Below are 72,089 nucleotides of genomic sequence, written 5' to 3' on the forward strand. Positions count from 1 at the left end.
ATGCATAGATCTTTTATACAGAGTTACTGGGGGAGGGGGTGCACAATCTTTGTGCTACTGTAAATTCCTATTCTACCTCAATGGTACAGAAGAGCCCATTACATCTTAAGTAGAGATCTGGTATACCAGATAAGTACTCATAATTCTGTGTCAAGTTGCTTAAATGATCATTTAGAATCTCAAGAAACGAAGACACTGAGGACAAATATAAGGCCCCAATTTATATCCATCTCACAGTTAGGAATTGGCTAGGAGAAGGGCAATGCGACAGGAATAAGGTGCTCTCATTGGCTAACACCTAAAGAAGTACTTAACCTTCTCTGATTGTGCCCTGATACCTCATGTCAACAAGATATAACAGAAAACAAATGGACATGGATGAGGATCTGAGAAAACTGCCTTTATAGCCTTATTGCATAAATATAATTGTACATTAAGTAATTTAGCCCTCACACCTCTCTGTGTTATAGAAAATTTGAGTAGCCTCATTTGCAGATGAGCTGAGACTCAGGGGTTAACCCCCATTACCCAAGATAGCACAGAGGAAGAAAAAAGACTGTCATTCAAATTTGTGATTCTAAGCCACAAACACTGAGTTAACTAGCAGGAGATTGGCTTTTTCCCTAGCTCTAAAACCTAGTATCATCTGCACATGGTTTTCTGAAGTCAGCACTTACAGTTCAAAGGGTCATTGATTTAGTTTTCACCAAAATATGCCATCTGTATCTTTGAAATCTCTTGTACTTCTTTTACCTATGTTGAGAAGTTAAGATCTGAATTAATACTTTCATTTGGATTTTAAATTCCTTTCTCTTCATGACAACATTTTATAGATAGCTGATAAATAAAATAGGTCCCTCACAGCTTAAAATATATGCTCTTTTGCTCTTTCTGCTTACTCATTCTAAAAGGATATGTCAGGCAAGTTTTTCAGAATCAGACATGCAATCATCAAAAACCATTAAGATCTTTTAGAGGCTAAAGTGCAATGTCTTATTTTTTAAGTAAAATTTTATTAAATTATCTTTGGCTAGAATAGCTTCACATATGGACACAATCAAATGTTTCATGCACCCCCAAACAAAACTCCAGTACTGGTACACTCTCACACATAACTCTCTTTATTCCCTTCTTTATCCCCAATCTCTTCCCTCTCGTAACCATCATATTTTTCAGAGAATTTGAGTTATTCTTGTTGCATTTTGTCAGTTTTATTTTCTTTTGTTATTTATATTTCCACAAGTGAGCGAAACCATCTGATAACTGTCTTTCACTCTCTGATTTATTTCACTAAGCATAATTACTTGAGAGCCATCCATATTGGCACAGTTTCATCTTTTCAATAGCCAAGTAGTATTCCATTGAGTACATATTACACATTTTTTCCATCTAGTTGTCCATTGATGGGCAGTTAGGTTGACTTCAAATCTGAAGCTATTATAAATAATGCTGCTATGAACATAGGGGTGCATATCTCTTTTGAGTTAATGTTTTCATATTCTTCAGATAAATACCTAGAAGTGGGATTGCTGGACCATATAGTATTTACATTTCTAGCTTTTTAAGGATTCGCCATACCGTTTTTCATAGATGCTGCAATTTATATTCCCACCAACAGTGGGTGAAGGTTCTATTTTCTCCACACCCTCACCAACACGTGTTTTTTTTTTTTTTTTCCAACACTCTTGAAAGAAGAGAATTCCCTAGCTGCCTCACAGAATTATCTTACCCAATTGGTATGATGGAAGAATACCAGACTAGGGGAATATCACCCAATTTAATAGGTGGGTATGAAGGAAGTCTCTCTGGGTGAATGGTATCTGCGTGCTAATTCTAAAAAATGTCAGTTAGGTGAAATAGAAGGACTGTAGTGAAACAGACTGGTATCATTCTTGGCTCAGAAATCCACAGGAATTTCTTCAAAGGAAGTTTTATTCTGGCTAACACTACCACTGGGATCATGGCAAAGCCAAGCATTCTTAAGCCTCTCCTCAAGACACCATTTTGAAATGTATATAAAGGAGAAGACTTATAAGGGGATTATGTAGACCCAGGGAGGCACCAGCTGGTCTAGTTAACTAACCCCTGTCGATATTTTCCTCTACAATGCTTCCTTGTCCTTTAACTGGGCCTTAACTGCCCTATATGGCTTTTATGGGGTTCAAGTGTTACTGATTACCTACTAAGGGCTGTGCTTGAAGGGAGGAGCCAGTGATCCTTCCTTTGGTGGTTACAAACCCCACGGGTTCTAAAGCAAGAGAAAGCAGGGTGGATTTGGAGCTCTGCAAGACATCATGTAAAAGTGAGTGATTTCAAGAACGTTATGTATCAGGCTGAGGATCCAGAATGCTATTTTAGACCTAAAGCAGTGACCATCAACATTTTAGAGTTAAACTTTTAAGAGTAAGAATTTTTTTTAGTATCTGCATGAGAGTAGCTGTATTATCAGTATTCATTAATTGAAAATATTTGAAATGCCAATCTAGGAGAAATTTAGCAATGTTTTTAAGTGAATTTATACTTGACTTTTAAAACTTGAGGGAGTTTAAAGCAATAAGTGGGTGTGTGAAGTGTAATTCAATCCATGAATAAGGAAGGGCACACAAAATGTCTATGGATTGTACGAGCTCTCCTCTCTTCCCTACAAGGCTGGAGAGCATAGGAAGTTACTGGAAGGGTTTAAACAGAGGAATAACGTGATCGTTTATTTTATTTTATTATTGATTATTTATTTTATCTGATTTTACTTCTCACAAGAATAATAACATGATTAGATAAATGCCCTAACCCATTTTTTTCTTATCATGGGAATGTTACAAATTTTGTGTGCCACTCTTCTTAGGAGAACTTGAGTTTAAGGGAGAAATTTTGAGTGTTGAACAAAGCTTTAAAAATGGAATAGGAACTGCAATTGGTCATTGAAAAATTTAACATGAGAAATTGCCAGTTCTTTAAATCCCAGAAAAGTGTCAAACACAACATAAAAGTGGCTTGAATATACACAGGATAAGAGACTTTTCTGGCCCCATGAATCTTGACTGTTACCTAGTGTAGGTGGGTAATGGGGTGACGAACAGCATAGATTGATGGCTAATTTTCAAAAATATGATTCCACGTGGTTGACTTCTCTCCCCCAATCAAAATACCCTTCCCCATTGGCTATATTCAAGGTTTTAAGAAATAATCAACATGTTTCATTCTATTGGAATTCACAATAATATATCCTGTTGGTAGCTTTCTAACAGGAGATATTATCTAAATATTTTTTTAAAAAGTTTTATTATTTAAAAATTTGCCAACCAGAAAGAATACCTAATTGAGAAAATTATTATAAAAAAGAGAAGTGTCTATTTTTGAGAATTTCTGCTTTTGTAAAAGATTTATGCATATAAGAACTGGGGTATAGCCCAGAGGTATGGGGGGTGAAAGGATTCACCAGAGAGAGTGGGGAGCAGAACAGGTGGATCTACTGAAATATACTGCTGAGGGGAGCAGTGGGTGAGGCAGGAGAGATCTTGAAATATGCAGCTGAGGGGAGCAGCGGGTGAGGCAAGAGAGGTCTGCTGTGCAATGTGGGTTGCGCCCTGTCCGGCTGGGGATCAAACTTGTGCTGCTGTGGCTGGGGATAGCTTGATAGCACTGTCTTTAACCCCTGTGCCACCAGGGAGGTCCCAAAAAGTTCAGCTTTTATGGGTCAACCCTACCCTATCATTTCTCTATTATCTTAAAGTTCTTTGATATAAACTTTAAGAGTATATTTTGTTATATTGCAATAGGTATGAGGCATAACACAAATTTTGCTCCAAAGAAAAAAATACTCTTGACTAGAAATCAGGTCTTCTGTAAGAATGATAGCATCCAGATGTTAATGATGGAAGTCATGTCACTTCCATGGACCTCAGTTTCCTCATCTCTAAAGTGAAGATTGGGAAGCATAATCCCTTAGATTGTCAGGATGGCTTCTTGTCCATGACAACTGTGGCCCGGGACAACTCTGCTGATCCAATAGCCAGGCATGTGAATACCCCCTTTGCTTTCAGGGTTCAAGTGTTTGTGTGTGTCTCTCAGTTGCTTGCATCTCAGCTGAAGAGGAACTGTGCAGAGAAAGGAGAATGGGACTTTTATCCTAGACATATGGGAGCATTTGTAATGTCTATTCCATCTCCGGCATTTTCTGCATCTGGATTTTCCCTTTATCTAGCTCATGCTTAGTAGAATGTTTAGAGAAATTCAAGTGTATATAGAAGTAATGACTTTAGTTACTGAGTTCAAAGGCAGTCAAAATAAATGTTCAGAGTAAAGAAATAAAGGAGCATCAATCTATTTATCCTTACTGATTAAAACCTCTGGGATCCAATTTCATTTTCAGTGTCTTTTATGTTTTCCACAAATTCTCCTTAGATGCAGAGGCTTCAGGCATTTAGCAGCACAATCTGAGGTAGGTATTTATTTCCTACATATCCAGACAGTTACAGCAGCAGTCACAACGCAGTGCTTCTTCAAGACATAATACCTCCAAAGCAGCTGGTCCTGTCTGCCCCTCTCAAACTTGGCCTCTCCCACGTTGGCGATGATTTGGAAATGTGACCTCATTAACGAAGACAGCCAGCAACCTGACCATGGACCTGACTGCCAAAGATTGAACAAAGACTGCCTTCTCCTAAGTGTTTTTTGTTGTTTTAACAAGTTAAATCATTAAGAAACTAGCATGGGGACTAGGAATTTGCCAAAGGAAATTAATTCAAAAGCAGGCATTGCATTCTTGAGAAACAAAAGTATTTGGATTTGGGGGCTGGGGGTGGGCATAACAATTATCAAGATACCGTTAATTTAGAAAATGCAAAAGTAGCAAAATGTGCTTTGGAGGTATAACTGGTAGAGCTTGGTTTACATCATTAACACGTGATAGCATGGACTGCCACAGTGGTTTGTTTAGCTTGTTGAACTCAAGATAGAGCCAATAATGTCCACATTTTGAGGAACCACATCTGGTTCCTCTGGTCTTGTAGACCAAACAGGAATCTAAGAGGTAAGCAATCTCTAAGGTCTGTTTTGCTATTGATCTGCCTTGAGACCGACATTTCTTTGTGGGGGAGGCAGAAGGGTCAGTAATCTTTACACTAGTAAAACTTCTTCGTGGAAATTCTTAAAAACTCTTCTGAGATAATGAAAATAAAGAAGAGAATAGGTGGCAATGAAATAATCCAGGGACATTGCATCTATCAGAAGTGTAGCTAGGCTTCATGGGCACTGGGAATGAAAACTCAGAACTGTCAGAAATCAAGACAGACATTCCCTAATCTCTCATTCTCATTCCTATCTTCCTTTCCTCTCTCTCCTCCCTTAGATTTTCATTGTTTCTGTAAATCAGCTCCTGCCTATGTTTCTTTCTGTATATAAACTGTCTTTTTCTTCCACTCCATTAGTTGTAGGATCTCAGCCCATTATGTGAGCATCAGTTCTAATTATCAGAGTTGAGCTGCTTGCAGTGGGACCTGGATTTCAGATCTTTCCCCACTGTGGGAAGGGCAAGGAATGGCTCTATTGACTGAATTGTGTAATATTCAAATGATATAATGTGCATAGTCAATTCCAACAGCAAACAGCTGGGTTAATAGTTTGTTGCCATTTGAATCCAAGGGACAGTTTCCAGAGTAAGGGGGCACTTCGTATCTCCCTTACTGAGTTTGCATGTCAGGCTGTAGTACAGTAAACATGTATTAAGATAAGGGATGGCCCAATGGATCAAAGGTTCACCTGGTATAAAAAGCATAGGGAACAAACAAGCCTATCTTAAGGAAGAATTTCAAATAGAGAATGTCCAGGAGTAAAGAAGGACTAGTATGAGACTGCAACATAGACATATATTTAATATAATATATATGTGATCTTGGTTACAGATACATATTTGGTGCTTTATTTATCAATGACTGAGTCACAGGGTATACAATGTAGCAGATACAAAATTAGAAGATAAACACAATTGTTTCTAAGTGAAAAATGTACGGGGTAAGTGCTGATGAATTTATTTCCAAACTTTTCTTTCCAACATCTTTCTCTGGGAGGTGTTTCCTGAAGATGAGTTATAAGTTGTAGCATTAAAAAAATTAATTCCCTTTAAATCTGATACTGTGTAATATAACAAGAACTTTTGCCAAAAATTATCCAGATTGTTTCTCTCGTTTGGAAAATTGATCAGCGTTTCCCGTTGTCTTAGCTATCACTTAAGCCATACATTTCCTAGATAGTTAAATGCTTTAAATGTACTCATTATTACATAACTGTGGCTAGACCCATATTTTTTAAGTGTTTCCTTCTGGAAGGGAGAGAAGAGACTGGGAGTAAAGAAGGGAAGTTAGAGGGGATATCCTCGTGAGACAAGTAACTTTAAGCTGTATGTGAATGCTAAGTTGTGAATTCATAGCTTCTCTGTTATAAGAATAACAAATTATTATTAAACTGTGAAGTAAGGCTAACGTTCTCTCCTTAATTTTTTTTTCCTTTCACTCTCTGCTATGTGTTTCCACTCAAACCCACAAATGGCTCCTCAGTTGAAAGAGCTGATCTTTTCAGTTCCGGGATGGTTAACTGTTACAAAGGAAAGCGTTCCTTTCAATATCTATTGCTCTGGTCTCGACCTACTTGAGTGAAAGTATATTGAATCTAAGTAGCAGTTGTTATACTGTTAATTAAAAAGCCTTGTCTAAACAGTGTCAAATACTTTCTTACTTAACTGAATGGAGAGACTAGAAAACCAGAAGGTCTAACAGCAATTCAGTCAGATCAGACCGATTTGCATCAAAACCTCATGTCCAGAACCTACAGAGTTGCCTGGCCCTTGGGTTTGGACACTTGGTTGTTAGGAACTGAGTTCTCCCCACTCTACTTTCTGCACATGCAAGCCAAATGGGGAAAGTGGGTCCTCCCTCCACATTTGTTCATTCCTCTAGTTGAGACTCCCTAGGATGCTGGTCTGTGAGTAAACAAATACCTTCCTGCAAATCTTGCCGATGACAAGCAGCAAAGTTGCCCTTCAATGCTTCCTACTGTGTTCACTTCACAAGGCCAGGTGCTCGCTGCTTTACCATTCCCCGCTTTCTCACCTTTACGCTCGTGGTCCTTTCTGTCCCAAACCTTCTAAGTTCCCAAGAAACACAGAAAAGAGTCTGCTTGATGGGATTTATTCAGGGTAAAAATCATTTCCTGAAATATAAGTAAGCTCTTAAATTAATCTTATTATCAAATTTGTAAGGCATAGATAGCAAAGCCCTGGCAGGGAATGGTTATTAGTTTATCGGTTGATTTGCTAGTAATCAAGTTTTTGTTGAACTTCTGGCCATCTATTATTTTTGGGGAGAGGGCTAGTAACTTCACACTTTTGAAATGGAGTGTTTATAGAGAATACATGGACCAAGCAAAATCCAGGGCTATGCAATAGATAAAAATGAAAACAAGTTCTCTTTATACATTAAAAACTCAAGTCTACTTAAAGCAAATATTATATAGCAGGTAATGGCAGTACTCAGGGTCTGGGAAGTGGGGCAAAAAGGTTTCAATACATTTGATTCTATGGGTTTTTGCAATTTAAATGTTTGAAAGCAAAGTTACTGAAATTCCTCAGTCAGTTCTGCATTTCAGAATATGTTTATCAGTGAGAGAATGTGTGTGTGTGGAGGGGGGGTAATTCACATGAATAAGTGCTGCTTTCATACACATACATGTAACACAGCCCCTAATTTACTGTAGAGTTGCTAGTCATCTCTGTTGGGGTCTAATTTAGATTATAATCTAATGGGACCCCCAAACTATAGCAAACCCAGGCAGAAAAACATAGGTTATGGCCCATTCACTGCCTGACCATATCTTAGGTTTCTCTCAAGAGTGAGAAGCATAAACTCCTATTCCCATTAACCACAGTTTGGTTCCACCACCTCTACACATCCCAGTTGCACATACAGCTGTAGTTACATTTTCACAGGGAAGGAAAATGCAAACACCACAGGTTCTTGCATTAAGCACTCTCCCAGGCAATTTACTCAAGAAAAAGTGGGGAGGAAGAGGAGGAGGGAAAGGGAGTGATAAATAGCTTTTAAACATCTTTTTTTCCTGGAAAGATCATCACACTTTTGCTAATTTCCCAGAATTAAAAGCATGTATTTTCTTTGTGTTACCATAGAAACCAGGATTTTTTCCCTTTGTCTAAGTTTAAAAACACTTGCAAAATCTTTCAAAGAAATTTTCCAGGGTAATTTTAATGTTTGTTATCTCATTGTCACCTGCAATATTTGTACTCTTTTATATCTTATTCCTGTGTTAGAAGAGTTTCTAATGTGTGTGCATGTCTCTGTGTGTAATGCTATAAATTTATAGATATATATATATAAAGTATTACTTTTTGATTGTAATGTTTTCATTTTTAATAGCCTTTATAGCATTGTTCTTGTGGTGCTTTTCCTGCCTCTGGCCTCCTGGGCAGCTTATAAAATGATGAAGGCCTTTCTTACCTTCCACTGACAAGTCTACCCACTTTTGCAGGTGTGCAGTCAATTTGTAATACAGTTAATCTGAATCTTTGTAACACCAACCATCTGGGTGAGTCCTACTTAATTCTCTGGGCATGTTCACAAAACACTTGGCTATTGCAAGTGTTGTGAATAAAATACTTGTATTTTTAATTAAATTAAAAAATGTTTAGGCATTCATGAAAAAAACAATTCACCTAGATTCTTGGGTCCTTAAATTTTCTAGCTGCTTTAGAAAGTGAAGGACTGTAACTTTATGCTGATTTGCAACTAGCAGTGTAGCTAGTTGCCGGGAAAGGTGGTGCCAGAAATGTCTTACTGAATGGCAGTCACTTGTACACAACTTCTTCATTTGTTGATCTGGCCCAGCTGTCAACTGCTTGATGATGGTCTTTCTTTGAAGGGAGTGATATCGACAAATATGAATGAGCTCATACCACACTAGCAATTGTTGACTGTAGACCAGTTACTCCAACCCATTTTCAGAACATGAAATGACAATTGTTCAGGAAGGGCCTATTATTCCTCGGAATTACCAAAAAAAGGAATACTCAACAAACACAGTGTTTACAGGAAGAATATAGTAATACAGCTGCTTCACTTTCAATATTCTTATGAAATAACTGTGTAAGTGGGCAACAAACATGTGACACTAGTTGTGTGTGAATGAAAAGGGGAGAAAAAAGGAGGAAAATACAAGACTGAACAATGTGATCTTCTACTTAAAGATTGCAGAATTTATTAATTCTTTAGAAAATACTTTTTTAAAATGAACTCATTAGCCTCATCTTGTTTACCATCATGCATAGTTTACTTTCATTCTCTTTATCACTAAATTACATAAATCATTACTTAATCAAATCTACTAAAGACTAAATATTTTTTTAAATTCTAGCAAGGCTTATAATAAGGAGATATATAATTAAAAGCTTAAATCTACTAAAAAATTACCTTGGTCTAGCAATCAGCTGTGCATGGGCATAAATGGGCATAATTAAACTCATTAATGCAGGGAGCAAAATAGGAAGGAAAGATGGACTGCAAAAAGACTAAATTATTTTGCAAAATGCAGAGCACTTTAAAACCCCATCTCACTTCAAAGGCCTCAACATGTAGTCAAACTAATGTTTCCAACAATCATCTGATATTTTGAAGATACTCATCATTTACTAAAAGCCAGAAGGCATCATAAGATAATTAAACACCTTAGTGTACCAGCCCTCTGATAACAGGTAGGAGACCACTGAAATGGACAGCAATGTGTTTGCTTAAAAAGGGAAATCATTATATTCCCCATACAATTGCACCCTACCTTATTTTGACCCTAATCCTTCCTCTCCCCACCCCTTCCTCCCACCCCGCCCCTGTAGTGTGTCTCTGGTTTATAGTTGCTTGTTGAATTTGATTTTTACTTTGTATTAATTAGTCTTTTTCCTGGTCTCTTATTTAGGTTTTCTAAATTCTTGCTATGAGTATTTTTCTTTTTCTTTCTGACTTACTTTGCTGAGCATGATCCCTTCTAGCTCCATCCATGTTGCTGCAAACTGCATGTGTTTATCTTTTTTGATTGCTGAGTAATGCATACATTGTGCGGAAATGAAAAATGATGTAAGAATTATATAAAATAAAATATTTTTTAAAATGAACAAAGATGTAAAAAATTGAAAAAAAAAGGGAAATCGTGGCTGCCTCATAAAAATCTTACACATTTTACCTTTTACTAACCAAGTTCAGAAATAGAGACCCTGGATTAGAATTAAAATGAGTGACATCAAGTAATCTCACTAGAAATTAGTCTTTCCACATATATCTATTCTTCACAGACCAATTTAAGTAGAGATCCAATACCCAAACCAAATATGAACACATTTTCAGTGATAGTATATTCTCATGGTAATTTTTCTTGCTCTAGGCAATTTTTTTTTTTGTGATCTGATTAGGTTTGACAAAAACAGATTGAGTAGGGCTTATGAAGAATGGGGCAGAAAAAAAACTGGGGAAGGAAGGAACTCAGACAATAGATAAACATCCAAAACAAAATGGGCATAAAGTGCAAGCAGCGGTCCCTGGGATTTTCCCTGTTTGGGTAGTTTTGAGCAAAGCTGCTATAGGCAGATGTGCAGGTTGCTGGAAATGCAGGTGTTACTGTGGAAGAAGAACTCACAGGATGATCCTCATAGCCCAAGTAAGTTACTACTTGATTAACTCCTGATAGAACTCAGAGCGCACGAAGCGAGGCAGCGAATCCTTTTCCATCAGGGCGTGGATTCTTTTCTGTGCCACATCAAAGCTGCTCAGAGAAGGTTCCACCAGGTTCTTCATTGTGATATCCTTCGTGAAGTGATCAATATTCACCTGTGGGAAACAGGGCCATACAGGTCAAACACCTGTGGTCAAACAGGTTACGCCAGGACCCAGGATTTGAGAAGTGGAATTTCTCACCAATGAAACACACAAGGGGAAGATAGTCATAAAAACACAATATCACTCAGCAATCAAAAAGATAAACTCATTCCATTTGCAGCAACATGGATGGAGCTGGAAGGGATCATGCTCAGCAAAATAAGCCAGAAAGAAAAAAAAGTACCAGATGGGCTCACTCATAACAGGAGTTTAGACAACCTAAATAAGAGAACAGGAAAAAGAATAACTATAATAAATAAAAAATCAAAATCAACAAGCAGATACACACCAGAGACACACTACAGGGTGAGGGGGGGAGAGGAGGGATTGCTGTCAAAATAAGGGGGTGCAATTGTATGGGGAATATAACCAAGATGAAAATGCATACATTGTGCAAAAATTGAAAAATGATGTAAGAAACATATAAAAAAATAACTCTACTACGAGGTTAAAAAAAGTGAAAGATGTCACTTCCATTTTATGAATATTGGGGTACAATAATTGATGCTACAATAAATGACTCAGATTAAGAGCCAACCAATGTCCGAAGTTCTACAATCAGCTAGTGAGCAGGCCTCCAAAAATCTTTACAGCAATGGTAAGGAGCCTTTTGTAGGGAAAAATACCTTTATATACTTTCACCTTCATGTTTGTATAAAGGTGAAGTGGCTTCCTCAAGATCACATAGCTAATAAGGGTCCTGATGCCTAATCCCACAACCTCCCTACCCCAGCACTTGTTTTCATGCCTAGTGGAGAGAGTGAAGAAGGAGAAAGATCTGACCAGAAATCCAGGACCTTTTGCATGGTTCCAGAAAAGCAAGGAAACATGGTCTTTTCTGAAACAAACCATAATAATAACAAAAACAGCAGTGAATATTTTTTGGTGTTTCACCTGTTTCAGGTACCGTCCTGATGAGCTCACTTAGTCCTACAACTCTACAAGACAGACAGTGGCATCGAAGTTTTACAGCTGAGGAATAGAAATGTTAAGTGATTTGCCCAAGATTTCTAAGTGACAGAAGATTCAAAGCCCAGCAATACAGGCTTCTTTGAAATCAACACATAATCAAATAATGGTATATTGTCTTCCAACATCTCTAGCACCATTAATTTGTGATAATTTGATTTTCATGAGCAGATACTTTGTCCCAACTACAGTGTAAATGGCAAAGGCCTAGGGGAAAACAAAATAACAAAGGTGAGTAGAAAAAAAAGGAGAATTTTCAAGAAAAAAAGAATGGGTAGGGAAGAGGAAGAGAGAAAAGATGATAGGCATTAATTAGCTCAGACACCGAGATGTATGTTTTCAAATCCACTGTTTAATTTCGTCCTCACAACAAACCTGCGAAATAGTCATCATTATGCCCATTTTCACAAAGAATCTAAGCTTAGAGAGACCCAATAATTCATCATAAATCACACAACTAGTACCGTTCCCACTTGACACAACCAGCTACCAAAGCAAGACCACACTTCTAGAAAGTGGTTGAGACTTGACTCAAGTTATATTGCTCTGATTGTAGGGCACTCTGAGCTGCTCCCAGGCAGGAGAAGCCTAAGGTCTCACACGCCTGCATTCGCTGGAGAGTCCTCCTGGACTGACCCTCTCTTACCATGCTCGCGCGCCCACCCTCGGGACCTACCTCTTTAGGGGCCTCTGTTTGGATGAATTCTTCATAAATTTTCTTTGCCTTCTCAGCCATCTTGGCAGGGGATTTGATCTTCTTGTAGTCCTCACAGGCAATCCAGAACTCAAGATTCTCCTCACTGAATTCAGACTTCAGGAAGCTTTTGAAGCTGGCAAGTCCATCTAACAAGGAAAAACGCCAGTTGGGGAAATTTGTTTATCTAACACTATACCCTGTTGTGCAGCCTTACAAATGTTACCTCATTTATTTCTCATTGCAACATAATACACAGGTGCTGGTCATTTAACTATTTCACAAATGAAGTCAGAGAGGTCAAGTAACTTGCCCTGAGACAATCAGCTCTCAAGTGGCAGGTTCGGGATTCAAAGTCAGGCAGGATAAATTTACATCATGAAGGTTAACCTGCACATGGCATCAAGAAGCACTAGGGACAATAATGCCATTGTGGATACTTAGCAATCATCAAAAAGGAAAAAAAATGCATTTAAAACTTAGTTTTGCAGTATAAGTAATATTGATGTTGATATCACAATCCCTTTTTTTTTCTGTTCTACAAATGATTTTTGAGTAAATGTTATGTTCCAGGCAATATGATCTGAACATTATGGGGAGTAACATTGATGTTGTTCTCACCCTAAAGGAGATTTCAAGTTCTGTGGGAAGTAGAAAGAAAATGAAGAAACAAACAAAAGAAAATTGACACAAAAATAGGAATGGAAGGAAGAGTCCTAACCTTATTCTAGTTTAGGGCAGGCCGCCATGAAGACGTGATTTTTGACTTGAGGCCTGAAGGGTAAGTGTGAAAGGTCTGAGGAAGCTGCCTCATGGTAACTTATGAATCATTTTGCCCATCAGTGATATGTGAGTTAAAAAAAAATAATATAATTGAAACTACTGAGGTTCTGTTTTCAGTGTACCCTTGTTCAGGTAGAATAGACTTCAACTTAACATTTTAAGAAATTGTCTATCCCTCTCTCTATAGATCTTTATCTTTAAATATCTACCTATATATAAATGATCTATTTTGGGCATTTGCCTCTCTTTTTCTTTCCCACTTTGCCAGAGTGGTAGATAAGTGCAAAGGAAGATGAGGATTTCTTCTTTGAAATTGAAAATGCACATATGTAAAATTTTGAAACTGAAATTCTAGCAAATGTATCTAAGGAAAGAATCCATGTCCACTGTTACCTAAGGAAAGTAGATTTCTAGAGGGAAGAGAGAGACCTCTGGCTCCCCGCAGACTGGATCATAATTGCAGGCCAGCCTCGGCAATGTGTCTGGCATATTGCTTTGCCTCTTAGGACAGAGAGCAAGATGGCAGTGACTAGTACATCAGGGCCCCGTTTTCCTTGAACTTGTCCCCCATGAGGAGATAATTCTACACTCCATTAGTGCTATGTGGGGAACATATTCATGTATTGAATTCATTTCCTTTGACCTAATTTCAATCTATTTCCTCTTCCCGTAAATACTTCTCCTTACTCCTCATTATAGTGCCTGCATTTTATTCATTAATCATTGCCTAATACATTGATTTCATGTAACATGTACAAAATGTGTGTGATGATAAACCAGAGATATTTGGTTGTCTTTCATTCAATTTGCCATCTATACATTTTCACAGTCTCCATGCTTTTCACAGTCCCTGCAACCACACTGAATTCTAAAGAAACAGAATGGCTAAGTGATAATTAATTTGGGTTTGGGTCACTGGTGATCTCTGGATCCGAATAAAATCCTTTGCATTTTAATTTGTTCTTCCCTGTGCTTAACTGAAAAACACTTTTTTTTTTTTCTTTCCTGGTTGATCTGGGAGAGGAGTTTTTGGGAGGAATGATAAAATTTTTTTTCTAGAAACCTACCTAGAAAAATTACATTAAAACTATTTGATAATATGTACCTACATAAAATCAGGTAGATTTTCTCTCTCTCCCTACCCATACTTTCCTACTATATTTCCAATGCTATTTGTTATAATTTAGTAACATGGGAGTCAATATCTACACTGAAAGAAGAAATAAAGCCTAGTTCTTTCTCTGTCAGTGTTAAAGTTTTCATTGTTTCTTTTTTTTTTTTTTTTTTTTGTGGGACCCTTGCTGGTGGCCGGAGAACAAACCGGTGCTGCAGAGGCTGCGGGCCGGCCAAGAGCTCAACCACTGCTCCACCAGGGGAGGCCCAAGTTTTCATTGTTTCTTAAAGCACAGGTGTCAGGTAGTCTCTGGACAATTCTCAGTACTTTCTAGCTGCCAGGAAATGACAGCAGGAATGAAGTCCTGTGAGCTTGCTCGCAATCAAGTCTAAGACTATAGAGGAAACAACTTCACAGAAGTCTGTAGCTAATTTATTCTCATTAAGTCAATGTCCACCCAGCCCATCAAGCTCTCTGAATCACCCATTCTGTGAAAGGCAGAGATAAATCCCAGGCCTCTCAAACATAGTTATTAATGACCAGAGGATGCAGGCCAGGATTCCTCAACAATGTTAACATATACCACATATCCAGGGAATGAGCTAGATAAAGAACTTTCCAGTGCCCTGAGTTCATTTCCTAGGGATTGATTTCATCACTCTCATCAAATTCCACAATATTATTTTAAGACTTTTTATCAGTGTACATACTTAAAGTGCCTCATATAATAACTTTGTATCTTGTTGGTTGGGACCCACTCAAAGTTATTCTTTCTTTCATCCTGCTTGTGGGGACTCTTAGGAGGGTCCCTTCTAGGACCCTCTAAAATTTCTCTCCAGATACTGACTCCTTCTTAACCTCTGATTTTCAATTGGTCCATTCTTCAGAATTCCCATCTATTGAATTCCCATCACCTTGAGGAAAGCTTCCCATGTTGAAGTCAAATAGACTCCAGAACAAATGCCTCTATTCTGCAAAGAACACACATATGTCTTCTTTACCTACAGCATTGTCCTGCCCACTACACATCCAGCTAAAACCCCAAGCATACATCTGATGAATCATCACGTTCTTCCTGGTAGAATCTGCAAAGAGTCTCAAAATACCGTTCAGCACGCCTTGAGCGTCCACTACCTAGGAAGCAGATGAAGCCCACCTGATCCCCCAGTCTGGAGTAAACACTCTGGGTTGTGACCCACATTGTAATCCCTGGGCCTAACATGTGGTGTCACTTTTGACATCCATGTAAAATAGAGTAGCAGCCTGTAGAGTAAGGAAAAAGTATCAGGCTTTTCTGCCCTCCTGCCATTAGGATAGATGAGGGAACCCTGTGGTCCTGAATGCATGCCTGATGGCGGGCACCTGAAGTGGGTACACCTGGGCTGAGAGACTGAGTTTATAAGGGCAGCATCACGGGGATGCCAGCAGAAGCCAAGAACGAACAGAAGCCGAGAGAAGAAGAGAAGCAGAGAGAACACCAGAGAGAGCCCAGATAGAGTGAGGATTTGCTGGGGGCTGGGAGGACTGCCAGCCTCCTGGCCCCCCAGCACCCCTGCCTGTCATATGCCTGGTAAATCTAAATGAAAGACCTGCAAAAGCCACTGAGGACTCTGACTCCTCCTTTACCCGGTCTGCTGGATCAGAGAACCTGCTCAGTGGCCTGACCTGCCCTTATACAGTCCTACCAAAGAACAGAATGAAACACCTAGCAAACCATTTTGAAAATCCAAGGCATGTTAGACACATTCAAGTCAGATTTACATAAAGGACGAATGTGGAAAGCGAGAGTGATTAATGCAAATCATCCTCAGGGGAGAAATTGTGACATATTATTGGTAGTTATTGGTAATAAGTACCATTACACAGCTGCATGGGTCAAAATAGAACAGGCTCTAGAAATGAGATTGGGGTTGGACTGTCACATGCTACGTTACTGTATAACTTGGGCTACGTATCTATTGCCTCCGGGTCCTCAGCTGTCTCATCTGATAAATGGAGATAAATAATTGACTCTACCTGATAGGGTTGTTATAAGGATTAAATAATTTAGAAAAGCTCTGACATGGTGTTGAATATAATAACTCTAAAATGTTGGCTTTTATCATTAATAGTCACCCAGTTCAAAAGTCATTTTTATCATCATTGAAAACCCAACTTCAATGCCTCTTCTGTGAGGTAGTCTTTACCAATTACCTCCCACCTTTTATCATTATGAGAGATAAGGTCAGTTTGTATTCTTCTGCTAGAATCATTTGCTTATATGACTACCTTTTCCAAAAGGCTATTAATTCTTTGAGTTCAGGGTTTGGGGTTCACTTATCTTTACCACTCTTTTACACCCAACCTCTTAGTTTAAACCTGTGCATCCATCTAAAGGTTCACAGTTAACTAAAATAGACCCATCATGTCTTGAGAGAAAAGACTTCCCTCCCAAGTCACAGATCAAAAGATCACAAACTTTATTTTTTTTTAAATAATAAATTTTATTGTTATATTCCCCATACAATTTGCTGATGCTATAGCATTTTATTTCATAAGCAACTTACCTCACTTTTATGTCTCAGTTTCCTTTTCTAGAAAGGAATTCTGAGAAGATTACTATTGTACTATCTTAAAATTACAGCAATTGTTATGAAAATATATGTAAAGTTGTAGGGTAAATGGTTTTCAGGCTTTTCTGCCCTCCTCACATTAGGATGGCCCTGCCTGATGGGGCACCTGCATTTTGTTACTTTGTTATAATTTGTGTTATTTACTTCTGTGGGCCATGGCTCAGTACGAGACATTCTTGAAGGAAAGAAAAGGCAGAAGAGACAGGAGAGAGAAGGGGAGGAAGAAGGCCAGAGAACCCCAGAGTGAAGACTTGCTGGGGGTTGGAGGCCACCCCTCCACCTCTGCCTGCCGTGTACCTGATTGCTGCACTACATGTAAAAGCTCCATAAAAGCCTGAGAAAGCCACCGAAGGCTCCAGGGCTCTCCTTTACTCAGGTCTGCTCGATCATAGCTATCCTGCTCTGTTCCCATCCTGGCACTACAAAAGTGCTTAGGGCAGTGCCTGGTCCATGGTGAAAAATTTATTTTGGTGATTGCTTTTATTATTCTAATTTTTCAGTTTAAAGGAAATTGCAGCTGTCAGTGAGGAAGATAATGACAAAGATAAGTCAGTGAAGACAAGGGAGAAAATTGGGAACCAGAGAGAGAAAAGCAGAAGGAAGAGGCAAAAGATAGCAACAAGAAGAGGAGTCTGATCCCAGGGGTTCCCTGCTCCATGGAAGAGACACCCAAATCTCCAGGACATGTTTTGATCTTACAGGACTCCTGGAGAAAAGGAATCTACATAAAAATGTTGCTGCTGCTCTGTTGTAGTTCATTCTTCCTGTGCTCTTAATGACACATAGAAGAATTTAATGTTGCTACCTTATTTCGATGCCCATTGCAGTCTGGGAGTTATGTGCTTGGCAGACCTACTAAAGGAACTTGGAGCTAAACATGGAAGATACTGATGCACTTTCAGAATTAAGTCAGGTACACTGCATGATTGAAATGGTTTTTAAAATGAGGGAGGTAAGAGGAATCCTGTTAGCTGAGGGGTGGAGGGAGAAATTGAATAAAAGCTTAATTGTCTTATTATTTTTAGAGGTTTGATACCAATTGATTTCATTTTCACTCAAGAATAATGTGGATTTCAGGAATGTTGGGGAGCTATATCAATTATGAGAGTTAATATCCTCCATTAGCACAAAAGGATGTCAGATATTCCTTATAAATTGACACAGATGCCTCTCCTCAAGGTTAAATAATTTAATTGATCGAATCAATCAAGCAAAAAGGGAATGTGAAAAGTTAAATGCTTGTATTTCTCAAAAGTATCTTCATTACCTATTTTTCATCTGAAACAGCTAATGTTTCATATTTCTGATCAGAAACTAATTATTTTAACAGATTGAAATAGAAACCTCACAAGGCTGAGGGGCCAAAATTTGGCTTATAGTTAGTTACTCAAGATGCACAACAGCAGATGTTTGAGGGGCAAGGTCAAATATTATTTCTTCAGGCTGGTAATGTTGGGCTACAATTATTAGGGCATGCTGTCACTCTCCTAGTCGTTCTCTAGAAGTAGCCAGACAGACAGCAGAGGCAAGGTGGCAGGAGAGAGACACAGGGCAAGGAGAAGCAGCATAGAGAGAAGCAGAGACAAAGTCTGAGAGGTGATGAGGGGAGGAGACAAGAATAGGAAGAGAGGCAGAGAGAGGAGAGATGGTCTTATTAGAATGGTGTTACTCCCATGGGACACAGTTCTCCTTTCTCTCTGTGCCATCTCTGTGTCTGTACCAGAAATCCTCTTTATCCTTTGAGTTAGTTAGAATGGGTAGAAATCCCTTTCAAGGAAGGAATTCTGACTAAAATTCTTATCAAATATTTTTCCACTTATTGCTTGGAAAATGCATTGCCCAGGTGTTTAAAATATTAATTCTTTAAGAGGTTAATTATGTGGCACTTTAAGATTAAACACACATACACACTCACACACACTCACATACACACACAAATATATAGAAATACATACTACATATGCATATATAATTAAAATATATATACTAAATTAAATATGAATAGCACATCTACATTTATACAATCACACATACATGTACACATATTTTCCCATCTGAAAATTAAAAAAAGTAGAATCTCAGGCCATGGTGCTCATCTGTTTGTAAGCTGAAAGGCTTTAGTTCCTCCCTCAACATAAACTAAGGTGTTGACATTAACTGCCTCTGGCTTAACTTCTATCCTCATCTTTTCTTATCCCAATGGCTTTCTGTCCCCTTAAAGCTTAAAACAATAGGAACACACAGTCTTCAAAGATTAGTGTGATTGATAGGTCTGTTTATGGGCACACAAATACATGATTTTTATCCTGTTCTACCCAAACCTTGTAAGACATTATGAGGCCAAAATGGAAAAGACAGTAAGGACCTCTGTTTTACTGGGGAAGGTATCTGGAGCACACAGGTGACCCCTGGCTGAGTGACACGGGTGAGCAGGACAGATGGCACTATAGCCTGCTCTGTGAGTCCTCAGCGCCTTCACTGTATTCACATCCTCCACAGTGAGTCAGAAAACCATATTCTCAGCCCCTTCCCTTGCTGAGAACCCTCTGAAAAAGTGAAGAAATGTCAACATTGGGGAAGAAGGGCAACACAAATGCGTTTTTTGTCCCTGTGTCACCCCTGACCTTTATAAAAGATAGGGCAAACTTACAGTTGTTTTGCAGGAGTTTGTCCAGAGAATCGCGCCACTGCAGAGCCTCCTCCGGCGAGGGTCTAAACCAAGAATGAAGAACAGGAAAGGGGACAGCCATAAGATGAAGTCAGCCATACACACCAACAATGACCTGAACTTGGTGTACTTAGAAATGATACAACCGATGACATGACACATGCTCAGGACAAGGGGATTTGGTTTCTTGCATCTCTATGATACTCACTGTCATCTCTTAGTGAACAACTTGCTTAGACCCACTGCTTCTTGGAAGCAGTAACTTCTTTTATGAAGTTACATCTGGATATTTTTGTGCACCTCATGATAGTGTCTCCATTGTGATCTTTTTTTCCAAATGTAACTGAATGAAATCTGATTGTCCAGTTTTAGGTACTGAACTCATGTTCTCTGCCTCATCAGAACTACACTTTAACCAGCAGCAAAGGGGCATTTGATGCCACATACACCTGCCACTGTCATCTCATTAAGGCTGGTGGAAGAAGGATGTGTTTGTCACTCATGCTGGGAATGAGATCATAGTAAGTCTACATTTAAGAAGATCTGAGTAAATTTTTCTGGCCCAATTAGGATAAGATAATGTTTTTTAAAAAGATTAACTTTCTGAGAAGAAAAGTGGTTCATCTATCATGAATGAGATGTCATAAGCAAATTCTCTAGATGCCCATTCAAAGGGAGGAGGCAACAGCCAACTTATAACTTCCCCTTAGGCTGTTTTTATCTTAATGTTTTTTATGTACAGGAATCCTGCACTCATTTCCTTTCAACCTTCAATTTTTCTCTCACAGCAGGATCCCATCAGGTCAGTGGGCTCTGTCAGGAAAATGGAGGAGGGCCGGGGGTGGGAGAGTCCGCCTTGACTCGCGCTAACGATGTGAGCGATTCACTGTCTAGTCAAGACAGACTAACAAGGCATTTATTTTAATAATAAGCTCAACTGAGGTGTATTTCCTGAATTAGAATTTCCTTCCCTCTTAACTTGTTTACCGTTCAGATAATCCAGGGAAACTTTTGCTTCTGATTTTTAAAAAATAACAGCTTGAGATTCCACTTGTATAAATAGATTATCAGCAGAAGTTGTTAAGATAACTGTTAATTATACTTTTTCACTTTGCTGTCCTGGGTTCAGATTCAGCCTCACCTTTTGGATGTAAGGAGTCCAAGATGGTAGCCACGTTTTTGGCTTAAGTACTATGAATAATTCCCTCAATTCTCTATTCTTCATTTTGGAACATGTGTAGAGTTTAAGTCCCAATGATTTCTCACTAAATTCTGTGTTTTTATTCTTTAAAGAGCAAAAAATGAAAGTACTGAAACTGATGAAGTCATTTTAGGGGATTTCTTTTTTCTTGGCTAGAAACATAGCTGTCAAAGATGAAAAACTCAACACTGATTCCATGAAAATTTATTTTTAATGAGTGTATTCCTGTCCTTCCCCATCTTCTGCTTAGTAGAAAGAAGCACAGGAAGGAGATGACATGAAGAATGGATTACAAGTATGTCCCTGTATTTATATCATAATCTAACTGGAAGAGGATGTGTTTTTCTAGAAATCAATTACTCCTTTTGTTTCTTCTATATTACTTCATATTGATTACCAGCTTAGAAGGGAGCTTGGGTTCATCCTGTCCTGATTCTCCTATGTGTATTATTTTGTACCTATATTTACACTTCTTAATTCCTTCACTGTGTGGATTCATTATTTTGCATATAATAGGTACTCTCCAAGTCCATATTGGTTGTTGACAGAAACAACAGGACATTAAATTATTGGACAAGTAAAACAGGCTCAGAGCAAGAGAAGGCCTGATTCACTCACAGAATCTCTTTCTGATTTTGTTAATATTCTCCTAAAGCACATCCACCTTCCCTCCCCTTTTGCTTCTGGTTAACAGAGAGGGGCCCAGGAAAAAGAAAAGCCAAAAGCAGGTGCTCCCAACTTAGTTAAGTGAGCAGACACAACTTCCCTGGAATGACCCCGTTAAAACCCAGCTAATGGTCAACATCAGAGCTCCTCTCAGCCACAATTAAATTCCTGAAAAGGACATGTGCAGAGCCTGCTCAGGGTTAAATTAGTCCCAATTGATTCAAGGTCACAGTCAAACAGGACTCATCCCCCTCAGCATGAAGCCCAGTGCTCTGATTACCAGCTTAAAAGGGAGCCTAGGTTCATCCTGTCCTGATTCTCGGAATTGGCCAGTCCTCATTAAGTCTGAGTTTTTTGGAAACAAGAGCCACGTAGCTCCAGATGACCAATGCATATCCTTTTTTGCCAGGTGGGTCAGAGCTGACTATGGAGGGCGGGAGGTAGGCTTGGGGTCTCTGTGTGGGTGTGGGGTGAGGTGGAGAAAGCTAGTTCAGATGAAAGGCAAAACACATTTATAGGGATGACTGTGTGTTTTATAATGCCAGTGTAGATGGTTCCGGAAGTGACCATCTCACTTGGCAGTTGTCTCTCCCATTTGCTCATCAAGTCTCTTTCCTGCAGTGATACACTCACTGCATAAAGGTGCAGTTTATGGATCCTGGAGGACATTTCCCATCGCACCCTGTCCTGTGGCACATCCCCTTCATCATTAGCCCACCCTGCAATATTTATGTCAAGTCAATGTGCAATTGAATGTTCCATTTGTCCAGAATTAGTAGGTTTGATGAAAACCACAAATAAAACTTAATTTCAATGATTTCGGCCCCATGAACTATTACTATGGAAAAGTATTTTAACCTCTAAATGCCAGTGTTTTCCTTTTCCTTTTTTTTTAATCTGCATAATACCCACACATTTAAACACTCCAGCTAATGCTTTTTCATACTGCTGCTTTCGACTAGGAAAGGTTATTTATTGCCATCTTTAAGTGCCTGCTTTATTCCTCCTTCCTTCCCCAAAGTGCTGCCTACCTGCCCACGAGCAGTCTCCATGGTCATCTACAGAGTCCTTACCCCATGGCCAAGAAATCTGGGCACCATGATGGGCATGCAGATAATACTATGTGCCAGGCTTTAATATCTGTTTTCAAACATTGTGCACACATTTCAATCCTGGCAACACTGCTCACTCTCAGTTCACCAGGTAAGCGTGTATGTTAAGACTTGGGGACTGTCCTCTCCTGTGCTCAGGCTAGGTACCGTATGGAGGTCACTCTAGAATGATAAAGTGGTAAAAACAACGACAAAGCGTAGTTAACGTGGTTGACATAGGCAGGGAGAAAAGGAATATCTAGAAAATAAACTGAGAACATCCAGACCAATGCCTAAGCATTTGGCAACTTATTATAAGCCATGACAGCAGGTTATCATACAGCCTTAATTTTTTGTAATTTACTAATCTGTGTGTGTTTTATTAGGAGGACCCAGAGCAGAGCCCTTGGGTAGGCTTGTGGGTGAGCACAGTTGGAGCATTTGAGGTAGGTGGGGGCGAGAGGAGAAGGTGTACTTAGAAGTTAAGGAGGAGAGTTTAAAGGAGGCCAGCTACTGGGCAAATGATGCTGACCAGTCAAGGTGAAACCTGTGGTGACAGCTTCTGTGGGGTAGTGAGGTTTCATTCTGACAAGGAGTTAAAGAAGATTCTGGAAGCATGACTTTCCAATGCTAGAGAATGAAGGAGTAAAGGACTGGGCACTGAGTACTTGTTTATTCCTAGTGGAAGGGGGTCCTGAAGTGTAAAAGAGCCGCTAAGAGTATTAACTGGCGTTGGCTTTGCTTTCTTGTTTTGTTTAGACTCCACATAAGAGAGATATCCTCCCTGTTTGTCTTCTCAGTCTGACTTTTTTCACTCAGCATAATGCCCTCAAGGCCTCATAAATACAAAAACAGTAGTGGTTGCCAGAGGGGAGGGGGATAAATGGGTAAATCGGCTCAAAAGGTACAAACTTCCAGTTATGAGAAACGTAAGTCCAGGGATGTCATGTACAGAGTCAATAACACCCCAGTGCAGATTTGGAAGTCAACGGCAGTCTCTTTAAAGGTTCTCACACACAAGAAAAAAAATCTTGTGACTTAGTGATGACAAATGATATCTAATCTTACTGTGGTGACCATCTCCAAATGTATACAAAAATCAAATCATTATGTCATATACTTGAAACTGATATCATTTTTTTTTTAAAGAATATTAGAATGGTATCGGGCCTCCCTGGTGGCACAAGCAGTTAAACACAGTTCTGTGAAGCTCTCTGCAGCAGTTTGAGTTTGATCCCCGGCCTGCCAGGGAGCTGCCCACTTGGAGCAGCAGAACTCTCCTATCTTGCCTGCTGCTCCCCTCAGCAGTGTATTCGGTACATCTGCCTGTTCTGTTCCCCACTCCGTCTCTGGTGAATCCTCTCACCCCCACACCTCTGGCCTGTACCCCAGTTCTTGTATGCATAAATAAATAAATCTTAAAAAGCATATTAGAATGGTATCAGGAGCTGACTTTAGGACAGAAATTTTTTTCTTTTCCTTTTTTCCCCCCAATGTTTCTTTTTTTTTCCTAATGAGAAAAATAACAATTTATTTTAAAAATAGAAAATGCATTTTTAAAGGGGATTGTTTTTTAAAGATGAAAGGGTTTAAAAATACCTTTAGTCTGGAGAAGACTAAGTGAAGAAAATGGGATAAAAAATACAGAGACATTTTAAGTGGGGAGAAGAGAGGACACTGGAGCTCATAAAGAATACAATCTTTTCCTGTTTGTTAAAAGGCATGGGAATTTGCCAAACCTGAGGCGGGTGGCCTGGGGTTTAGGGGTTTGGAAAAGGGTGGGAAAGCTCTGTAGTGGTCACGGTTTAAAATGTAGTAGAGACAAAGATATTCTCTAGGGACAAGGCAGATTTTTTTTCCAAAACAATTCAAACTTCCGGAAGAAGAAAGGGGATGGAAGACAAGAGAGAAAATAACCCAGTAAATGTCAGTCCCAGGTTTTATTCCTAAACTAGTCTCTGAAGTCCTGTTAAACCAAATAGTTCAAGTGTCTGTGTGGGGTATGAAAACAGAGACTCAAAGCCAAAAGGCAATCCTGTATTTATTTTTAAAAGTTAACTTCAACAGATCAATAAGCACCACATTGCTGACTTCAAAACAGACATTTTGATCTGTTGTTGCTATGAAATATGGTTCTTATTCTCCCCCAGAGTTGATGCCACAGCTCCACCCTGAATTAGCTTCCCTCTCTGAATGCAGAAACCGCAATTATGCCTCGCTTCCGGTTTAAGGTCCCTTTGAAGCAGTAACAGCAGGAGAATGAAAATATCCACTTAGGTTAATGGAAAAATATTTTTGTAAAAAATAATAATCTGCATTTATCTCTCAACCTGTCCAGCTATATTAAATTGAAGATCATATGGACCAAGAGGAGATCAGTCAACTTATGCAAATGTTAGACTTAAAAAGAAATGGAGGTTAAAAGGGATTCTCTATTTTTACTACCCTTCTGTACTCTCTTCCAAGCATTTAGGGAAGAGAGTGGAGGAGTTTGAACATTTGGCTTTTCTGCTCCTCATGTTCCTTTCTTGATTTTCAGGGGCATCTCTGCCTAAGAGGAAGAAGTGTCTGTTCAACACCTGTGTACATACTTTCTGTGATGGCCTCGAAGCAGTGGAACAAGGGTACTCAGTGAGAATGCCACTCACAGTGCCATGCAAAGTTAGAGCTGGGCTCATTGCCTTACACCTTGAATCTTTAGGACAATGGTTTCCCACAAAGCCTCAGTGGCCTGGGGTGGGGTAGTGGAGCGTGAGGTGGGGAGGGAGCTGGAGGACTGTAGTTCAGTCAAGAATATTCATTTTTGGATTGGTGGAGGTGAAAGGATGCTTTATATGCACTAAGAAGAAACCACTGCTCAAGTATTCAGTCCTCCATCAAGGAACAACCTCTGTTCCTCTGTTGGACCTCAAAGGGACAATTTCCTGGAGAAGAAATAATTAGGTTTAAATTGTCTCCGCCATCTTACCATTTTCTTGAGGAGAGTGCTCCCATTTGCCTCTCCCTGCTGAGTAAGCAGCCTTCAACTATTCCTTAACAGGTGAGGACCCAGTGATCATTCTTCAGCAGATCAGGAATGGTTACCTGATCCAAAGGCAGCAAGTGAATAGGTATTATTTTCTACTCCAGGTCTGTGTGGTATGTAACTCAGGAGGTGCCTGGTGCTATTTTATAAGGTATGGTCCAGCAAGGTCCTAAGACAAGGACTTATCTTTATTTTTTTTGCTATCCTGCCAGGATATAATATAATCTTCTAGCAGAGGGGTGTTTTTAAAAAATGCTTATTTACAAACCAACTCTCTGAAGTTTCTTGTGATTCTCAATAAGTAATTGAAGGGGGGGGGTTCTACAGATGAGGTATAGTGCTATTCACTTGAAAAATAGCATCCTCTGAAGGAAAATGAGTGGAATCCATATTCATGACTCACTTCTGGGTCTTGGCTGGCTTCTCCGGCTTCTCATTATATGGAATGACAAGGTCAGTGGCCGCGTCTGGCTTCTGGAGGAGGATTCCCAACTTGATTTTTATCTCCTTGGCCCTGAAAACAGAGACATAAAGGGGTACAAAATACCACATGAGTGCACAGATCTAAAAAAAAGAGGCTATTTGTGTCAGAGAAACAAAAAATAAAACCACATTTCACTGTTGTGGCAGAAAGGATACTACTGTAGAAACTGGAGACACATGAGCTTTAATAATTAACGTTTATCAAGTTCTTCTTATGTGCCAGGCTAATATGCATTATCTCATTTGGTTCTTAATTAATGTTTTGTATGCGTTCTCTCATTTTGCATATGGCAGATGTAAGAGTATTATTCTAATTTCACAGATGAGGAAACAGAGTGACAGAGTTTAAATAAGTTACTCAAGATAAGTGAGCCGGTATGTTGTGGAGATGGACTTGAGTGGGAGCTGACTCTAGACTCACTGGACAAGCCATTCTCTGCCTTGTCTGTCACTCTTCTGAAGCTCTGCCCCAGCTCTGCCATGAACTAGGTGTCTAACACCAAGAAAAAAAATCCTTTTTTACTGCCAGACCTCAGTGTCCTTATCTGTAAAATGACAGCTTAAACTTAGATGCAGTTGTAAATTTAAATCATTCTGAATGATGACTCCGGTCTCCATCAAAGTAGGTGTGGTCAGAATGCTGGCCCTTCTCAGACATCAGAGGGTGCAACTGTTTTCACGCCCAGTTTCAAAACAAACTTTCTAGGTTACCCATTATCTTCTCATAAGTCTGAATTTAGTGAGCCTTAAACATTAATTCATAAGATGAGCCACTGTATTTTTGAGAAATCCTAAAAGCTATTTGTAGGGTAAGTAAAGTATCAGACTTTTCTGCCCTCTTGCCATTAGGATTGATGATGGATCCTTGCGGTCCTGAATGCATGCCTGATAGCGGGCATGCGCAAGTGGGTACATCTGGGCTGAGAGACGGGGTTTATAAGGGTGGTGTGTCGGGGACTCCAGAAGAACGAGTAGAGCAGAGAATCAGAAAAGCAGAAATAACCACCAGAGAAGAAGAGAGAACACGAGAGCCCAGAAAGAGTGAAGACTTGCTGGGGGCTGGGAGCCCTGCCAGCCTCCTGCCCCCCTGTACCCCTGCCTGCCGTGTACTTGGTAAATCCCAATAAAAGCCTGCAAAATCCACTGAGGACTCTCTAGGACGCTCTCCTCCTTTACCCCGTCTGCTGAGGTCATAGAAAACCGGCTCTGTGTCTTCCTGCCCCTACACTATTCTTTCCCATCTTCTTGACACTTACAAGTCTTTTAAGATAGGGTTTATCCTATCGCAGATATATATCATATGCTCATTGATTTGCCTGTTTTCTAAGCTGTCTAAGAGAACTCTTTGAAGGTAGGAATTGTGTTTTTTCACTCTGCTTAGCACAATCTTGGCAACATAGTCAACATTCAAAAATATTTTCTAAAGTGAACTAAAAATATTTTGATTTTGTTTCTCACAAATCTGCTCTCACTCACCTCCTAGGCCATGGTGATCATAAGTAAAGTCTCAGAAAGCTGTGATGGGGTTCATGCTGTGGCCTGATAAGACTTTGCTGCTATAAACACACTTTTCCCCTCTAGTCACATGGAGACAACAGTGAGACAATGTAAGTAAACAAAATGCATAGGCTTGGCAGTTATGGATGGGGTGGAGTTAGTCTATTGTATAACTTACAGGAAAACCCATAAACACCATATCATATCATAGTTCCCTTTAGTACAGTACATATGATTTTAAAACTATGATTTAATAATTGTCTCCTCTACAGTGTCTTTTCATTTGCATTTCTTTCTGCTTCCATTCTTTCCCCGGGGACCTTCTCTCTGGTTGAAGCTAGTCAGGCCCCATACCACAGCAGATGGAGCTCAGCCCAACACAGGATTATGACGGGAACCAGGAGTGTTCTGCTGGGGGAGCTTATATAAGACACAGAGTAAGAATAAGTGTCGCTTTCATTCCAGGTTCTGCAAATTATTTGGATTAGCTAATATTTACCTTTTTTGCTTAGAAACTGGGACTGATAAAACAGTACATCCCTTTAGATTTTTTTGGTGATGATTAAATATGTTAATGCATGTGAATCACTTAACAGTGCTTGGCAGATGATACTGGTTCTTCAATGTTACTTCTTACTGCAAAATCATCTTTCCTTTCCAAACTCAACCCATGTTCCCTAGCTTCCAGTACCAAATTACAACATCCAAAAAATTTCCCACAAGTTACTAAGAATGGCTACACCCACTACCTCCCATATCCTACCTCCGGAGATAAGAAATGCCAATTTCATATTTATCTGAAATAGGAAGAAAACATTCTCCGTGGGAGGGTGAGATCAGCTATAGCTGTGATTGCCCTCTGCTGGCAAGTGTGTAGTACTACATCCAGAAGCACCAGATGCCTTTCTCTAGTCCTGGGCACCTCACTACTGGGGAAGAACTTTCTGCCTAATGCCTCTCCTCCTGACTTCACATCACCCTCACTTCCTGCCCACAGAGGCAATGCATGCAGCAACTGTTTTCAGTTTCCACCTTGACCCAGTCATTCTCTAACCAATATTTAGACGAAGATTAACTAATAACTGTTTCTCATATGCTTGTTTTGTTGTTGTTTGACTGATTCTTTAGGTTTTTGTTTGGCCTTTCTTTAATCCCCTATCAACTTCTGTTTCTTTTTTCTTTCTCTCTTTTGCTTTAATTGAGCTATTGCTTTTGTAAAAGGAAGATTGAAATTTGCATTTCGTTGCCCAGTGAAAGAACAAGCTGGGCAGGAAGGGGTGATTGGTATGAGAGAGTTGAATGTTTTTCAACTTCATTTCTTCATCCTGATACACTCCTTGATCATGTCAGCAGTGCACAGGGAACACACAAACACAGGGTTTGGTCCTTGCCATCAAGGTGACTTTAGCCTAGTGACGTCTCGAACTTGTGAAACAACTGTAAGCTGTTGTTCAAGGAGCAAGGGAGGCTGTTCTCAGAACGCCTGGCGGTGAGTGGCACCAAGTCCATCAGCCAGGAGATCTCACAGAGGAGACAAAGGTGGGGCACAGTTAGCCAGGTGGATAAGGAAAGGCCAGTTTGCTAGGCAGAAAGAGGGGGATGTGTGTGTTGTATAAAGGATGCAAAAGTGGATCTGTATTGCTGAAGTGAGTGATTAGGGAGGATGGGAAGCTATGTTAAATGAAGCCAGCTTACCCCACTTCCCCTCCTGATGAGCAGAAGAGGGAGAAAGCTCCACTCACACCCAGCCTACAGCAAACTTGGCATGAAAACAGGAAAGGGTAACATTAATGGATGGTGCCTTCAAAGATGATCTCTATGAAAGTGGTGATCTCTTATTTTACAGACTCAATATGCTTCAAAATGGCCTTTTGCTAGCTCTTTCAGGATGTTTTCCCATTAACATGCAGTCTATACATTCTCAAGATATCCCACAAAAGTTTTATAAAACCAGAATGAATCAGAACTGTAGACCATTTTATCTACATCACTGTTTAAATGATTATTTTTTTATATGGGGTGATCTAGAAATCAGCTGCCATTTATAACTCTGTCTATAGAAAAATCAGGTTTCGTTTAACTTTGAGTAGGCAAATATACCAGAATATAGTTTACTCTATTCTTCATCTTTGCCCTGGGGATATAAGGGAGAAAAGAAAGGCAGGTTTTCAAAAATGCTTCTTTCAATGGCTTCAACTCCTGGTTTAATATAAATTCCAATACTGGGCGTTTAAAAAGTCAAGAGTACATAAGTTGGGAAGTCCATTTATTTTAATAAGGAATTTGAGACAATATGGAGAATGAATATTACTGCATCTCTTCTTATAAGACAGTAAAAGTTTAAAAGCTGGAAAGGTGACAGATGCTGAAGTTCAAATCACTTTATACATTTTACTCTTTTTAGAAGTATTGCAAGTATTACAAGTGTTACTTCACTTGCTTTTCTCCTCAAGAGTTCCAGGAATTCTATTTTGTCTCCCTTTGCTCTCCTTCCCCACCACAGCCGTACAAACATGGGAATGAAACAAACCAAATGGAAAATCAAACAAAACAAAAGCTCAACCTATCATTTTATTTTCCCCTTTATAAATAAATTTCAATGTGTCTGACATTAATTCAATGTCAAAAACAACCCTCTCCAGAGAAGAAAGCTTAGAATTTCAACTCAGTCTCAGGTTCTATTTGACCGAACACAAGTTATTTTCCTGGCTACGTTGCATTAATGCTTGTTAACAAGAAACAATTTTTAGCTCTTCTCATCCCTTGTTATCCTTTTGTCTTACAAAGAAAAACTTGTTTTGAAATAAAATCAATTGGAAATGCCTGGGTGAGATTCTAATTAAAGGCTCAGAGGAGAGAATGCTTTCTCTAGATGACTCACACTAATGATTTCAAGTTGAAAGGGTTTGAATAATTGCAGAATTGTGCCATTTTCTCTCGGTGCCTGCACCTGCGTGGGCATGCTGAATGGGCAGTCAAATTTTCAAAGGCCCTCGCCCTCGGTCCCCTAGGTCCTTCCTGCTAATGGGTGAATTGAGTGAAAGCTTCTGACTTAAGGTGCTCAAGTGTAGGAACCAATACAACTAATTATTAAAAACAAGCAGAGTTAAATTTTTTAAAATACAATTACAACCCAATAAAATTCATCAATAACCTACTCTATAAAGTCCCATGCTAGGTGTTCTGTGTTATTCAGATGTCCCTTCCCTCAGACTCACTCGGGACAACTGTATGCTGGATATTTTCCTAGTCATTGATAAGTGGGAGGGACATTCCACTACAAGACTGTAGGCCCTACCATGAGCCCCACCAGGTACTAATGTCACAGCTTGAAAATAGTATTCCTGGAACTCTTAAGAAAAAGAAGTGAAGTAATACTTGCAATACTTGTAATACCTCTAAAAAGAGTAAAATGTATAAAGTGATTTCAACTTCAGCATCTGTCACCTCTCCAGCTTTTAAAACTTTCACTGTCTTGTAAAAAGAGTTGCAGGGGACACATGCTCCAGTGGCTGCTTCTGCTGTACTCTCAGATCGCTCTTTTCTTTCACAATCCTTATCAATCTGCATTTATATCCTCATATATTTCAGTAATCTCTCTCATTAGAATAGCAGATCCCCAGCCAAGAGTAGGGTCAATATTGATTTTGTTCTCAGTTGCAGTCTCAGCACTTACCCCCAGGCCTGGCACTTAATGAACACTCAATAAATATTTTCTGTATGAATGAATGAATTGGTAGGTTACAGGAAAACTGAATTTTGGGGTGAGATGAACGAAATATTAGGGGGTGGCACAGAACAAACATCAAGATCTAGGGTGTCTAACTTTATTAACTGGAGAGAGATATATCCATCAAATGACAAGGACTCTAAGGTAACAGTATTCAATTTCTGTCTGGCACAGAGATTGAAAATAGTCCAGTGGGTCTCACTCAGCTGCTCACTGCAGATAGGACACACTCTGACAAGAGGAGACAGAGCCGGTAACTGCAGTCACTAGCAGACTGGCCAGAGGCCATCAGAAGACCATAATTGACAGGACAGGTCAGAATCAAGTAGCCCTAAGGCTCTGACCACCCTGCAGCTGGATGATTTTGGCAACCGCGGACTGGTTTCATTTTAGATTCCAGACATCGGTCGTGAACAGTCAAGAAAATGAGAAGATGGAGGAAAGTTGGGTTGGGCAGGAGAGTGCACACTTTCAGAAGAGGTGTTCCAACATGTCCCATGTCACAGACAATCCATTTTAAATACAATCTGACTTAAACCTGTGTTGTAGGTGCCCCCTGCTGGCCGTGGGAAGACGTGGTTGTCAATGAAAAAGTAACCACCCGCCCACGAGCCACTGCTGCTGAAGCAACACCAGCTAGCCTGTTTCCGCTGGTAAAAGGGCATGCGATTTAAGGTGTTATACACTCCCAGGGAAAATAAATAAAAGCTTCCAAAACCCTTGTTAGTACCCTGTCCTCCAGGATTGAAAAGTACTGAGTCAGCTGGATCTGACACTCTAAGGCAGAAAGGAGCTCCTGTGAGTTCCTGCACCCAGATCTGGACAGGACCCAAGCAGAGGCTGAGGCTGAGAGAGAGAGAAGGGGGTCTGGTCTGAGACCACTGTGCTGGGCTCCCTGGGGTCACCCATTCCTCAAGACTGAAAAGCCTTCCTTTTGACTGCTCATTTACAACTTGAGACAATGGGGTTGGCTACTCACAGGTGGCTCTGCGAGACAGGGTAGATAGGTGGTCTGGAAAACCATTAGTAGAGCACAGTGCAGTGTGAATGGAAAACATAGTCGATTCTGGAACTGGAATTCTCAACTCTCCAGAGCCTTTACAAGTCAGGATGGACTCTCAAGTCATTTTGGTAGAGAAACGTGTATGTTTGTCATCTACCCTTTTCCTGAACCAATCTACTTCAATTTGAATTTAAAGAAAATCCACACTCATGGCTTATGTTCTGCAGAAAATGAAGTAGTAGTCTCTATTCAGTGTGATCTCATCTTAATGTATATTTATTCCTTTTTGGATTTATATGTTAATATATTATATATTGGGGGAAATGATTCTATGGTTAGCTCATATGAAATATTTCTCAGTGGTCCAAATGCTAGAAAGATGAAGACAATGCCAAAGAATATAAGGTATCATAATTATTAATATATTCTGCTGTCACTCCAGAAATGACAGCTCTGCTTTCAAACACTGTTGACTCATTCCTTGATAGTGCTTTAGGCTTTCACGCCTTTGTGCAATTTATTATATAACAAACCATGTCAAACGTTAAGATGAAAAAATGGAATTGACATTGTCAGTTGTGTGAAATGTGCCCATGGAAGGAACATTCAATTAATATAGCCTTCCAACTCCTAACATCTCCTAACTGCTCCATCCAGTAAGTTCTTTTATCAACAAGTATTTCCATTCTGTGGTTAAGCGCTTAACTCAGCTGCCCCCAGAATAACTTACCACCAGATTCTCTCACAGTAAAAGACTAGGGAGCTAGAAGGTACTTATTTCTGACTGTATTTAATAGCTGACTGTATTTAGTAGGATCACAGCCGAGAGAGTAAACTGGTGTGGGAAGGTCATAAACCCCAAAGTAGATGTCGGTTGAGGGTAGTGTCCTATTTCTGGTCTTTGTTTTAAAGACCTCAACTCACTGGGGGATACGCTGGTTTGTCCCCAAAGAGAAGGACTGCTTTTGGTAAGTGGTAAAGGAAGAAATAGGAAAATAGAGACCATTGTTGACAGGAGATGAAAGGACCATGATTCAAGTTTCTTAATCAAATGCCCCCTCCCACACCACTCATCTTTTACAGGACTCCAGGGAGGTGGCAAGTTCCACAGAGGGGAACAGATATCTGGTTCCAAATGAGACTTGATCCTTGGCATCAAAGCTGCCAACCTCACCCGATATTATACCCAGGCCCAAGCTAGGGTCCTGGATAGGCCCAGCCCAGGCATTGTGAAGCTTCAGACAAGAACCATATACATAATGGTATAGGATATAATAAAATGCACATACACTATAAACTTCATACTACATTCATAATATACATTCAATAATATGCACAATTTAGAAATTATTCAAAAAACAGTCCCCTATCAGTATGGAAAAAGCACCCACATACTCACCAAAAAAAATTTGCTTAAATTAAAGCAGGAAACATTCCAGACAACTTACTAACCATATGGAGAGGAAACCATGGGAATAGTGAACTATAAATGTGGAGGTTTCCATTGCTTAAGAGTCATCAAGAAAAGACGAACACAGCTGTTTTCAGATGACTAAGTCACGTGGTTCCTGGCTCTGTCAAAGATCTAATAAGACACTTTCCAGATCTTGATTCCATTATTACCATCACAAGTTCCATGTTGAATTGTGCTAAATCTCTTCCCTGCACTTAGCAGAGAAAATGTCCAGCTGTGGCAAAAATCCTGCCTTGAGATTATTGAGCCTGAGGAGTTTGTGAAACAACTAAGAGACAAGTGAAAAAGGTCATTCCTGGAGTGAAGTAAAGTGGAACATGGAGCTCTTACCCAGAAAAATCTAATCAATGCCAAAATTAAGTTCTTTTTCCTAAAAGGCCAGAGAGAATAGTATAGCAGTTAAGGGCACGGATGTCAAAGACAGATTGCCCAGAGTTGCCTTAAAGTCACATAGGACTCTGGGCAAGCTTCTAAACTTTAGCTCGCCTCAGTTTTCTCATCTGTAAAATGGAGATAATAATAAAAGCTACCTCATCGAGTTCTTATAACGATACCATGAGTTACTATATAAGAAGCACTAGAAATCTAGTGCATTTACCATGTACTCCATGAATGGCAGGGTTAATCATTATTGTAGAAAATTCTGTGGCAATGAAAGAAAATCTAGCTGATTCACAGCAAAAGAAAAAAGACGCCTCTCAACAGAGTATGTATCAACCAGGGGGAACTTAGGGAAGAAAAGGTGCAGCAGGGTAATATTTGTCCTTGACCAAACCTTCTCTTCAGCTCAGTCACTCATTTACTGGGTGATGCTTAGTACGTTGAGTTTTGCTGTTACAGAACATGGAGTATGTGCTGGAATATTCTTGTCAAAAACTGCAAGATCCACTCCTTTCAGTGGTCTCCACTTAGGAATAGAGCAGCTAACTCTGAGAGCTTAGAGAAAACACACTGCTGAACTACTCTCGGATAATGACAAAGATAGGGAACAGGGGGGCTTCTGCAACTGGCTAGTCCAGCCCAGAGAACACTGGAGTATCACCACTTTGTGCTGCTATTTAAAAATGAAACTTAAGGGCCTCGCTGGTGCCGCAATGGGTTGAACACAGCACTGTGAAGCTGTCTGCAGCCTCTGCAGCGCAGGGTTCAATTCCTGGCCGCCCAGGGAGATTCCCACATGGCGCAGCAGACCTCTCCTGTCATGCCCACTGCTTCCCTCAGCAGTGCCTTTGGTCCATCTGCCTGTTCTGTTCCCCGCTCTGTCTCTGGTGAATTCTCTCACCCTCCCGCACCTCTGGCCTGTACCCCAGCTACTGTATAAATAAAAAAGAATCTAAAAAAAAAATCTATTTAAAAAAATAAAATTAAAATGAAACTTAAAAAAAAAAAGGGGTATTGTTTTTCCCAGGCACTGGCTACTCCTTGCCCAAGGATTCCCATGGAAATTGGATATTTCCCATGCTTTTATGGCCTTTCTGAGATAATCATCACTCAGAGTAGATTGTTGGGGGTAATGAGGGAGACAGCAGAGGGACAAGACAGGATAGATGCGGTTTATTTCCCTTTGACCTTCAATTCTCTGTCTTGCTTAAGATATTGTTGGCAGGCTTTCTGGACTTCTGGTAATTCATTTTTTGGAAGCCAAATAATGAAGAGTGGGAAAATGGTTCTCAAGTTGAGGAAGACAGAAATTCATGGTTTATTTTGAGTCCCAAAGGTGGAGGGGTCAGCAGGCATTCCCATGGGAGCAGCACTGGACACATGCCTAGGAGCATCTCCATGTCATCCTGCTTCCACTGACTGAGAGCGACCTTGTGGTCTGAAAGCTTCCAGTTATGCATGGACCTGCTTTATTTAATTTGTTTTACCTATTACAAAAGAGGTCAATCAAGGTGCTATAAAGGGAAGGGAAGAGGTGTAACATTAAATTTACTGAGACCTTTCATCAACATTAACATTGTATTACATTCCTTACTAGACCTATGATTTGCAGAACTTAATGTGCCTTCTTACATGAATTGATGGAACAGACACAAATGTGTTATTGCAGATAATCAGAACACTTGGTCAACATTTATCCTTGCCAGGAGGGTGGGTGGAACATGTGCACATATGGAAGAACAAAATTTTAACCCCGCCCCAAAAAAAGAACTTGTAAAAAAGAAATCTATCGTTGCCAAATTAATAAGTGTTAGTTGAGCAAAAATAACGACATAACTGTGAAGAATGAGAGGACTGGCTCTTATCTGAAGCACAGAATTAGATTTTAATTAGATCTTTCTCCTTGCCTCCCCCACAATATTGCAACACACCTTATTACTTTCAAGATTTTTATTTTCAAAGAACTGTTTATTGATTCATACACTCATTTCTATATTCACTTACAGATCAGATTCTATTAGAGCCAACCACTGCTTGTCAGGCACTCTACTAGGCAGTGCAGAGTTGGTGCCCAACAACAATAGCTTCCATTTTTATAAAGAAGTTCTGCTTACAGAATTTTATTGAGATACTGCTACAAGGTGTAGAATAAGCCCTGGAGTTGAAATCAGCACACTAGAACTCAGCCATGTAGAATATGTATATACTTCCAGAACTTCGTGAGCTCCAACTTGGGTTGTTTTAAGCCATTAAGCTTATGGTGATTTTTATAGCAGCAACTGGAAATGAATATACCCTCTCTTGCTTTTATTTTTCAGACTAGATTAACTCTAGAAAATAGATCTGAAGCAGTCAGAGTGGTCTCCTATCCTTGTTCTTCCCATTTTATTTTGATTTCACAGATCTTAATCCTTTATTGAATTATCTGTTTTTCAACATTTAGTTATCTAATTTTTCTCCCTTGCTCCTTCTGTTTTTTTCTAAACTTGCTCCTTTTCTTCTAACCCCCAAAGTTCAAACTAGATACAGTGTCCTACGGGCTTTGTTTTTACATTTATATTGATTTCATTTTTATGGCTTAAGCTATCAACTAACTACACTCTGGGTTCTTGCATATTGGATTCACAGTATCTTTTTTAAATAAAATTAATTAATTAACTCTAAAACTTTCCAGAAATTCAGGATAAGAATTGTGACTTGATATCACCTAAGAATTTCTAGAGAGAAAGTCAGAGTTCAGATGATAAAGTTAGAACCTACTCCTAAAATGAATTCTCTCTCTAATCAACCAAGTTCTCATAATAGTACTAGTTTTCTGGTGGCACCCAGGTGCAGCAGGGCTTTTTGAACCCCCACCTCTCTCCTACCCTCAGTATGTCATTTACTCACTAACATTCCTTACCATGGGTGTTTCTGTCTGAGTCCCACTACTGCAAGCCCTGTTCAGCTTTATGGGGAGATGAAGATAGTTTGGGACAATTTCCAGTTCCTTCTTCTAGTCCCCCTCTGAGAATTGGCTGCAAGGGTCTCTCAAAATAAAGATAACTAAGAAAAATCACAGACTAAGATGAAGCACACATTTCCAAGCTAGCTAAATATTGCTCGCAACACAGACAAGGCATAAGCTTACTTAGCACACATAAAAATCCTGTGAGGAAAGTATAAATGCTATCCCATTTTGCAGGTGAGAAAACTGAGTCACAGAGATAAAAGGTAATTTGCTCAAAATCAGCTAGTAAATGATGACAGCAGTCACACCAGATCTCCGTTTTCCCTCTTGAGTTCTTAATTACTATGCAATATCTCATCTCTCATCCTGTTTAGATTTTCTAATTCTGGTAAACAGAAACAGGAAAAAAGAAATTTCTTCATAAAGTCAACTGTTTGGTAATCAAAACCTTTTGAAAGATGGTGTTATGGATAAATATATATTTTTCAAGTGAAGGCTTACAAAATTCATAAAGTTCAGCAGGGAAAATAAAATGAAGGTGATATGTAAAATAAAATGAAGAGACCTTGAACTGGCACCAACACTAAGTATCTATGTGATTTTGAAGAAGTGACCATACTGTCTGAATCTGTTTTCTCATCCATGAGAGAAGGTCTGTGACTCTGGTCCTACTCTCAGTCTGGCATTTTAAGCTGGTGTAGGGTAAGGTAAAAAGCATCAGGCATTTTCTGCCCTCCCACCATTAGGATAGATGACGGAACCCTGCGGTCCTGAATGCATGCCTGATGGCAGGCACCTGGAGTAGGGTGTGGGCCTGTGTAGATGGGATTCACCTGGGCTAAGACTGAGCTTTTAAGTGGGGATGCCAGCAGAAACAGAGAAGCCGAGAGCAGAGAAGCAAAGAGAACACCGGAGAGCCCAGAAAGAGTGAAGACTTGCTGGGGGGCCTGCCAGCCTCCCGGCCCCCTGCACCCCTACCTGCCATGTATCCGGTAGATCCCAATAAAAGCCTGAAAACCCGCCGAGGTCTCCAGGACTCTCATCTCCTTTACCCCGTCTGCATGGGATCATAGAAAACCTGCTCCGTGGCCATTCCTGACCCTACAGCTGGTCAAGTTAAAGAAAAGAAAAATCATCACATTCCATCTCAAGGAGCAATACCTATCCATTCAAGTCCCACTGGAGGAAGGAGTACCTATCCATTCAAGTCGTAAGATTTTTTATTATGTGCCTGTGTGTGATCAAAATTGCACTAGACCTCAACTCTAGTGTTGCTGTTGCAAGTTATCTTTGCTATTCTTGTCAGCCAACATCCATTTAATAAATGGCATTCATGGCAAGTGAAAGTTACAGATGCCTTTCCCTCTGCTACAATCCACTACCTTTCAGAATAAGTAAACATCAGCAGCCTGTCTGGACCAGGAAGGGAGATAAAGTTTAGGTTATTCTTAGTGGCTCTGGATGATAAAAGTTAGAGGACAATTAAAAATGCACACATGTATGTGTTGAAGTGACATCTATGTGTTGGACTTAGGGGATTCAGAAACAAAGTCAAAGACTCTGGAAGCTTGTCATCCTGAAAGCATTAGCTCCAGACCACAGATAAAGGGCTCTTCTGAGAAAGCCTTCAGTGTGACCTTCATCGTTAACCTTGTCCCAAAGTACACAGGTCATTTGATCCCTGTTTATAAGCTTCTGCTTATAAACTGTCACTTGAAATAAGTTGCCAAAATACAGCAAACTACTTCTTTAATGGAACATCTTGATTCTTTCTAAACTTCCTGAGTCCCCATAGACAAATGCTTCATCACGAAAACAGATGTTCTGCACAGGAAAAAAATGTCAAAAAGTTGTATCTTGACCAAAACAGCTCCAGACACTTCACCACTAATAATAGACACTTAGGGAAGAAAGCACTTTCCATTTTTCAAGTATTTTACTTCAAACTCCATCTCTTTCTCTGATTCTAATATGACAGGTCTCTCATCTTTCTACAATGTAGTGTTATAAGGATCTGGCTGAGATTCTGTCCAGATGGGTTAGGTGTTGTTTTTGAGAAGTGTTGAGGAAGTGCTTGAGAAGGAGAAAGTAGAGCATATAGAAGACAGAATAATGGCCTTCGCCTCTTTTGCTATTCACAAGCCAATGTGATTATAAGTATCTGCAGATCAAAGCATACAAACTATTAGACTGAATCCTCTTGACACTGAAATGTTTCCTTTTTGCATAATATGTCAGACCAAATTATTTTACCTCATGATAATATGACAAATGGATAGAATGGCCTGCAAATAAGCACCTGTCTCAGTTTTCTGGGGACACCATGGTCGGGGGAATGAGCCTTAGGGCACCTGGGCATTAGCTGTGCTCAGGACACATGCATCCTAGGGTTAGGCTGAACTATCTGCAAATTTTCCAGCAAAGACCCATTTTCTAATGGCTGGTCTAGAGCAGGCCCACACCCTCATTCTAGTCATGGTAGATATTTATCCCTGACATGGGTTCATGGAGCCAGAAGTCGTGGTTCTGTCTCTTTAAGAACTGCGAGTGCTGCAGTATCTACTCAGCTGTGAATCAAAACTGGGTGATTATGAAAAGCCCTAGAATCCCTGCTTCACCCTTATTCCAGCTTCCAGGATGAAAAGCTGTCACTGTTAAGGCAAAGGTGAGTGTCCCTCCAAGCAGCCCATGGAAGGACATGATGGGTCACCACTCCACCCCTGCAGGAAAATGTGACACACTGAGTGAGTTACTCATGGCCCCTGCCCCCCAAAGTCATCAGGCATGTCAGTGTCCTAGCTTTGCTTTTCCCTCCTGCCCTCTAGGAACCACACTTTTGAGACAAGAGAATAAAATTAACCATAAACAAGGTGTAAGAATCATAGACCTAAAATTCAGATCTTTTAACTTAATTCACCTTCACATTTTGCAAGAAACTGAGATCATCTTTTCTCTTCATGGAATAATTCATTAAAATAAAGAGTCACTTTCCATTATGTGTGTGTGTATTTATTTGTGTATAATACCTTAAATATATATATATTCCATAAATTGGGAGTATATTCTGAATTTGTCATACATTTGTTAAGACAATGTGGGATTCTTAATTTAGTTCACTGTGATGATCAAAAGTGGCTGGAATAAAATCACACATTTTTAACCAATTGCTTCTTTTGACTTACTTACAGAAATTAATGACTTACAGAAATTAATTCCCTGGTCTTCTTGTGGGACTTGAGACTACATGCAAAATTAGAATAAAAATCAAATCTTTCCCTAAAAGATGTAGAGTTCAAAATAAGAATAATACAGTAATGGAGGAACAAGGAGAGCAGAGCATCCTATGATTGACTGGTCACCTTTTACAAATATGAGGCAACATTTTTACAAAAATGGGCAACAGACTCATGACTTGTCTCTGCTTGTTAGTAGAAGCCAAGGTTACAATGCAGGACCCCTGGATTCTCTGCTCAATTCCTTTTTCACCATGTTAACTAGCCTTTTTTACTTGCAGAAATTCTGCGTTCTACAAATAAATTGCAAGAAAAAAGCAAAATAAAAGTCAGGTGCCTATGGATGAGGAAAGATTGAAGAAACTCTCAACCCATCCCAGTATGTACCTGGGGGTAGGGGGCATACTGTGTGGTAAATGCATCCTGGGGTTGGTTTGGGCATACCCTTTCAAACATGAAGGTAGGGTTATCCATGCAAACTAGCTCAGTGGTTCCCTGGGGAGAAGAATGTAGGGTCTTTATTACTGTGAATTAAAGAGCAGAAGAAGAATCTCGAAATTTTCTGTGTTCCAGCCTCTTCTGGCTCCTATACACAGTAAGGGCTTAGTAAACAGGATGTGGTGTAGAGAAGCCAGTGGAAGGTTGGGTGAGAGGCTTTGATTGATTGGAAAGTGGGTAATAGTGCAATGGGAGACAGATCCCTCAGGTGCCCTAAATCATAAGCCCTCACCACACCCCTTGATCAAACAGCTCCAAGATGGCTGGTGTTCCCCCACCATATGAAGCATTGGTCTCTCAGTCTCTAGGGGCCCTCATGTACATTTTCAAGAAGTGGCTTCCCTAATTAAGGACCAATTAATTGTAGGAAGAACACTAGATCAACGGCTGGAGTGTATCACTCTAATAATAAAAACACACTTTAATGATATTTTAAAAAGTAAGAGGCTGGATTTTAGATCCTAATTTAAACAATCCAAATACAAAAAGACTATTAAGGGTATTTGCATATTCACTGACATTAAAGAATAGTTAACATGTAAGTATGACCATGGTCTTAATGTCTCTTAATGTTTGTAGTTTTAAAAATAGAGATCCCTGCTGAATTATGGATGAAATGGTAAAAACACTGTACTGTTTTACAGATTCATCTTTATTTTAAAAGAAGAGAAGGTGTAATGAAAGGATGAGAAGAAATGTTTTATTTTCTTGCTACATAATTGACAAACTTAATGATATTTCCTCTCACTACCAAGAAAGAGGAAAAGAAGGATGCAAGGAAATTAATGACTTAATAGGGGTCCACCTACTAAAAATTAGTCACCATATATTCATTAGTTCACTTTTTCTTTTTTTTTTAATTTTATTTTTTATTAGAAGAACTGGGGTGTAGGCCAGAGGTGCGGGAGACAGAGTGGGGAGCAGAGCAGGAAGATTAACTGAAATACACTGCTGAGGGGAGATGCAGTGAGACAGGAGAGGTCTGCTGTGCCATAAATGGGTTAGCTCCCTGGCCGGGATGGAAGGAGGCCCTAGTTCGCTATTTCTTAAAGCACCTCTCCCCGACAAGATGCATGTCCTCATTTACAGATGAGGAAATGAAGTTTGGGGAGGTTTCCTGATTCTCCAGGTTCAAACAGCCTTGAGGTAATAGATGTGAGTTTCTGACCTCCAGGATCCCTCCACTGCACCCCATTAACTCTTGCTGGCTGATACTGAGGTGTAGGGAGTGGGAAAGGCAGATTTTGATATCACATTTTTCGTTACTCTGGGTTTTCTTTAATATTTCTAAAAAATGTAATCTTAGGAGTTACTTTTTCAGGCAATCAAAAACAATCAGGCTGTCAATGTTTTTATCCTGTGGTGACTCAGCCTTTGAAAAACAGTTCAGGCCCAGTGCTATCTCCGAACTGATTGGAACTTTAAAGGAAGAAAGAGATAGGAACCTGTTATCTCCTGGCCTCCAGCCATATTCTGGTTCCTGTTACTAATGATCAATCCTGACTGAACTAATTAAAGTTTAGTTCCTTTGCTTTAGGGCCAGCAAGATATACACAACCATTAACACTGGCCCCAGAGACCTAAACTCCCTCCCTAGATAGCATCTGTCTCATAATGGCGTGTAGTCCTTGCTGGAGAAGAGAAACAGATAACCTTTCAGGGATCCTTCCAAATTTAAGATTATGGAATCCAACAGTGTTTTGATTAATATCTGGTGATTTAATGTAGCCTAGATGAAATGCAAGAAAAAATAGAAAGAGGTAACTAGTTAGAATACAAAATGTAATTCTTTAAAGAAGTTGTGACAGTAACTATATGAGATATTGTCCAAGTGATACAATTTCTTGAAGTTGGACAATAGCTAAAGGCCCATCATCATTATAAACAACAACAATAAAAGACCCACTCTTTAACAGGGTTTTCCTGATGAGAATGAAAGAAATGCCGTGGGTGCTCCTCTACCTTTTTTCCTCTCTAATTCCACTCCTGCTCTCTCCCTCTTTATTCAGCAATATCCACTTTCTCCCTTCATTGCCTAAAATACCACTACTATCCTTCCCAATCCTTTTGCAAGCAGCAAAAGGACCAGGCCTGTCTCCACTTGCTGTAAATTTATCTGCACATTGTTCTGACAACAGTTTTTAAGTGACTACTATATGCAAATACTCACTGTCTTTGAAATAGTTTAATACTATAAGCAAAAGGGGAAAAATCTGTTTCTCCTGGGCAAATCTCTTGGATCTTTAGAGCCCTGAGTGGATGGGCATTTGGCAAGTTCCAAATGATTGGCAGGTGGTGCTGCCCAGTTTATCTGTGGTTGGAACCAGCGTCCCCTTCAGGGACACATCTTGTGTCAGCAGCTGACTCAGCTTGCACAGAGATGCTACCAATTCACCTCTCTGACAGGGCCTTCTCCCCTCTGTGTCTTTGTACAGGTAAGCCTGTCCCCTGGGCCTGGAATATCTTCCTTCGCTCTTCCTTTCTAGGCCTGGCTAACTCCTCTGTTCTTTCAGGCTTAGTTCTTAAACGTTTAGACATCGCCCCCGCCCCCCATCACTTCTTGCTTTTTTCGCTGACTACCAAAGTGAGTGAATCCCACTCACTCCCCCAACTTTTGTGTGTCTTAGTTCTCCATGAATTTATTCCTTCCTAGTGGATTCAGCAATTACCTCCCTAACTGACTTGAATTTCCTGGTATTTCATCCTTAAGCCTAAGACAAACATACAGGGTTGAAAGATGTCCAGAGAAATAATCAAAGTTGTTTCATCAATAAGAATTTAAACAAAGTTTTTTTAGTAACTCTCATTCAGATTTTGTTAGACAGTTCATTCATGTTCTTAACATTACAGAATATCACTAAAATATTTTAGATTATATCTTAAAACTCTAACAGCTGTAGCAAGTTTCAAATTCCACTTCTTTCCACAGAGCATGAGCATACATCCTCCTAGAGGCTTTGGACTATCTGAGTTTCTTTGATGCTCTCATATTCATTCTGGCATTTTTCTACCATTTGTTCAAGGTAATTGCCACACTCTTAAACACACTCAGTGCTTATCTTTTTTCTGTAATTGTGAAGGATGTGCTCAGGTCTTTGGTAAAAGCTGCATTTACTTAATCCTTCAAACCCAGAAGCCTTCACCCACCATGTTTGGTTCTTCCCCGTGACTTAACCTTAAGAGAAGATTAGTTGACTGATGAGTCTGCTTATTTGGTACCTTTCTTCTCCACTGTCCAAACTTACACTCACATAAATCAGAGAAGATGGGGTAAGATGGCACACTTGGTAAAATAATAATAAACAACCAAAAACTCATCTTTCCCATTTGCTTTCTATAGTTCCTAAAATTCCCAACACACATTTAAGATGTCCTGAAGCCCCTCTGTGAACTGTAGATTAAATATTAGCAACCCTTCCAATCTTAAACAGAAATCAGACTTACCCCTACAGAGGTAAGGAGTTGGTAACACTTTATTAGTATCTCAGAAAATTATTTGTCTGAAGCTAAGTGTAGGGTAAGGAAAAATGTCAGCCTTTTCTGCCCTCCCGCCATCAGGATAGATGATGGATCCTTGCGGTCCTGAATGCATGCCTGATGGTGGGCACCTGGAATAGGGTGTGGGCAGAGGTAGATGGGATTCACCTGGGCTGAGATGGTGCTTTTAAGGGCAGCGTCACGGGGATGCCAGTAAAAGCCGAAAGAGAAGCCAAGAAAGAAGAAGCAGAAGCCAAGAGAGAAGCAAGAGAAGCAGAAGCCAAGAGAGAAGCAAGAGAAGCAGAAGCCGAGAGAAGGCTGGAGAGCCCATAGAGTGAAGACCTGCTGGGGGCTGAGAGGCCTGCCAGCCTCCGATCTCTCCAAACCCCTAAAAACCTGCAAAACCACTGAGGATTCTGACTCCTTTACCCGTTTTGCCTGGGAGCCTAGAAAACCTGCACTGTGTCATTCCTGCCCTTACACTAAGTCATCAGTACCCCTTTGCTTCCCTTTTAAGTTTAGTAGAAACTGTGAAGTTGATATCAGAACTAGTCAAAACTGATGGGCTATAAATATTATAATAATCATACTAGTTGCTTTATATTTTGGTAGCAGGATTTTTTTTTTTTTTTAATCAACACTTCTCATTTCAGAATATTTTTTTCCAGGGAGCAGTGTTTACTTTAAGAATTAAACTTATTCAGAGAAATTTAGGAGACTCTAAAAATAAAATGAATTTTCAAAAGAATTCTAAAATTCAAAGTTGCAAATGGATAAAAATAAGACCATCAATTGACTCAACTCTTTCTTTCTATTGAGTTTCTGAGCTCACTCACATAGCCCAGTCAAAGGGTAGAAATTTGAGATGCTGGGCATTTGTGACTCAGATGTTTGGATTATTGGTCTCTTTAAACATATAAAAATATGCAAGGCCAATTTTTAATTTTAAAGAGCAATAGTCTTAAAAATCTAAACACATGAAGAATAACAAATACCTCAAAGTTGACTCTGGCTTAATGCTTCCCTAAACATTGCGAAAGGTCTATTTTCTAGGGTTAGAGCTACTCTTACGTGAAGTAAATTTTGCCCGTAAATCGGCATTAAAATCACTGAGTAGGTTGTTCCTGCCTTGGTCATGCTTTCAGAGAAGGGATGGGTTCTTGGTGATTTTGTATTAACCAACTCTTTCTGCTCTCAAAGTTTTAGAGAGAAGTAAATTAGGATAAAATTCCCTTTAATTGCAATTCTCACTAGTCATTCATTTACTAACTAAGAAAATTCCAGGAAAGTGAAATAACTCGCTCAGAGACACAAATTAGATAATGATAAATCTAAGTCTTCTCCTTGCTCTTTAACCAGTTCTTTTTCCACTATGATAAATGACAAATAGTTAATTAGATTTTTGTAAGTGAATTCTATTTCCAATGCAATAGAGAAGTTGTGGATGAACTCTGCAGCAGAGCTTACCACTGAGAACAGATTTGTTTTTGTACCACTCTGGTGGGAGATATTGGCAGTGGGGGTGGCTGATTGCACTGGGATGCTTATACTCTACTTTCTGTTCATTTTTGCTGAGATGAACCTAAAGCTGCTCTATAAAAATAAACCTACTTAAAAAAAAAGATTTGTTTTGTAATGCATATGATTTCCTAATTTATTTTATATGGAGGTTAGTATCTTAAGTATTGAGGCATACCCATGATCCTTTTATAACTTGGGTAGAAAAATGAAGAAGTGGGGATGAAGCAGGTGAGAGAGAGTCAGAGAGTGGAGGCAGGGGTGTCAAGTTTGGAGGCATTTATTCAGGTACCATTTTCCCCACTTCAAATAGATAATCATAGATCTTTTCCACCAGCCTGTGCTAACAGGGCCACAGCCCCATTTCTCTATAACATTCCTCCCAGGTAACATTATAATTGGAAGTGACTCTATTTGCATGAAAAATGAAAGAATAGGGCACACACTCACACACACAAGAATGGGCCACAGTAATTGCAAGATTCTACCTCTGTCAGTAAATGAAAAGGTTTAGGCAAGGAATGCAAACAGGTTTGCTATTTGGTTACTCTACAATATTTTACAAGAACAATAATAATATCCTGGAGTTTATAGTTCATTAAAAACTGTAAGACATGATTCAATGTTAATGCTAAGATGAATCCACATAACAGCAATAGGAATCAAAAAAAGAAATGTTCCATCCATGCCTTTCAGTAAATAATATGCATATTTACGTGAACATAAAGGGCAAAATGAGTACCAGGCCAAACCGTCAACAAACATTTATTGCTTATTCACACTACTGTGACAGGCAGGGTCCTCAGACTACAACCTGCCTGGCTGGCTGATGTTTCAAACCTTCTGGATTCAACTGTTCACCAATAAATAAGATAAGATTTATCCACTACATTAACGTTATATAATTTCAAACAGTAAGTGGGCTAACAGTATCCATTAAAGTCATGAAAGTCAAATTGCAATTCTCAGAGATGTGAAAATAGAAAAGGAGATAATTGTGCATCATCTCATATTCAAGAAACGTTGGTTGCCTTTCATCTTCCTGTGTTCACCTCTTTTCTTGGGACTTCTATAAAGAATGGAATAGGCATTAGCAGTAAATAGTGTCTTCCTTGAATTTGGTCCCATGGTCAATATTGCCCCCACTCCCAGGTCACAATCTAACAGCTATTACAAGCATCTTTTACAAGTACTCTGTGCTGTTGACAGCAGTAAGAACAGGTTTTATTTTCAGTCACTAAAGAGTACTATATGGAGACGCATTCCATTGTTGTGATGTTACCTCTTTAAAACTCATCTCAAGTTTATTTCTATGGTAAAAGCAATCAAAAAGTGTTGTGCTTCTAAGAGACTGGAGTTGTAGGTGGTCCACTGAACAACACAAACATTTATAGTGCCTTGAAGGGTAGAGAAAGGTTGGACAGAGTTACTTTATCTCCTTTAAATAATGAAGAACACATCGAATTTAATCAAATCCATTCTTAAGAAATAGGAAGAGAAGACGTCTCTTTTCTCTGTATCAGGTCGGATTGTTGGGTTACATTTTCTAATGAGTCAGATATTCTTCTATTTACTTAGCCTAGATACTTAGGATTCCCTCAGAATATTAGGCAGTCAGGGGCAACCAGGGAGCCTCAAAGGTGTTACTCCCTTTATCTAAAAAAGGTTAACTAATAAATAACCTCTGTGTCCCTAGGGCTTTCTTCTCCTCAGCCCCACCCCCCAGTCTACTCACTTCCATCTAATGGGATCAGGATACAAAGAACAATGAGAAATTCCTTCTGCCTCTTTGCAAACCAACCTTCCTTTCCCAACACGTGGACCTTTATAATGGTTAACATTTATATGGATCTAACACATGCCAGACTGCGTTCAGAGCATTTCAAATACAGTAGTAAATTCCACCCATAATACTCTATCACCATTTTACAGATAAGGAAAGTGAGATTCACAGAGAGATTAGTAATTTGCCCAATGCCATGCAGATGGTAAGTGGTGGGGCCAGAATTCAAACCCAGGCAGGTTGATGTTGGAATCCTTGCTCTTAGTCTTGCACTTTTTGACTCTGAGCAAGCACCTCTGGGCTAGGCATCTCCTCCGAGGAAATAATGTTTTGGATATTAAAAGACATATCAAATACCCCCATTGTCAATTTCCTTCTCAGAACTTTGAAATCCTCTATGCTGTCAACAGAGAGGAGAAGATCCCCAGTTTATAATCAAGCACCTGTTTCACCCAGTTTAGCCACAAAAGACACTGACCCTCTATTGCCTCTGGGTATCCCCCCCCAATAAAGATTCTCCAAATTTCTAATCTTAAACCAAAATAACTTGATTCTCACCTTTCCAGGCATGAGTGAGGCAAAGCTGCAAGTCCTTTGCACATTTTGGCAGTAACTTAGCTCCTTAGCTCTGAGCACAGTTTCTTAGCCAGCACAGAGAAAGTCTGAAAACTTCACAATTGTTCAGGACTGCCGTCCCTCCGTGGGATATATAAAGGCTCTTTCCCACCCCCTGTGGGCCTGGGGACCAATCCAGAGCTGTAGAGGAAATTGCAGACTGAGAGCAGCTCTGGAGTAGTGTGGTGGCTGGAATCCTTTTTCTGCTGCAGGCGCTGCTGTGTTAGATTTCAACTGCTCTTAACAGGACACTAGGTTGCTTGTTCTGCCAGGGCAGGGTTAGGCCCTAGGCTGTGCCCAGGTCATTTATGTGTTAACTTGAAATCTCCAGGCAACCACAGGATGGGGGCTTTGTTATAAAGGCGCTCTAGCCTTGGGCTACTTCAACTCTGTCACCTTCAGAGGCTGTTAAGAGTACTAGGGTTCTGGAGATTAGATAGCCCAATTCGGCTTCACAGTGGAGGGGGGGAGCAGATTTAGAGAAGGCCAGGGGTGCCTACGTGAGTATCTGGGCTGAAGGCCTTCCCCCAACCCATTCCCCCCACTGGTCGTTGCCTAGAATTGTCTTCCTTCTCCAACAAATTTTCCTACCTCCTATCACTCAAGGGTCATTCCACTAAAATTTACATGAGTTAAGTCTCATTTTGTCCAGACTGATAAATTAATATATAAGTGTAAATATCTAAATGCTAGGCAGGAGTCTAAATTAATAATAGGAAACATGGCATAATCTATAAGAAAAACTCTTCAATTGAAATTAAAATGAGTCTTATAAAGTTCCCTGTTGTTCAAAAATTTTGTTTCAAATTGTTGAGGAGAGCTTGTTATTGACTTGTAAAGTCAATTTAGTGTATTATGACCTAACATTTTAAAATAAGTAAATAAAATAGAATAAATATCCAAATGCTTTGCAAGGAGAAAGTTAAATATTGTTTTCTGAAATTGTTACCTTATATCAATATGTGTGTGGGGGGGCGGGATTATGAGGTAAGCTGTATTTTTTACTACATATCATTATCAAAAAGCCATAGCAATATGCTATACATTCCTAACAGAAAACCCTACACTCCGTTGTTTATAGCAGCACTATTAAAATAGCCAAGATATGGAAATAAACTAAGTGCCCCAAAATAGATGAGTGGATCAAGAAAATGTGTTGTGTATATATGTATACACACAATTTAATACTACTCAGTAATCAAAAATAAATAAATAAATAAACTCATTTGCAGCAACATGGATGGAGCTGGAAGGGATACTAAATGAAATAAGCCAGAAGGAGAAATATAAATACTAGATGGTGTCATTTATATGTGGAATGTAGAGAAACCAAACAAAGGGTCAAAGACAAACTTTAAAACTAACCCTTCAAAACAGACCAATGATATTTCAGCTTTCAGGTGGGGGAGGTGCGAACAAGGGGTGCAAACAAGGTGTATTTGTGTGTAGGGGGGGAGTAGACAAGCCGTGGAGGACTGTGGTGGACTAGTGCTTTAGTGATAAGACAACCACAGTGATGACACTTGAGGGGGGAAATCCTATATTGTCAAAATACTAGTGAGGGGCCTCCCCTGGTGGCGCAGCGGTTGAGTGCTGGGCTGTGAAGCTGCCCGCAGCCTCTGCAGCACCGGTTCGATCCCCGGTCACTGGCGAGGGTCCCACATGGTGCGCAGACCTCTCCTGCACCCGCTGCTCCCCTCAGCAGTGTACTTTGGTCCTTCTGCCTGCTCTGCTCCCTGCTCTTGCTCTGGTGAATTCTCTCACCCTCCCACGCTTCTGACTGTAACCTGTATAAATAAATAAATAAATCTTAAAAAAAAAAAAGATACTCAATTTAAAAAAAAAAAAATACTAGTGAGGATGTAAAATAATGTAACTTTGAGACAGGGCAAGCTAGGGTTATTAGGCAGTTTTAGGGACAGTGCAGGAGGGGACCTCTGAAGAATTTAGGGAGGCTTCAGAGATAAGGACAACCCAGGGAAAGTAACCCATTCCACTAGGAAAAACAAACATCCCAGAACCAAGGACAACATTGTTAATGCTAGTCCTGGTTTCCTTCAGGTGGTAAAGGGAGGCGGAGATTGGAGAAATGGAGAGTGGTTTAATTTATGGACACATTAGAAGGGCAGCTGTTTAACTTCAATGCAGGGATGCCCACCCAGAAGACTGGGCCATAAATTTAAAGATGCAACAAATGGGGAAAGAGAAAGCTGTTAGATAAGGAATGTGAAGATTCCCTACTCAGTAGCAAATTAAGTGAGACAGCCAAGAACTAACCAATCACAAGAGACTGGTGGAGCTTTAGAATAATGAGGGAAAAAAAGGTATATATTCCCTGAGACACGACTCCACTTTGGCTTCCTTGCCCCTCCCAGGCCTGGTTCCCTGGCCTGGGAGTCCCACTTTATTCCTGCTCTTTTTCTCCTCAATAAACTTTTTCTTTCTATAAACAAACCTGCCTCTTCTCGCTTGCTTGCCTGAGCGTCTGCGAAGTTCCTGCTGCGGCTTCGTGAGACACCAACCCGTGGGGGTCTAGCGGCTGGGGCTCAGCGCTGCCTTGCAGCCTGGAATCCGTTCCTGGCTGGGAGACTAGGCCTGACAATTCCGGTATCAACTTCAAAAGCAATTTCAAAAAGAAAGGAAAAGGAAAAAGAGAGAACACAAATAAATTAAGAATTGATAGGGAAGAAAGGACCAATGAAAGAAAAGAATTTTTTTTTAACTGACTTACATATTATTTGTACAAGTAAATTAAAAAATGTAGGAAAATTGGATATTTTTCAGTTGCAATATAGGTTATTAAAATGGACCTCACTAAAGTTAGAAATCTTCAATAGGAAAAAATGGTAATATTTATTAACCACAAAGCCCAGATTGTTTCACAGAGGAAGTTAATCAAACCTTTAAAAACCAGACAGCCCCAATACTCTATAAATTGTTGCAGTATATTGCTACTTATTTTTTTTTATTTCCTGCCTTCTATTTTCTTAAAGTTTATTCTACCCTGTGTATTTTTCAAATTAGTTTGTAATTTAAAAATGTGGTTAATTTATATTGTTTTTCTTTCATTTGAAGCCATAAATTGTCATCTAAGTATCATTTTAGTTACATTACAGATCTGTTGATATATTATTTAGTCTAAACATTTTGTAATTTTATTATACTATTCTTTAAACCCATGATTCTTAAGAAATGGGGGGTATTTTGCCTTTTATATTCTAAAAGTGTAATTTTTAAAGTAAAACTTTTTATGGTGGACTTATAAATTGATTGCATTGTGGCCAATATAATATGGCCTGTAGATTTTAAATTTTGTTGAAATATTTTAGTTGTCAATTTTTGGTAAGTATTTCTTATATGCTTGAAAAAATACATATTTTCTTTCAGTTGGATAGAGGCCTGCATCTACACATCTATATCTACTGTAATTATTGATTTTATTCATATCCTCTCCAAACTTAATTATTATGTCTATGTATCTATCAGTTCCTGATGGGGATATTTTAATACTCTCCAAGATAACATTGATGTCTTTTCAATTTCTTCCAGTAACTGAGATAGTTTTTGCTTTATATATTATGAAGCTATATTGCTCAATGCCTGCAACTTTATGATTATTAAAACTTTGAATTGAGTGCTTTTTAAAAATCTGTCTATATTATCTGTTATCTCTTTTAATGTATTTTGCTCATAACTTTATTATATATGGCCGGATATTAGCTTTGCTACTTCACCTTTGTTTTGGTTAGCAATTGTCTGTTTATCATTTGTGTCTTTTTATTTATTTATTTTCTTTTTTTAAAAAAGATTTATTTATAAAAAAAAGATTTATTTATGCATACAAGAACTGGGGTACAGGCCAGAGGTATGGGGGGGCGAAAGGATTCACCAGAGACAGTGTACGGAATAGAACAGGAGGATTGACTGAAATACACTGCTGAGGGGAGCAGCGGGTGAGTCAGGAGAGGTCTCCTGTGCCATGTGGTTAGCTCCCTGGGGAGGGCTCGAACTCATGCTGTAGTGGCTGCGAATAGCTTCATATGCTGTGTCTTAATCCCTTGCACCACGAGGGAGGTCCCTCATTTGTGTCCTTTTAAACAACAACAAAACCCCTCTATTTCAAATACAATAGTGTATGTTCCTTAATAATCAGTAAATATAACTTTTTTCATTTGCTGATATCAATACTATATTTGGGTGCATTTTTATAATCTCACTTTGTGTAAACACCTTCTTTTTTAACTCTCTGTTTAAGACACTGAGTTTATTTACTCCTTTCTGTTATGCTTTACTCATTTGATAGTTAAAATTTCTATTATTTTAATGGCCGCCATAGATGGCTAATGTATATATTAAATTAATTTTGACAGTCTAACCATTACTTAGCATCTCTTTCCCTCTCCCAAAGAAAATAAAAGGCTTACCTTCCATACAGTACCTCCTTCTCTCAAGTTATTTTCCACCTTAAAAAGAAAAAACACAATGCAGTTATTATATTTTTATTTATGCAATATCTGGGGCACAGACCAGATGCAAGGGAGGGTGAGAGGACTTACCAGAGACAGAGTGGGAAACAGAACAGGCAGACTGATGAAATACACTGCTGAGGAGAGCAGCAGGCAAGACAGAAGAGGTCTGCCACGCCATATGGGATTCTCTCCAGCCAGCTGGCAAGGCTCAGGACAGCCTCATGGTGCGGCACTCAATGGCCTACGCCACCAGGGAGGCCCTGCAGTTATTTTTTTTCCTATTTTTATTGTCATTGTTTATGAGAATTTATCTTCATGTCATACTGATCTTTTTGCTGCAGTTGCTTTGCATCTCCCACCTTTTCTATCTCAGTTCATTTTTCTTCTTGTTTTGGGAGATCTTCCTGCAAGGATCTGTGGAGGTAGAGTGACTTAGGCTGGTTGTAGCATTTTGGTTCCAAATCCTTCTCACTGAACATTTTGAAGGTATTTATGCTTTACAATTTCCTGACATTGTCATTGCTGATGGAAATGCCTCTGTCAATGTGGTTGCTGACTTGTGAGCAATCTTTGTGGAAGCCTTTGGAATTTTCCTCCTTAACATGGAAGACTTTTTGATATGAGAGCTCACACCTTTCTTCAATTTTAGAAATTCTCAGTCATGGTTCTTTGTACATTGTCTCATTTCTCAATTGTCTCCATTCTTTCTTGAACTTCCAGTAGAAATGTTAACATCATGTTCTAACCTCCATTTCTTAACTTCATTTTTAAATCTTTCACCTCTTTAAGTTTCTGAATAGCATCCTGAAGAATTTTTTCAGTGTTATCTTCTAGTTTACTAATTCTGAATTCAGTTGTGACAATTCCATTATTCTTAAGATGTTTTCTTTCTTAAAATATTAATGGCTATACATTTAATTTCTGAGATTTCTATTTGGTCCAGTTGAATAGATATTATGGTTTTAGTTTATGGATAAATGTCTTGTTTTCTTGTCTGAAATGTTTTTAAGAGGTTTTACTTTAAAGGGTTCATGGCTTCCTTGGCGGCAGTACAACATAATGACTAAGAGCACCAGCTGGAAGAGAATGTGTCTCTGTTCAAACTATAACTTTACCTCTTACTAATTGTGACACTGGATAAGTTATTTCAAATTTTGGCAGTTAAATGTTTTGTATAGAGCAAAACTTTAGAGGACAATGCCTAAAAGGTGTTTAAAATAGTGCCTTAGGTAAGTGCTCACTAAAGATTCTCTATTCACTACATCTGCCACAGTTTGAACACCTTGAGCCCCTGGTTAGTGAGTAGCGAGAGCTCCCCAACATCACATCTCTTGGGGCAATTACCTTCTTGCCCAGCTTTAGAGTTATGTGCTCCTGGCCACCTCCAGCAAGTTCCATGATTAGCTTGCTGGATTTCCTTTTCTCGCTGGGGCCCCTGGGTCCGGAAAGTGCCTGTAGAGGTGGGTCCTGCTTTTCTGCTAGGCTTTTCCATTTGGCAAGCAGCAATCTGGGCCTCTGCCCTGAAGCTTTGATGGCTCTGAAATTCCAGCCACAGGGACTCCCCCATTCACTAGCCCATAAAGCAGCCTTCTATTGGGGGCTTATGGTCACTGGGGTGGAATCTTAGGTGTCCATGAATGATAGTTCTAATAAAATTCATGGTGAAATGGGCAGAAGAACAGGCAGATTCTTGAAGCCCTAATCTTCTCAGTTGAAGAGGATGTGAAGGCAATATAGTTTTAGAAAGATTCTCATCTCTCTACGTGAATTACAAAATAATTGCAACTGGAAACACATATTTTGTTAAATTATTAAATGTTTTGATAGATGGAGTTCTCTTTTTGGGGTGACCTCACTAACCTAAACACTACTCAGCTGCAGAACAAGATGATTGGCACGGAAATACCAGGGGCCTCTCATGACATGTTAAATCCAAAATAGGATGGAGATAGTTTAAACTCCATGTTTTGTTTTGTTTTTGCTTCTAGAAGATACTGACAACAAGGAGTCCTACTTTCTCTGGATTGAGAACAGCCAGCCAGCAGAGTTCAGTATGAGCTGCTTTCTGGTATAATTACCCTAATGTTGTATTTACCCTCAAGGTCAGTAGTGGCTGTTTAAAAGGCTGTCCCTTTCCCTGGAGAACAGCATCCTCCCCTGACAAATAATTTCTGCTGGAAGAACATTCTGTAAGTCCATGTTCTCACTACAAATATAATCCAACATAACACTGGAGGACATTTTAAAAACAATGCCTTTCTAAGTGATGTTTCTGAGCCAAAATGTCTTGGATTTAATTCACTTAATCATGAAATAAGCAGGATCTTTGGATGGAGGATTAGTCTTTCTATCCTTTATCTCCTTCTTCACAAGTGTTTTCTTTATTTAAGTTTGGCTTCCCCCATCCGAAGGAGGGCTATACCCCAAAAACTCCATTTCTAACATGTAGGGGTCCTGTAATTTGGCGGATTACAATGACTTGTGTCCATTGTCCATGGTATGTACTCTAAGTTTCTGGCTAATAAGCAACATGCTTTGTCTTTGTATCTCCATACATAGAAGATGCAGTGCTTATATCAGCAAATCTCTGTTACTGAAAATATTAATGAGTTAATTAAATAAATAGAAATACCTCCAAAAATGCATTGCCCAGGGATGTCATGTTAATGAGAATTGAAATAAAAAAACTCCTCTTTGCATTGCTGGTGTTCACCTCCCATCTCAGTCTTGTGTCCTCATGTGAAACCACCTCCATTGTAAAGCTGGAGGAGATGGCTCCCACACGATTCCCAGGTAACTGTGCAGATAACTGGGGGAGAAAGTTGTTCTGGGAACTACCATGCCACTAAGTGAGCATTTAGACTGCAGTTCCCACTCCCCCCAAAGTACACCCTCCTCTGAGATGCTGTTAGGAATCAACATCAGGCCACGCAGCCCTTTGCACCTAAGGCATTCCTAGAAGAAATCTCCAGGTTCATCAGTTCATACTTGATCTCATACTGTTAGGACCCAACCCCTTTTCTCTCACATCCACAGTGGCTATGACCTTCTGTGTAGCTGCCTTTATTAATTAACTCACTTTCTTTGTCTTGAGATTCTTATTCCCACTCTTTCCTGGATTATACTGAAATTGAACTGCTTCTCAGTTTAGAAGATTATTGTGAATTTTGTTTTGCTGGTTTTTTTCATCCTATCCTATGACTTCCAGGATCAGGAGGGAACTGAGTTTCCCTCAAGTCCCTTTAAGAGTAAGAAGCCTTTTTGCCTTCTTCAAAACAACGTCCTTTCAGACTAAATCCCCTGGATATAACACATGGCAGCTACTACTCATTGCCTCTGCATAGTTCATTCTTTCTTTCTAATACAGAAAACTGATATTGTACAGAGCAGGAATATGCCCCGCTTTTAAAAAGTAAAATTAAAATCAAATTTCCCTTGCAGTTACGGTTGACCAGATCACATGGCTTTAATGAATGTAGTAGTAGAAGAAATTGTTGCATAGAATTTGCAGGAATGCACTTGAAAAGGAGTGGGTATCAGCTCCTTTTGTAGCTCTCCCCCACCAACCCCTAACTGTGCTGTCAGTTTGAAGGTATATGTAGCACCAGGTGAGCATTACATCTTGCAACCACCAGGCAGCAGCTAGGAGGGCAAAGCTACACGCTAAGGTGGCATGGGGGAAACGAAAAAGGAGGCTGTTGCCTTCAGCCTGGAGATCCTACATCCAAACTTCATTTGATGCAAAAAACAAAGAAATAATTAAAGCTCTTATCTATATAAAACATCCAACTTCTTCCTCTTGGTTTCTCCTTTTTCTCCAAGGACTTTGATTGCAGTATCTCACACATTCACTGTCTCTTCATTCTTGATGTCATTCATTATGAGTCAATATGGCAGAGGAGAACCAACCTGTTCAAAAATCTCGTTTCTGATTATTTTTGTTTCCCTCCACCAAGACTTCACTCAGGATTTTGTCACAATAAGAAACTACCACCTCTAAAATCTCAACTCCAAATCTTCCATATTCTGATACTGTTAGGGGGAAAAGGATGTCCTAAAGCTAATCCCATACAGGCTTTGTGGACTCCACCCCCAACTCCAGACCAAAGCCAAAAGACACTGGGAACTCCAAATCCCATCACTACCACAGGGAAGGTGGCTGGGACCTGAGGGTGGGGTTAAGCAGCCAGGTTTGGTATAAAACCAGACACGTGGGCTTTGGAGGGTTTCCCCCATTTTGGCTCTCCGCCAGCTCGCAGCGTTCGGCTAGCTCTGAGAGTGCCTTTGGGTTTCCAAGTCCGCGGATCAGGTAGGACACATTAAAGACTTCATTTCTCTATTTTCTTCCTGAGTTGTACATTTCCTTAATTCCCTTTCCCTGTAAATAAACCTTTTATTAACCTTTTGTGTGTGCCTGTAGTGGAGTATTAATAAGTCCCTTTTAAGTGTGTGGGTGAGGACCCACAGCCAAGCAACCTGTTTTATATCGGGGGTTGCCCCATATGATCTCTGGTCCTCAAGATTAATTGATCCATTAACCTCATGGAAGTAATCTTTTCAACACATCTGATCTCTAGCCTTCAAATCCCACCCCAGTTTACTTTCTTACTCAGACTCCAGGAAACTAACGTATGAGCATTCTGCAAACACTCTCCACTCTCCACATGCTTGACCTCTGCTCCCTTCAGTGTGGCCAGGGGTCAAACCCTAAACCTCTAGCCTCACTGAGAACCCAGACATTCTTTTTTTTTTTTTTAAAGAATTATTTATTTATTTATACAAGAACCTGGGTACAGGCCAAATTCAGGGGAGGGTGAGAAGATTCACCAGAGACAGAGGGGAACAGAACAGGCGGACTGACGAAATACACTGCTGAGGGGAGCAGCGGGCAAGACAGGAGAGGTCTGCTGCGCCATGTTGGGACCCTCGCCGGCTGGCATCGAACCCGTGCTGCAGAGGCTGCGGACAGCTTCGCAACGCTGCGCTCAACCGCCTACGCCACCCGGGGAGGCCCAGCACCCAGCCATTCTTGAAGAGAATCCACAGGTTTCACGCAAGGCTACAAGTTTCAGTTTAACTTTGCCATCAGCAGCTTCAGCTGGTCTCTCCCAGTTCTCCTCAGTGTTCTTGGAGGTCGCCCTAGTCATCCATCTTCTTTCTCACTGAAATAACAGAGTAACATTTCAAGGCTTCCTTTAAGTTTTGCACCATATTTCATGGGAAGGAAGATTTTTCAGCCTTCAGAAACTGACTTCATATTTTCATCACCAAATACTTTTCTCCTTACTACTGTCAGGTCTTGCTCCTTGGAATATCAAGGTCTTCTTCATATCATTATTGCTCTGTCTTCTTCACTATCAAGCTTTCCCTTCTACTGACTCTCTCTCCTTTATCAAACACCAGACTCTGGTCTCTCACCCTCTCTGACCTCCTCTGGTCTTTGGTCTCCACCCTGCCCATTGCTGCTTCCATCTCTTTCCTCCCTTTTTTTATTTTTATTTTTTTTGGTGGGACCCTCGCTGGCGGTAGGGGAATGAACCGGTGCTGCAGAGGCTGCGGGCAGCCTCGCAGCCCAGCGCTCAACCACTGTGCCAATAGGGGAGGCCCTCTCTTTCCTCCCCTTTTTTTTTTTTTTTTTTTACTTATTTATTTATTTGTTTGTTTTTGTTTATACATGCACTGGGTACAGTCAGAAGCGCGGGAGGGTGAGAGAATTCACCAGAGCCAGAGCAGGGAGCAGAGCAGGCAGAAGGACCCAAGTACACTGCTGAGGGGAGCAGCGGGCTGCAGGAGAGGTCTGCGCGCCATGTGGGACCCTCCTCCGGTGGCCGGGGAGCAGCCGGGGGATCGAACCGGCGCCGCAGACGCTGCGGGCAGCTTTGCAACCCAGCGCTCAACCGCTGCGCCACCGGGGAGGCCCTCTTTCCTCCCTTTTATGGGCAAAGCTCTTTAAAAAAATTTCCCCCACATCCAGTCTCCATGCCTTCATCTCCTAGATTCTATTTACATTTGTATTCCTTTACTATTTTATTGTTTCTTCTTAAATGGGCTTTGAAAAATGTTTTAGTGGTAATGGTAATATGACAGTCATAAACTTATGACCTACAATCAAAAGTTGTTACATTTCATCTTATTTTGTTTAGATTCTTCAGTGTTTTGTTTTAAACAAATAACATAGCACAGGAGAAGCTGAAATCCCCCTTGTTCCTTCCTTTAGACACATTCCCCTCCATTTCCATGTATATCCTTATGATGCATTTCCTTTACTTTCAAATTATTTTTTATATCTCGCCACCTATACATATATCTTTTTAATTTTATTTTTACTTTACTTTAATTTTAATTTAAAATTTAAATTTAAATTTTATTTACTTTACTACATATAAATATACATCTATGTCTATACCTATAGTCTCACATCACCCAAATGTAGTTTTATGTATTTATTTTAAAATATACATAAAATAGAATGACTTCTCAAAATTTATTTTTGCCTCTATTTTAGCCTTTTGACTATGTCCATGTTGATTCAGATTTATCTCCATCCTTCATTCTACATGCTGTATTGTATTCCATCAGTTGTGTTTACAGTCATTTATTTGAAAGGATACATTGTGTAGCAAATAGGAACAAGTCTCTGGGGCAAGGCAAGTGGGGATTATTCCAAACCCCTGTTGCTTTCTAGCTGTGCGACTTTAAGCAAATTATTTAAACACTCTGACATCAGACACTTCACCTATAAAATATAGTTAATAAATGAAGCTCCGTTTTTGGATTAAATGAGGATTAAATGAGTTAACCTATATAAAGCACTTAGGCCTGCAATTAGCACTCAGTACTGATGTGTCAGTAGGAAAACAGATGGCACTCAAATTAGGATAATTGGAAGAGGGCGTACTTATAAAAAGACTAATTATAACTGTGTAGTCAGGGTAGAAGGGTCCACAGGGATAGTACAGAAATCCAGGGGCCGGGAAAGAGAGAGTGCTACTAATGTTTCTAGGCCAGAACAAAAACAAATGTATTAATAGGAAATAAATCATTACAGATAAATTGAAATCCATATTTGTGATAGTATGGGTGTATAAAAATTCACGAAAATTCATATTTAAGATATCTAAAATTAATTCTGTTTCAATGGAAAACCTCCTATAACCTTACACATTTTTATTTTGCGCACTTAAAAAAATTACACTGTGTTGATAGGCTCACCAAAGTTCCCATGGGAATTGTGGCATTGAAAAATGTTAAGAACATTTATCTACCAAAGGTAAAATTAGTGAGAGAGGAGATGGAGAAACCAGAGATTTAGAAATGGGATTATGGTAAAACATGCCCCAGGCATTCTCTAGAACATCCTAATAATTATCTCTGCCCTATGGAAGGGATAAATGTGTTCATTGTGAAGATGCATCTGAGAAACAGCTGGGGACCGAGTGGATTATGGAGATGCATCCACACCCATAACTATTGTTTATAATCCCCTAAACTCAGGTCATTAACTGAAGGCCAGAGTCTAAAGCTGAAGTTATTTGTGGCTGGGAGCCTAGAACTCTCAAACTCAAAGACTTTATCTGGATGAATTTATGGCTCCAAGTAAAGGTAAATAGATCAGCAGCTCACAAATTTTGGTAAAATTTTTATTTGTTTTATTTGTTTTGTAAAATTTTTATTTGTTTTGCAAAACAAATATATATATATATATATATATATATATAAGCATTGTAGGTATAGAGATCTATAATTTTTCCCAAATTGAACTCCTCTTAGGCCCATCTTTCAGAACAAGAAACAGCTTTAAGGGCACCTAGAAGCCCCCCCTTGAGTGCCTTCCAGTCACAGTCTCCTTTTCTTGTTTGTAACAGCATAGTTTAGTTTTGCCCATTTATTTTCTTACAATTTTAGAGATTTATTTATTTATTTATGCATAGAAGAACTGGGGTATAGGCAGAGGTGCAGGGATAAGAGGATTCACCAGAGACAGAGTGGGGAGCAGAACAGGTGGATCTATTGAAATACACTGCTAAGGAGAGCAAATAGGAAGACAAAAGAGGTCTGCTGTGCCGACCAGGGGTACGGATTCGGGGACCGAACTCAGGCCATAGCAGTGATAGTGCTGAGTCTTAACCCTTCGACCACCTGGGAGGCCCCCCATAGTTTTGCCCATTTTTTAAACTATAAAGAGCTTCATACTCTTTTGTGTCAGACTTCTTCACTACATCTGGGGAACTGATCCCTATTTTGCATGTTGTAGCTTGCTCAGTTGCATTGCTGTGAAAGCAGAGGTTTTCAAAGTATGAATTTGGGACTTCTGGGGTGCCTGGGACCTTTCAGGAAGCTGCAAGGTCTAAGATGTCATTTGCTTTCAAGATCATTCTCTGATGAGTGTACATTGGGGTTTTCTAGAAGCAACTTGATATGTGAGTGTACTCATGTATTCTTGTTTTTAAATATTTCTCAGCCTTAATTTCCTATATGGTACATATTAATAGAGAAACCCACATAAACACAAGCTCCATGGGTTCTGCAATATTTTTTCAGAATGTAAAGGGGTCCTGAATTCCCACTTTAACAAGTATCTAGGTGATTCTGATGCAGGTGGTCCACAGGCCCCCATCTAAGAAACACTGCTCCAGGTTAGAGAGTTGAATAATTCTTCCTTTACTTTGTATTTCTAACAGCAGATCCATAGTAAACCCACACACACAGAAAGACACCTGCTTTTTTATGATTCAAAATCACGACACAGCTTCCCCAGAAAATTTACCACCAATCTCCATGGCTTCTGTCACTTTTTTCCATTAATACACAAAACACTTTACCCATTATGTAACAGTGTCTTTCATTATCTGATTATTTGTTACATGTTTATCCAAACAACTACATCTTCAGCATTGCTCAATTACCAGTTATGATTGACCTAAACAGAAGGCACATCAGGGAGCAGCAAGTATGAAGTTTAACATCAATCCAGGAAATTCAGAAATGGGAAATGTACAAATTGACAGAACCTGCTGCTATTACTCAAAAACATCAAAATTCATTCCATTCATTTCACATTTATTTTATAAAACATATCTGTCAACATAAGGAAAAAGAGTTCCTGACACCAAAAAATCTTGACACCTGTTACTGCAATCGTGCAGTTGTATGACTCTACCACAACGTATTTTTACGTGACCTTGTTAATGAGCATTTGGGTTGTTTTCAGTTAGGGACTATTAGTATCCTGTTTCATGAACATGTCCTTTGTTGCATATATGGACTCATTCTTATTGCTAGAACATACAGTATATAGTTTCTAGTAGATAATGCCAGCTTTCCAGAATATACCAATTTACATTCTCCCCTCTAATTCATAAGAATTTCATTTCTATAGTCTCACCATCACTAAGTACTGCTTATCTTTAAACATCAGAAAGAATTTGCTCATTATTAAGATGCATTTGTAAAGATGCATTTGAGAGACAGCTGGGGTTTGTTTTGGTCATCCAGGTTTGCTTTGGTCCCCCCTTTGAGGGGGGGAAAGTACCCAACTCGTCCCAGTATTTCTAAGCTCCATAGAGGGATTTTATGACAGGAACCGAGATCTCTGAGCAGCAAGACTCTCTCACCACTCTGTTGCAGTTTCGGAGAAGTACCTTCACCCTACTCAATATGCTTGATCTGCTGACCACAGAATGTTCTGTGACTTGATCAATCATATGTACAAAGAACAGCAAAATTGCATAATTCCCCTCTTTTAATCAACAATAGAAATACGGTTACAAACGGGGCTGAGTTGTGTGAGCTGTGAGTCTTTTGAGATGATTGCTGTCACATCCAGTAGATTATAGGGTTTCAAGCAATAGGGTTTTATCGTCATCTGGGTTTAATTCTGCCGAGTGACACAACTGAATAAACTGCTGGCTAACTGCGTAGCTGCCGTGCAAGGCCAGAAGTTGTTTTGCTTTTCTCATCTACTTCAGGTTTAAAAAAACATCATTATAAAGACTGGACATTTAGGTAAGTGATGTGAGTGTGATGAGATAGCAGGAGTGATTGTACCGAGCTTTAACTGGTATTTCCCATTCCCTCCATGGCTCCCAGCCACCTTGAAGGACTGATTTAGCCTCTTAAATGGTTTCCATTTCGACATATATTTAAGTATCACTTTTGAAATCTGTTAACACAACCACCAGCATGATCATGTCATGTTGAAAGCTAGGTCAGGGAACGGTCACTTCTTGGTTGAAAATATCCTAGTGACTTCCCCTCTTACTGAATAAAGGCAAAGATGGATACTACCCTTCAAATCTCCCAAGACTTATTTATTACCTTCCCTCCCCAGTGACTGCTATCCTCTGACCTCATTCTCTGCCACGCCATGTTCATTCTGCCCTGGCTATGCTATCTTCTTTGATGTCCTTCATAAAGTCAGGCATGCTTTTACCTACCAGCATTGGATTGCAGTTCCTTCTCCTGCAGTGCTCTTATAGATATCCACATGGCTTCCCACCCCACCTGTGCCTCCAACCTCCTTCAGATTTTTCAGATATTATCTTTCAGGGAGGCTGTTTTCAGGATTATAACTAAAAGTTCAACACGTGCACAGCCATCCTGTCTTTACCTTCTTCTTGCCTTGTTATTGGTTTCCTACCATTAACATCTGAGCTCCATTAAGGCAGGGATTTTCTTTTCTTTTCTTCATTGCTGAATTCCCAGTATCTTCAGATACCTAGCTCATCAGAAGTCATTAACAACTATTAAGTTAATAAATAGGTGGATGAATGATACAGTATAAGCCTGGACTTGACATCTAATTATTGCCTCATCCTGAATTCATTCCTTTGTAAAATAAAGGACATGATAGTCCCACCTAATTCTGCTCATTCACCATTGAGAGTGAATTCATGTATACAAAGGCCTTTGCATTTCTGAATTAAAAAAGCATTGAGCTCTCAGATGTGCATATTAGCGGTAAAACTGAAGATAGCTTTGGTTTGGGAGTCAGAAGACTCCCAAAGATGAGGATGAGCCATCTGGAGACCCACTTTGTACTTCATGTTAATATAACCATGATTTCCCTGCTTAACTCATAGGATCGCTGTGAACTTTATCATTCAGATAAAGTAAAAGAGTTATAATGCTAATGCTAATAACATCAGTAGGAGCTAATATCAGTTTGTTTCTGAGTGGTTGACTTAACTCTAAGACATCACATGGGAACTTTAGTGTAACCTGGTTTTGTGACTACAGATTCACACAAGCCTGGCTATCCATGGCTATCAATTCAGGTGGCACAAACCCACAGCTTACTTATATGACTTTAAAACAGTCTCAGTTTCAGGTTGACAATTGGTTCAGGGACATTTATCTTGGCACTGAATTACTTTTGCCATTAATTATCTCTGCAAGGAACAAAAGGCCTATAAAACTCATTGTTGACTTTCAGCAATGACATATTGCATCTATATAAAAAGCAGTCCAAAATACATGGACTAGTTGGAATAGATACTTCTAAAACAGTTGTCTGGTTATTCAATTATTTATAGACAGGTTTTCTTATGTCACTTAACAGTTATAACAGTATCTGGTCATCAGAAGTCCTATGGAATAAAGCAATAGAGACTCATACATCACAAGAAATTCCATAGAATTTACAACCATTTTTCTCATTATTGGTTATAAGATGGCAGCTCTGTACTTTACACAGACTTTTACAAGTTATTGACATTTGTTTCGAAAAGGCAAGATCAAGTCCAGAAACATTTTCTCGCTCAGACAGCAGGGTGGAGGGGTGAGAGGTGTCATCCAGAGTGGCAAATGACCAGAGAAAGAGGCCAATGATCTAGAGAGATCTTTCCAGCATCTTCTCTCTCTCTTAATATTAAATCATAACAGGTAGTACTGAAGAGATTTGCCTCTGAGGGGGCCCTGACAATGATAATAATCCCATGCATATGCATAGTGCTTTAAAATGTGTTCAGTGTTTTAACATATGTCTAGGTAATTAGAACTGCACAAACCAGAATACAAGTGGTAATTATTATTTTTCTGTTTGATAAAGGCAAGAGGACAGAGGCATGGGGATGAGAGTTGGCATTCTGAATTTCATATCTTAAGGAAAGACAGGGCCTGTATCATATACCAGGAGGAACTGGGAAGGAAGGTTGCTACATAGGAATAACTCCTGGGGAACCTCAGCTTTTGTGATCCCCAAAGGCAATCTCCTGGGAAGAACTACTTTGCTTGGAGAACTTAACAATAGTAAAGCAAACAATGTTCCAGGAATAAACATTGGGCCTATTTTTAGTCCAATGGTATGCATAAGGCTACAGTAAGTCCGAAGGAATGTATTTTGTATGATGAATAAGCTTATTTGGTTCTGTTACCTTTTATCCAAGTCTTTGCCCTTGCCTCTTTAAGATCATTTATACTTATTAGGATTCTGTAATATTGTGTGCTGACAATAAATAAATAGTAAAATTAAATAAACACTAAATGGGAAATTTTCTTCCCTTTAGGGTTAAAATTGCTGCCTTAAAACACTTGGAAATAGCAGGTCTTCCTTTCCTTGCTCTTGCTATATACAGAAGTAGAGTATCTTCACAACTATAGTAGCTGTTATAACCTAACAGGTGCATGCCTGATATTGTATTGTGTTAATCTGTTTATTTTCTTCTCAGAGTAGAATAGGCACTAAATGTCTGTTTAATGATGGTAGGGATTTTTGTTGTTGTAGTTCATACCCTGTACTTACGTAGTAAAAAACAATGTCTAGCCCACAATAGGTCCTCAGTAAATGCATGTTGAATGAATGAACACCTCTATGACAACTTGGCCTGGACATTGACAGGAACCTCTCTACCATTGCCCTACAATCTTTTCCTGTATGGCTACATCATGTTTCTCTCTGCAAGCATCTACCTTGCTGCCTGCAACAGCCAGGATTGTATTTTTTTTCCTGTGATAAAGTTGTTCCTTCAACTTATGTTTCAGACTGTAGTCTTGCTGGTTTACAGTATCCTCCTCAGGCAGGTAGGGGTGGCACAGGCTACTCAAGTCTTTGGCCCATGTTTTCTTTCATTACCTAAATTTCCTATTCAGCTGTGTAATGAATCAGATCATGGCATGGCTGCCCCAATTCAACTGAAATGATCAAGCTGACCAGCCTTTATCACAACCTCCTAATTCTTGTATATTTAGCTTAAGGCAGAAAATGCTGACACATGTTTAAAAACAGAAAACAGATGTGCATGTGTAAAAATAAGGAAAAAATATTTGAGATAAAAAATGACCCACTATACATAGAGAGTTGGCTAGTTGCTGTAACTGATAGAGAACTATGATTGACATCATGAGAATCTGACTAATGATCATTAGGAATATAAATGTAGTATTTATCCTAAGTAATTTTTTTTTCCTCAAGATTAAGTTAGATGAATATCCAGACTATTAATCTCAAGCATCTCAGGCAAATTCACATTTCATAGCTATCTATGGATCAAGGAAGTGGCTCATTGAATTGAACCTCTTCATTATATAGAAAGGTCATTCTTAAAAATAATTAATTTGTCCATAAAATGTCTGCTTCCTGCTTGATAGATGAGTTCCTTAAAAGTTTTAACTTAGGGTCTCCCCTGGTGGCGCAGGCTGTTGAGCACAGCGCTGTGAAGCTGTCTGCGGCCTCTGCGGTGCGGATTCCATCCCGGCCGGCCAGGGAGGGTCCCACATGGCATGGCAGACCTCTCCTGTCGCACCGGCTGCTCCTCTCAGCAGTGTATTTTGTCAGTCTGCCTGTTCTGTTCCCTGCTCTGTCTCTGGTGAGTCCTCTCACTCTCCATGCATCTGGCCTGTGCCTCCATTCTTGTATAAATAAATAAATAAATCTTAAAAATACAAAAAGTTTTAACCTAAACATCTTAGGGCTCAATGCAGACAAATAATGGCTCAAACATGACATATTGTTTAAATATATTAGGAAAAAACATTAACATTTTGATAATTTCATGGATTAAGTGCAATCTTTGTGGTGTTGAAATAAAGTGGTGACTGTAGTTGAATGAAGTATTAGTGAATTTTTGATTCCACTTAACCTACATTTTGAAAGCATATGTTAAAATTACATAAGACATGGTGTTTACAGAATAAGCCAGATGTTTGAGTGCTTGAAAGGAACACAGGTGGACGGGAGTTTTGAGAGAAGACAGATCCATACACAAATGAGTATTATATTTGAAGTCAAACTTTGAAGCAGACCTAATTAAATATAGTGTGCAATCAGGAAATACAAAGGCAGAGTCTACTTTAAATGATTTCATCTGAGTCTTAAGAGATATTTAATACTTAGGGTGGGTAGGGAATTTCAGGCAGAAGGCAACAAGGCAGGAAATGGCATGTATATTGGAGAGACAGTGGTAGCCTATATGAAGAACTTAGAATTGGAGGGAAGAAGTAATGAGATACAAGGCTGAGAAATTAAGAAGAGCCATTGATGGAAGACTGAGGAGTTAGACTTTATCACATTTTTCATGGGGAACTAAGGTTTACTGAGGCATCTGTGTGATGTGATCAGTTATAATAAAAAGTATCTCAGCATGTTGGTTGGACTCTGGGATGTAGAGAATAAAGGCAGTCTCTAAACTCCCTGCAGGTCACTATGAATGGTGATGGTTCTACTACGCGGTACCAAATGTTCTGTGCTCAAAGGAGCAGAGATATATTTATATGAGTGCCTTTATACACAGAAGAAAGTACTTACACATACACACACACAGAGCTTTGGCAAAAAATCAGTGAATCAGAGAGGTAGAAACTTACAATAATTAAGGAAGTTAAGGTCACAGGCTTTAGAAACAGACTGGCTCCTTCAATCATTGAGTAACTGTTTAAGATGATTCAATTCTCTGATATAAAATAGAGTTGAAAATATTTACTTTACCATCTTGTTAGGCAATAAATATAACTTACATGAAGCATCTGACATCTGGCTACAGTGACAGGGCTTCCCTGGTGGTGTAGGCAGTTGAGCACCGCACTGTGAAGCTGTCTGCAGCCTCTGCAGCATGGGTTCGATCCCCAGCCAGCCAGCGAGAATCCCACATGGCGAAGCAGACCTCTCCTGTCTTGCCCACTGCTCCCCTCAGCAGTGTATTTCATCAGTCTGCCTGTTCTGTTCCTCACTCTGTCTCTGGTGAATCCTCTCACACTCCCGCACATCTGGCCTGTACCCCAGTTCTTGTATACATAAATAAATCTTAAAAAAAAATAGAACACAGTAACAGAGAGCTAACGTTACTTCCACTGCTATTTTCACTATTGTTGCCAATGTAAGAGCTGTCAGAACAATTTGGTATATAGCTTTTTCCAGAAGGAGCTTGTGGGCCACAGAATGGGGAAAATACAGCTCATCTCTCCATGACAATGATTTTGCAACTATAACAAAAAGATGATCCATACTAAGAGAATCCTTCAAAGTCTGTTCTATGTTTTCATTCCCAGGAATTACCTCAACGAGTAAACACTTTCTTGCAGATGTACTATATACCTACTCATTCATTATGCTACTCTTTCTCAGAAATGACCTTCAAAGCATTTAACAGAGCAAAGTTTATCAAGCATATTGTTCCCAACTTCCTGAAGTTTATTCTATAATAGCTTCTGTGACTCATGGAGAGAGCAGATCACAAGGCTTACAAGTGATATTTTACTTTTCTAAAACAGAAGTTAAAAAACAACTTCATCAGAAATAATAACATTTATGAAAAATGAAAAGTAAAGCAAATTGAAGAACTCAGATAAGATGATGATGTTCATTTGTCCTGAACACTGACTGTGGACTTACTTGCTTAGTGCTAAACAGAGAAAGTAAACAGATTAATATATTCACTGATAACAGTAATCCATGAGCATATGGCTGAGACTGAAGAGTCACAGGACTCAGCATAGTAGACTCATGCAGTGGGTTTAATGAATCAGAAGGCTTTCATTATAATAGCTTGTGTGTAACAGGTCCAATGACATGGATGCTGAGACCACTGCCCCATGCTCCATTGCCATTGGGAAAGGTTTGGTTCCATGATAGATGCCTAGAATTCTTTCCCACTATTCATACCCTACAAAGGCACATAAATCTTAGATCACTTCCTCCTCCCTGACTCCCATATAATCTTAAGAGGTATGGGAGTGAGGGATACTGGGGAGAGATGACTTGAACAATAAAGCATATTACATTAAAATAAAACAGATTGGGACCTCCCTGGTGGCGCAAGGGGTTAAGACGCAGCACTGTGAAGCTATCCGCAGCCACTGCAGCACGAGTTCAATCCCCAGCCAGAGAGTTGACCCACATGGCACAGCAGACCTCTCCTGTCTCACCTGCTGCTCCCATCACCAGTATATTTCAGTAGATATGACTTTTCTGCTCCCCATTCTGTCTCTGGTGAATTCTCTTACCCCCTGCATCTCTGGCCTGCACCCCAGCTCTTGTATGCATAAATAAATAAGTAAATCTTAAAAATATATATAACAGATATTGAAAGTACTCTGCTGAATAGATTTCCTCAAAATAGCAACAATGAAAAAAAATTCCATCCATGAAAAAAATGTGAAATACATCAGCATTTTAGTAGCTGTTAAAACTCTTTTAATGTTTTTCTTGAGAAATAGTCTATGGTCTTGCTCATTTCACCTACCTCTACCTTTTGAAACTTAACTTCTCTGAAAGCCCTTCATGCGCTATGAACTCTATTCACCCATCACCCACTGACTTCCCATTTATCAATGTCCCTAACAGACTTGTTCAAGCATGCTTGTCCAGCATTGTTTTTCTCCATAACTTACAGAATAATTTAAAATTTTCACAAAACTTCCGTTTCCTTCAAAGAGTCTTCCTAGTTGCCTCTTTTCCTTTTCACATGTTGCTATAAGACTTTGCTTTTGATATGTCAGCATAGACATCACTTTGCTTTCATATCTGGTCCCCCAAACATATTCTAAAACCCTAGAAATCAGGAACCACAACTTTTATTTTCTGAAGTGTCTGGTATAATGTTTATTGCATCACAGTGGAGAAGGTAAAAGTAAATCCTATTGCCTGTGCAAACTTTTGCCTCTTGGAAAACTCTGATTCCTCCTTTGTAAAAATGAATATAATACCAATTTTGAAGGATTGTTGTGAGGATTAACCATGACAATAATATCAAAGGACCTAAAATGGCACTAGTTGCATGCATTCACTAAGTGGTGGCTTAAACAACTTCTGTGCTCTGTACAGTTGAAGTATAATAATTATCTTCCACAGATAACACATTCATATCATGCCCTCCATTTTGACTGCAATTAAGAGCAGAATAGCTATTTGCGAGAAAAGGTACCTAAGCACTTAATGACAATTTTATCTACTGGGAGAACAGCTCTTATTAAGATGACCTATTGTTACCAAGCCTACTTAACTCTGTGGGCAATTTGTATTACAATTGGTCTAGTATTACCTTCTGACTCCTCTGAGATTTATTGCATTCTTTTACATATTAAAAATATTTTTTTAAAAAAGAGAAATCCTGCTATTTACAACCGTATGGATTCACCCAAAGGATATTATACTTAGTGAAGTAAGTCAAATGGAGTAAAACAAACACCATATGATTTCACTCAACAAAACCCAGATAAAGTTTTAGACTACAAGATCATATTAACTACCAGAAGGGGAGATGAGTAATTCAGGTAAAAGGGGTCAGTTTTATGGTAAAAGATATAATTGGACTTTTAGTGGTAAATTAGTGTAATACATACAAATGTTGATTTATATGATCCATACCTGAAACTTAAATAGTATAATACAATATTACTTGAATAAAATATATTTTTAAAAAGAAAAAAATAAAATATTAAACTTTTTAAATATTAGCAAGTCATTCCAAAACACATTATGTAGTCATCTGGAAAATTTCAAGTTTTGGATGGGAAAACGTGCTTTGTTCTAGTCATATAAACTGGTCTGGGCCTCCCCAGTGGCGCAGCGGTTGAGCGCTGGGTTGCAAAGCTGCCCGCAGCCTCTGCAGCGCCGGTTCAATCCCCGGCTGCTCCCCGGTCACCAGAGGAGGGTCCCGCATGGCGCGCAGACTCTCCTGCCGCTCGCTGCTCCCCTCAGCAGTGTCCTTCGGTCCTTCTGCCTGCTCTGCTCCCCGCTCTGGCTCTGGTGAATCCTCTCACCCTCCCGCGTTTCTGACTGTACCCAGTGCATGTATAAACAAAACAAACAAATAAATAAATAAAAAAAAATGCCTCTGCTTTCAGGAACCTTCCCAGCCTGGCAATATAATGTCATTCTTGGGCCATGCGTTCCTAACCAGATTATCTAGGACATGGGTGAGCTTCTATTTCATATCAATTTAGTATGTAATCAGTAACTACTAAGCCTATCAGGCAAGCAAATCCAGTTAAATTATATTTACCTTTACCAAAAACATTTTGAACTCATCTATTTACCTCTTTTATTATAGAAATTATAGTGCCTATTGCAATTAGATTGATAGAAGTTAATTATTTTATACACAGCAAGTCCTTGCACAATTTTGTTGTGTTCAATGTAATTTTGTTAGAAGGTTGATTAAAAAAAAAGAGAGAAATTTTTGGTTAACCTTGACTGAAATGAGGTGATTGCAGAACCTGATTTCCTTATTTGTCCTTGTGCTGAAAGTTGTAGTTTCCAAGAACCTATCAATGATGTTAACTTTCTGTCTGTCTATCTATCTATCTATCTATCTATCTATCTATCTATCTAGAAAAATGGTCACTCCTTCCTGACTAACCCCATTGTATATTATACAAAGTTCTTTTAAAGTACCACCAATACTTTATTGCTTCTAGAGGGCAGGCAATGACTAATATTTATCCACCTTTTAATCCTAGTCTTAGAGACAAGCTGACCCAAGGTGGATGATAGATGAATGTTTGTTTTTTCGATCAATTACTACATTTTCTCAATTTTTCCAGTTCTGTCATTAACTTGTTCTATGGTTTTGAGCATGTCATCAATCTCTTTGGATTGTACTTATGTTTCATTCATGGAAAAGGAAGAATTTGAGTCTCTGAAATTCTATAATTTATGAAAACAAAGTCACAGAGTGAAAAGATACAGTGGGCTTTTCCTTGCAGGCACCTGGATATACAGGTAGGATGATCCTGGACTGAGTTTTCTGTATCATCTGTCAGTATAGAGAGTGACATCGTTAGGAAGAGCAGAGA

The 72,089-nt window shown here is 39.4% G+C and overlaps 1 protein-coding gene across 2 annotated transcripts; it reads right to left on the minus strand.

Annotated features, from left to right (window-relative positions):
- Nucleotides 1-10,715: 10,715 nt before the first annotated feature.
- On the minus strand, nucleotides 10,716-48,377 carry RGS5 (regulator of G protein signaling 5; the record flags this gene model as incomplete). Of its 2 annotated transcripts, none has more annotated exons than XM_084250864.1 (5): nucleotides 10,716-10,877; nucleotides 12,571-12,737; nucleotides 19,748-19,809; nucleotides 26,152-26,262; nucleotides 48,334-48,377. In XM_084250864.1, 5 exons carry the CDS (start codon nucleotides 48,375-48,377, stop codon nucleotides 10,716-10,718), a joined length of 546 nt encoding a protein of 181 aa, XP_084106990.1. The 2 variants fall into 2 exon arrangements, with proteins under 2 accessions (XP_084106990.1, XP_084106989.1); XM_084250863.1 differs by having other exon boundaries at nucleotides 12,541-12,737.
- Between the last annotated feature and the right edge of the window lie 23,712 nt (nucleotides 48,378-72,089).

The sequence above is a fragment of the Talpa europaea genome (assembly GCF_964194135.1).
Source record: "Talpa europaea genome assembly, chromosome: 12".
Classification (NCBI taxonomy): domain Eukaryota; kingdom Metazoa; phylum Chordata; class Mammalia; order Eulipotyphla; family Talpidae; genus Talpa; species Talpa europaea.